General features: G+C 43.8%; 3 non-coding genes and 1 pseudogene across 3 annotated transcripts; 2 read left to right on the plus strand and 2 right to left on the minus strand.

The window, feature by feature from the left end:
* Nucleotides 1–7,449: 7,449 nt before the first annotated feature.
* Nucleotides 7,450–10,213, plus strand: LOC126071377 (serine protease hepsin-like; annotated as a pseudogene).
* A 27,585-nt stretch (nt 10,214–37,798) lies between these two features.
* Nucleotides 37,799–37,870, minus strand: TRNAE-UUC (transfer RNA glutamic acid (anticodon UUC)). Its single transcript has one exon. It is a non-coding gene; the product is annotated as a tRNA-Glu (tRNA).
* A 3,725-nt stretch (nt 37,871–41,595) lies between these two features.
* TRNAV-CAC (transfer RNA valine (anticodon CAC)) lies at nt 41,596–41,668 on the plus strand. Its single transcript has one exon. It is a non-coding gene; the product is annotated as a tRNA-Val (tRNA).
* A 1,344-nt stretch (nt 41,669–43,012) lies between these two features.
* TRNAN-GUU (transfer RNA asparagine (anticodon GUU)) lies at nt 43,013–43,086 on the minus strand. The gene has a single exon. It is a non-coding gene; the product is annotated as a tRNA-Asn (tRNA).
* Nucleotides 43,087–72,089: the final 29,003 nt, after the last annotated feature.

Here is a 72,089-nt window from a genome sequence, read left to right on the forward strand (position 1 = left end):
GTTTCGTGCCAATTTTGCCGTCTTCCCTCTCTCTCTGTCTTTCCATCCCCCCTCCAGTCAAGAGTTGCCAACACACTCTCCAGTGTCCACCTGATTTAATTAGCTCTCTCTTCATCAGCATCTCTCTCCCCCCCACTGACCAGTCCCTTTCATGTCTGATGAGCTGTCTTCGGGGATGGTTCCTGTCCTGTGCCGACAGAAGGTCTGGGGAGCATTGCCACCGGGATTCCTCTAGTCGTGGTCAGACCATTAAGTATGGTCTTTTTATGAGAATTTGGGGTCTGCATCCCACTGATCTCCTGCTCCCTCAGGAGTTCTCTGTTGTGCTCCCTGTCCGGGCAGTCATCGATTGTGGCCGGGCACCAACTAGTTCTTCTGGTCTCAGGATGATGTAGGTCTCTGGTTCATGTGGCCCTTTCTGTCTCTTGGGTTCTTAGTTGTCATGTGACCTTGGTGTTCTTCCTTTTCCTTTGCTCCAGGTGGGTTGAGACCAATTGATGCATCTTAGACGGCCGCTTGTTAGCATTTAGGACCCCAGACGCCACATTTCAAAGTGGGATGCAGAATGTTTTCATAATAGAATTATTTTGCCAATTGACTTAGAAGTCCCCTCAAACCATGTTCCCCAGACCCCCGCCCCTGGTCTGCTGACCTTTGAAGCATTCATTTTATCCCGGAAACCTCTTTGCTTTTAGTCCAGTCCAATTGGGCTGACCTTCCTTGTATTGAGTGTTGTCTTTCCCTTCACCCAAAGCAGTTCTTATTACCGATTGATCAATAAAAAACCCTCTCCCTCCCTCCCTCCCTCCCCCCCTCGTAACCACAAAAGTATGTGTTCTTCTGAGTTTTTTCTATTTCTCAAGATCTTATAATAGTGGTCTTATACAATATTTGTCCTTTTGCCTCTGACTCATTTCGCTCAGCATAATGCCTTCCAGATCCCTCCATGTTATGAAATGTTTCACACATTCGTCACTGTTCTTTATCGATGCGTAGTATTTCATTGTGTGAATATACCACAATTTATTTACCCATTCATCCGTTGACGGACACCTTGGTTGCTTCCAACATTTTGCTATTGTAAACAGAGGTGCAATAAACATGGGTGTGCATATATCTGTTTGTGTGAAGGCTCTTGTATCTCTAGGGTATATTCCGAGGAGTGGGATTTCCGGGTTGTATGGTAGTTCTATTTCTTTATGGTAGTTCTATTTCTAACTGTTTAAGATAACGCCAGATGGATTTCCAAAGTGGTTGTACCATTTTACATTCCCACCAGCAGTGTATGAGAGTTCCAATCTCTCCGCAGCCTCTCCAACATTTATTATTTTGTGTTTTTTGGATTAATGCCAGTCTAGTTGGTGTGAGATGGAATCTCATGGTAGTTTTAATTTGCATTTCTCTAATGGCTAATGATCGGGAGCATTTTCTCATGTATCTGTTGGCTGTCTGAATATCTTCTTTAGTGAAATGTGTGTTCATATCCTTTGCCCACTTCTTGATTGGGTTGTTTGTCTTTTTGTGGTTGAGTTTTGACAGAATCATGTAGATTTTAGAGATCAGGCGCTGGTCTGAGATGTCATAGCTGAATATTCTTTCCCAGTCTGTAGGTGGTCTTTTTACTCTTTTGGTGAAGTCTTTAGATGAGCATAGGTGTTTGATTTTTAGGAGCTCCCAGTTATCTGGTTTCTCTTCATCATTTTTGGTAATGTTTTGTATTCCGTTTATGCCTTGTATTAGGGCTCCTCGGGTTGTCCCTATTTTTTCTTCCATGATCTTTATCGTTTTAGTCTTTATGTTTAGGTCTTTGATCCACTTGGAGTTAGTTTTTGTGCATGGTGTGAGGTATGGGTCCTGTTTCATTCTTTTGCGAATGGATATCCAGTTATGCCAGCACCATTTGTTGTTAAAAAGACTATCTTTTCCCCAATTAACTGACACTGGTCCTTTGTCAAATATCAGCTGCTCATACATGGATGGATTTATATCTGGGTTCTCAATTCTGTTCCATTGGTCTATGTGCCTGTTGTTGTACCAGTACCAGGCTGTTTTGAATACTGTAGCTGTATAATAGGTTCTGAAATCAGGTAGAGTGAGGCCTCCCACTTTCTTCTTCTTTTTCAGTAATGCTTTGCTTATCCGGGGCTTCTTTCCCTTCCATATGAAATTGGTGATTTGTTTCTCTATCCCCTTAAAATATGACATTGGAATTTGGATCGGGAGTGCGTTATATGTATAGATGGCTTTTGGTAGAATAGACATTTTTACTATGTTAAGTCTTCCTATCCATGAGCAAGGTATGTTTTTCCACTTAAGTATGTCCTTTTGAATTTCTTGTAGTAGAGCTTTGTAGTTTTCTTTGTATAGGTCTTTTACATCCTTGGTAAGATTTATTCCAAAGTATTTTATCTTCTTGGGGGCTACTGTGAATGGTATTGATTTGGTTATTTCCTCTTCGGTGTTCTTTTTGTTGATGTAGAGGAATCCAAGTGATTTTTGTATGTTTATTTTATAACCTGAGACTCTGCCAAACTCTTCTATTAGTTTCAGTAGTTTTCTGGAGGATTCCTTAGTGTTTTCTGTGTATAAGATCATGTCATCTGCAAATAGTGATAACTTTACTTCCTCCTTGCCAATCCGGATACCCTTTATTTCTTTGTCTAGCCTAATTGCCCTGGCTAGGACTTCAAGTACGATGTTGAATAAGAGCGGTGATAAAGGGCATCCTTGTCTGGTTCCCGTTCTCAAGGGAAATGCTTTCAGGTTCTCTCCATTTAGAGTGATATTGGCTGTTGGCTTTGCATAGATGCCCTTTATTATGTTGAGGAATTTTCCTTCAATTCCTATTTTGGTAAGAGCTTTTATCATAAATGGGTGTTGAACTTTGTCAAATGCCTTTTCTGCATCTATTGATAAGATCATGTGGGTTTTATCTTTTGTTTTATTTATGTGATGGATTACATTAATGGTTTTTCTGATATTAAACCAGCCTTGCATACCTGGTATAAATCCCACTTGATCATGGTGAATTATTTTTTTGATGTGTTGTTGGATTCTATTGGCTAGAATTTTGTTGAGGATTTTTGCATCTATGTTCATGAGGGATATAGGTCTATAATTTTCTTTTTTTGTAATGTCTTTACCTGGTTTTGGTATCAGGGAGATGGTAGCTTCATAGAATGAGTTGGGTAGTATTCCATCTTTTTCTATGCTTTGAAATACCTTCAGTAGTAGTGGTGTTAAGTGTTCTCTGAAGGTTTGGTAGAACTCTGCAGTGAAGCCGTCCGGGCCAGGGCTTTTTTTTGTTGGAAGTTTTTTGATTACTGTTTCAATCTCTGTTTTTGTTATGGGTCTATTTAGTTGTTCTACTTCTGAATGTGTTAGTTTAGGTAGGTAGTGTTTTTCCAAGAATTTATCCATTTCTTCTAGGTTTTCAAATTTGTTAGAGTACAATTTTTCGTAGTAATCTGAAATGATTCTTTTAATTTCATTTGGCTCTGTTGTGATGTGGTCCTTCTCGTTTCTTATTCGGGTTATTTGTTTCCTTTCCTGTTTTTCTTTAGTCAGTCTAGCTAATGGTTTATCAATTTTGTTAATTTTTTTGAAGAACCAGCTTTTGGCTTTGTTAATTCTTTCAATTGTTTTTCTGTTCTCTAATTCATTTAGTTCAGCTCTAATTTTTATTATTTGTTTTCTTCTGGTGCCTGATGGGTTCTTTTGTTGCTCACTTTCTATTTGTTCAAGTTGTCGGGACAGTTCTCTGCTTTTGGCTCTTTCTTCTTTTTGTATGTGTGCATTTATCTATATAAATTGGCCTCTGAGCACTGCTTTTGCTGTGTCCCAGAGGTTTTGATAGGAAGTATTTTCATTCTTGTTGCTTTCTAAGAATTTCCTTATTCCCTCCTTGATGTCTTCTATGACCAGTCTTTTTTCAGGAGGGTATTGTTCAGTTTCCAAGTATTTGATTTCTTTTCCCTAGTTTTTCTGTTATTGATTTCTAGTTTCATTGCCTTGTGGTCTGAGAAGATGCTTTGTAATATTTCGATGTTTTGGACTCTGCAAAGATTTGTTTTATGACCTAATATGTGGTCTATTCTAGAGAATGTTCCATGTGCACTAGAAAAAAAAGTACACTTTGCAGCAGTTGGGTGGAGAGTTCTGTATAAGTCAATGAGGTCAAGTTGATTGTTTTACATAGGTCTTCCGTGTCTCTATTGAGCTTCTTACTGGATGTCTTGTCCTTCTCCGAAAGTGGTGTGTTGAAGTCTCCTACTATAAATGTGGAGGTGTCTATCTCACTTTTCAGTTCTGTTAAAATTTGATTTATGTATCTTGCAGCCCTGTCATTGGGTGCATAAATATTTAATATGGTTATGTCTTCCTGATCAATTGTCCCTTTTATCATTATATAGTGTCCTTCTTTATCCCTTGTGGTGGATTTAAGTCTAAAGTCTATTTTGTCAGAAATTAATATTGCTACACCTCTTCTTTTTTGCTTATTGTTTGCTTGATATATTCTTTTCCATCCTTTGAGTTTTAGTTTGTTTGTGTCTCTAAGTCTAAGGTGTGTCTCTTGTAGGCAGCATATAGATGGATCGTGTTTCTTTATCCAGTCCGTGACTCTCTGTCTCTTTATTGATGCATTTAGTCCATTTACATTCAGCGTAATTATAGATAAATAAGTTTTTAGTGCTGTCATTTTGATGCCTTTTCATGTGGGTTGTTGGCCATTTCATTTTTCCACATAGTTTTTTGTGCTGAGACTTTTTTCTTAGATTGTGAGATCCTCATTTTCATAATGTTTAACTTTCTGTTAGTTGAGTCGTTACGTTTTTCTTGGCTTTTTTCTTGAGTTATGGAGTTGATATTCCTTTTTGTGGTTACCTTATTATTTACCCCTAGTTTTCTAAGTAAAAACCTAACTTGTATCGTTCTATATCGCCTTGTATCACTCTCCATCTGGCAGTTCAATGCCTCCTATATTTATTCCCTCTTTTTGATTATTGTGATCTTTTATGTATTGATTTCCATGATTCCCTGTTATGTGTATTATTTTGTTTATTTATTTATTTTTTAGAATTAATCTCAGTTTGTTTGTTTTTGTGCTTTCCCTATTTTAGTTGACAGCAGGACGTTCTGTTTTGTGACCTTGTATTGTGCTGGTACCTGATATTATTGGTCATCTGACCAAACAATCTCCTTTAGCATTTCTTGTAGCCTTGGTTTGGTTTTTGCAAATTCTCTAAACTTGTGTTTATCTGTTAATATCTTAATTTCTCCTTCATATTTCAAAGAGAGTTTTGCTGGATATATGATCCTTGGTTGGCAGTTTTTCTCCTTCAGTGCTCTGTATACGTCGTCCCATTCCCTTCTTGCCTGCGTGGTTTCTGCTGAGTAGTCTAAACTTATTCTTATTGATTCTCCCTTGAAGGAAACCTTTCTTTTATCCCTGGCTGCTTTTAAAATTTTCTGTTTATCTTTGGTTTTGGCAAGTTTGATGATAATATGTCTTGGTGTTTTTCTTTTTGGATCAATCTTAAATGGGGTTCGATGAGCATCTTGGATAGATATCCTTTCGTCTTTCATGATGTCAGGGAAGTTTTGTGTCAGGAGTTCTTCAACTATTTTCTCTGTGTTTTCTGTCCCCCCTCCCTGTTCTGGGACTCCAATCACTCGCAAGTTATCCTTCTTGATAGAGTCCCACATGATTCTGAGGGTTTCTTCATTTTTTTTAATTTTTTTATCTGATTTTTTTTCAGCTATGTTGGTGTTGATTCCCTGGTCCTCCAGATGTCCCAGTCTGCATTCTAATTGCTCGAGTCTGTTCCTCTGACTTCCTATTGCGTTGTCTAATTCTGTAATTTTATTGTTAATCTTTTGGATTTCTACATGCTGTCTCTCTATGGATTCTTGCAACTTATTAATTTTTCTACTATGTTCTTGAATAATCTTTTTGAGTTCTTCAACAGTTTTATCAGTGTGTTCCTTGGCTTTTTCTGCAGTTTGCCTTATTTGGTTTGTGATGTCTTGAAGCATTCTGTAAATTAGTTTTTTATATTCTGTATCTGATAATTCCAGGATTGTATCTTCATTTGGGAAAGATTTTGATTCTTTTGTTTGGGGGGTTGGAGAAGCTGTCATGGTCTGCTTCTTTATGTGGTTTGATATGGACTGCTGTCTCCGAGCCATCACTGGGAAACTAGTTTTTCCAGAAAATCCGCTAAAAAAAAATGCAGTCAGATCCCTATCAGAGTTCTCCCTCTGGCTCAGGCTTTTCAGATGTTAATGGAGCCGCCTGGGGAGGGTGGGGGAGGGATCAGAGAGCTAGGAGTGTAGCACCTCAGAATATAGCCAGAGTTGTTTGTGTTACTTGGAATGACTCTTACATCTGAGATTTCCGCGGGGCGTGTGGCCTGTATGTACTGGGTGTGTGGAGATTGCCCCCCAGGGGGTCTGGCCTGCTGGCCTCACGGTCAGATCCTCCGCTGTCAGCCCCACCCCCAAGGTTAAGGCTCCCCTACTGGGACGGTGCACTCCCGTCTCCAAAATCCGTCGCTGCCTCCCGGGGGCTCCCCGTCCCTCCAGCCACCTCGCGTGCTGCTCCCGGTGAACCGGGTGTGACTGCGCGTCCCAGCTGGGATGCCGCTCTCCCCGCTCCAAGACCAGTCACTTCCTCCCGGGGACTTCTCCCTCTGGCGCGCCACGCCGCTTTCGCAGACTGGGTGGGCGTCTCCTGCGCGAACGACTGGACCCCCCCAGGGTCAATTCAGGGAAATGTAGGTGGTGCTCACGCTTGTGCCCCACCCTTTTCCCGTCAACCTCCCGGCAGGATGGCTCCCCGGCTGGAACGCTGCTCTCCCTGCGCCAAGAGCAGTCACTGCCTCCTGGGGACTTCTCCCACCGGCTGTGCCACCATGCCGCCAGCGCCAACCGGCTGGGCTCGCTCCTGGGATGAGTTCGGGGGCTAGGGCTGGGCCCCTTGTCTGTGCCGTCTGCCCCCCTGGGCTCTGCCCCAACTCGGGCTCCGAAGGTCACCTGCCTAGTGCGCTAGCTCCTGGTTCTGAAAACTATCGCTGTCTCCCCGTATTTGTTCGTTCTCCGTCTCTAAATCTGTGTTTGTTGTTCAGAGTTTGTAGATTGTTATGTATGTGATCGATTCACTATCGCAATATTTGCCACTTTTTTTTTTTGCCCACCTACTCATCCAACACTGTGTCCAAAAAACCACCAATATCAAAAAAAATTAAAAAGGAGAATATTGCAGCATCTCTCCTCTTCCTCTCTTAGGCTCAAGTTTATCAATTGTTTCTTTTCCTTCCATGACTCCTCTTAATGTTCAAATGACAATAAGCAAGCACTTCCACTATCGCATACCCAGATGCCATTTAGCAGTAAACAGGGTAATTGCTGGTATAAAGGATGGTCAAGGTTAAGCAGACAACCACCACCATGCAGTAGGTGTTTGGTTGGCTCTGCAGTGGCTTGCTTGGCATGTGGCGTCTGCAAATACATTGTACCCTCCCACCATTGTGGACAGCTGGGCCTGAATTAAAAGGAAAGGCCTGCATTTTAATTTACTTTATGGTAAGACATCTCAGAAAATATCCCACATTTTATGCTCATCTCCTTCCTTTGTCCTCCCTTTCCTCCATTCCTTGCTGTCCTCAGTCTGAGCTGGGGTTGGGGGGAGGTGGGAAGAGCTGGCAGGAGGTGGGGGCGGGGGTGCGGGTGGACCGCCCGCCCACCCCTTCACCGCTACCAAGCCATTGACTTGCAGCCTGTGGCCCACTCAGGCCAGCAACGCTAGTCAGAAGTACTACACCGCGATCAAGAGCTTGACGGTGCAGGACCCAGGCCGTGGCAACCCCGCTTACATTCTGCATAGACCATGGGCACTACGGGCTGGACTCACCCAAGGCCGAGGCCGGAGACCAGGTGGTGGCCTCACTGCCCAAACACGGAGTTCCTGATCATCTGGGCTGTGATCCTCAAACGGGGTTCTTTGTTCTTCCTAATATCAGTGTATCGCCTTGCTGCAGAGGGGAAATTGTACATTTAAAGAGAAAATACCTTTTTACCATGGACTGCTTTCCACGATGCAGTTGCTGTAGTCATCTATAATAATAAAGCCAAAGAGGAGCCAGTCACCATGATTCATCCAGGCACTGGAGATATTATTGCTGTCATGATTACAATTGAGGGGTATGGATATTTTGAGTTATCTAGGAAAAAAATCTCTGTACAAATGACAACAACTGTTGGAGCTCGTATGCCAACAAAGAACTTCAGCTGTAGCTCTCTAGTCTTCGTGTCAATATCCTTTACTGTTTTGGTGATTATCTCTTCAGCATGGCTCACATTCTACTTCACTCAGAAGATCAGGTACACAAATGCAAGTGACAGGAACCAGCGTCGTCTAGGAAATGCAGCCCAGAAGGCCATCAGCAAATTGACAACCAGGACAGTAAAAAAGGTGATAAGGAAACATACCCTGACTTTGATCACTGCACAATCTGCATAGAGAGCTATAAGCAGAATGATATTGTCCTAATTCTCCCCTGCAAGCATGTTTTCCACAAATCCTGCATAGATCCCTGGTTTAGTGAAAACTGTACCTGTCCTGTGTCCAAACTTAATATTTTGAAGGCTCTGGGAATTGTGCCAAATTTGCCATGTATTGGTAACAGAACATTTGATATGGAAAGGCTCACCAGAACCCAAGCAGTTAACCAAAAATCAGCCCTTGGTGACGTTGCCGGCAACTGCTCCCTTGGCCTCGAGCCACTTTGAAGTTTGGGGATATCGCCTCTTCCTCAGAATGGGGAACGTACTCCTAGAACAGGCGAAATCCGAGGATCCAAGGTGGCAGCTCTAACTGCTGGGACCCTGCTGCTCCTGACAGGCATCCAGGCAGCATCTTGGGTCATTGTGACTGTTCTACTCAAGAGGAATCAGGAGCAGCTGTATCTGGTGCAGGTCAGCCCAGGGGACTCTCCACTCATGTTGTTTGATGAGACAGGAGGGACATGGTGGCTGCTGTGCTCCTCGTGCTCCAATGCCAGGGTGGCCAGGCTCAGCTGTGAGGAAATGGGCTTCCTGAGGGCACTGGCCCACTCGGAGCTAGACGGGCACATGGTACACTGGACTTCTGCGTTGATGACGGAAGGCTTTCCCATTGCTGGAGCTTGCTAGAGGTCATCTCTGTGTGTGACTGTCCCAGGGGTTATTTCTTGGCTAGACTGTGGCTGCAGGAAACTGCCTGTAGATCGCATTGTGGGATGCCAGGACACCAGCCTGGGAAAGTGGCCATGGCAGGTCAGTCTTCCCTACGATGGGGCACACCTCTGTGGGGGGTCCCTACTGTCCAGAGATGGGGTGTTGACTGCTGCCCACTGCTTCCCTGAGCAGAACCAGGTTCTGTTCAGATGGTGGGTGTTTGCTGGTGCAGTGGCCCAGGCCTCGCCCTATGGCCTGCAGCTGGGAATACAGACAGTGGTCTACCATAGGGGCTGTCTTCCCTTCTGTGATTCCAACAGTGCGGAGAACAGCAATGACACTGCCGTTGTCCACATTTCCAGCCCCCTGCCCCTTACGGAGTACATCTAGCCTGTGTGCCTCCCGGCTGCTGGCCAGGCCCTGGTGGATGGCAAGCTGTGCACCATGACTGGCTGGGGTAACACGCATTTCTATGGGGAGTCGCTGCTCTCTGCTATGAAGCCACCAAAAGGGAGACTCTGACCTGGGGCTGCTCATATGACTCCTGGGCCCTGGGGTGGAGGGACTCTGAAGGACCTGCGGTGGGCACCAGGAGGGAAAGGGGTTGTGCATGCTCCCATCTCTGGCCAGCCTTGCCTGCATGACCCCAGGCCAATAGGCAGGGGTACTCCAGGATGCTTGAGTCCCCATAATCAGCAATAATATCTGCAACAGCCCAGACTTCTATGGGAATCAGATGAAGCCCAAGATATTCTGTGCTGGCTACCTAGAAGGTAGCACTGATGCCTGCTAGGGTGACAGCAGCAACCCCTTCGTATATGAGGACAGCATCTCTCGGACCCCACGATGGCAGTTGTGTGGCATTGTCAGATGGGGCACTACCTGCACGTTGGCCCAGAAGCCAGGTGTCTACAACAAAGTCAGCTACTTCTGGGAGTAGATCTTCCAGGCCATAAAGACTCACTCCAAAGACAATGGCATGGTGACCCAGATCTGACCTGAGACTTCCCAAGTGGAAACCACTCATCCCTGGTACCACCCAAGTCACACCCTCCTGATGCATATGTAAATATTTCCCAGCCCTACATGGACCTGTATGGCTAGGCTAGGCTTAGGCTGGGTTTAGGCTAAACCTTTAGGGAACGTATTACATATTTACATTTCCCATTCTCTATAGTGGCATAAAAGGAGCCATGTAGGTGGAAATGGTTAAGCACCCAGTTCATAACCTGAAGGTTAGCGGTTCCAAACTTACCCAGTGGCTCCACGGGAGAAAGACCTCACCATTTGCTTCCAAAAAGATTACAGCCAAGAAAACTTCTTGGGGCAGTACCCTGGTGATATAGTGGTTAAGGGCTATGGCTGCTAACCAAGAGGTCAGCAGTTCAAATCAGCCAGGCGCTCCTTCCAAACTCTATCGGGCAGTTCTACTCTGTCCTATAGGGTCACTATGAGTCAGAATCGACTCGACGGCAGTCGGTTTGGGTGTTTTTGGTTTTTGTACTCTGTCACATGGAGTCAGTATAAGCTGAAATCCACTCAACGACACCTAACAACAAAACACAATGGCGTAAAGTACTTAAAAAACAAAAACTGTTTAGTGGTTTCTCAAAAAAAAAAAAGAAGATCATAGAACTACCATATGACCCATCAGTCCCAATTCTAGGTATATACCCAGAAGAAGTGAAAGCAGGAATGCAAACTAGAATGTGTAATCCAGCAGGGACTATCCAAGTACAGTTCGACCTTTTGCAGATGAAGAGACAGTGGTGGCAAGAGGGTGAAGATCAGGTACACCTGCATGACCTGCAAATGACAAACTGGGACCAGAACCCAGGTCTTTGACCTTTTCCAGTGCATCTCAGAGTTTAGGGAAAGGGAGAGTAAAAGCTTCAGTCTGGTTAAAGCCAATGAGCACCAGAGGCTACTGGGTCATCTTGGTAAGGAAAGGAAAAAGGCTTTACAGAAGGGGCTTGCAAGCGTTCTTCTAAAGAGATCAGGGAAAAAAGGAATCATTGGAGAGAGAAAAACGGGAATTAGCAGGTAAAGAACGAGGCACACCAATGTTCTTACAGCACTTCACAACAGCCAAAATGTTGCAACAACTGAAATGTCTGTCAGTGTGAATGGATACACAACATGGAATATTACTGAGCCATAAAGAGAAATGAAGTCATGATGCATGCCACAACATGGATGAACCTTGAAAACATTATGACGAGTGAAATAAGTCAGTCTCAAAAGGACAGCTACCATATGATCTCACTTAAACGAAATAATGATATATGTGCTGTTGGTCGGTGCTGTCGAGTCACTTCCAATCATAGTGACCCCTATGTACGACATAACGAAACACCACCTGCTCCTGCGCTATCCTCATAGTCATTGCTATATTCTAGCCCATTGTTGTGGCCACTGTGTCAGTCCATCTCATCAAGGGTCTTCCTCTTTTTCGCTAGCCCTCTGCTTTACAAAACGTGATGTATTTCTCCAGGGACTGGTCCCTCCTGATAACATGTCCAAAGTACGTGAGACGAAGTCTTGTCATCCTCGCTCCTAAGAAGCATTCTGGCAATATATATTCTAAGACAAATTTGATCATTCTGGCAGTCCATGGAATATTCAATATTCTTCGCCAACACCATAATTCAAAGGCATCAAATTCTTTACTCTTCCTTATTCATTGCCCAGCTTTTGCATGCATGTGAGGCAACTGAAAATACCATGGCTTGGTCAGGTACACTTTAGTCCTCAAAATGACTTCTTTGCTTTTTAATGCTTTAAAGAGGTCTTTTGCAGCAGATTTGCTCAGTAGAATAAGTCCTTTGATTGCCTGACTGCTTCTTTCATGGACATTGATTGTCAATCCAAATAAAATGACATTCTTGACAACTTCAATCTTTTCTCTCTTTGTCATGATGTTGCTTATTGGTCCAGTTGTGAGAATTTTTGTTTTCTTTATGTTCAGATGTAATCTCTACTGAAGGCTGTATCTTTGATCTTCATCAGTAAGTGCTTCAAGTCCTCTTCAATTTCAGCAAGGAAGGTTGTGTCATCTGCATATGACAGGTTGTTAATGAGCCTTCCTCCAATCCTGATGCTGCATTCTTCTTCATATAGTCCAGCTTCTCGGTTTATTTACTCAGCATACAGGTTGAATGTGTATGGTGAAAGGATACAACCCTGACACACACCTTTCCTGATTTTAAACCACACAATATTCCCTTGTTCTGTTCGCATGACTGCCTCTTGATCTATGCACAGAGTCTGCATGACCACAATTACGTGTCCTGGAACTCCCGTTCTTCGCAATATTATCCATAATTTTTTATGATCCACACAGTCAAATGCCTTTGCGTAGTCAATAAAACACAGGTAAATATCTTTCTGCTTTCAGCCAAGATCCTCTGATATCAGCAATGATATCCCTTGTTCCACTGACAGACTGACAGATAAGTCGGGAAAGGAAATATGTAGAAACCAAAAATTATTAGTTACCAAGGGTGGAAGGTAGGTGGAAATGGGGAGTTTTTTGCTTAGGAGACATTGAGTTTATGTTAGTGGTGGTGGAATAATTTGGAAAAGAATAGTGAGAATGGTTGCACAAGTGGAAAAATGTAATCAATGCCAATGATATATATGTAGAAATTAGGAAACTGGCATACGTTTAGTTGTGTATATTATCACCACAGCTTAAAAACAATTCTTTTCCCCTAAGAACTCATTTGAAATGTATCAGGTTACAGAGACCACGTAAAAACAAGAAATTAGTAGTTTTTCACTTTTCACTTCAAAATTTTGCTAATCTATTGAAAATATTCCTAGAAATTCCCCTAAGATACAACCTGAATGTGGAAGTAACTTTAGAGAATATTGGCCTCCACGGGGTGAAAATGGATTGGTCCAAGGTTAAAGCCTTGTTCTTTATCTGCTAATTCCCGTTTTTCTCTCTCTGATGATTCCTTTTTTCCCTGATCTCTTTAGAAGAACGCTTGCAAGCCCCTTCTGTAAAGCCTTTTTCCTTTCCTTACCAAGATGACCCAGTAGCCTCTGGTGCTCATTGGCTTTAACCAGACTGAAGCTTTTACTCTCCCTTTCCCTAAACTCTGAGATGCACTGGAAAAGGTCAAAGACCTGGGTTCTGGTCCCAGCTTCTCATTTGCAGGGCATTCAGGTTTACCTGATCTTCACCCTCTTGCTACCACAGTCTCCTCATCTGAAAAAGGTCGAACTGTACTTGGATAGTCCCTGCTGGATTACACATTCTAGGGATCTTCCCTTGGCACCACCCTCCTATTTACAAAGAATAGGGCATGAGTTTGGGAGGCAGATTTTCCTGAAAACATTCTTCCGTATAACCAGCTGTTTCTGCAAGTGCATGTTTGAGGCTATGCACATCTCTTCCCAGGAAGTGTGAGAGGGCTTCATTTTCCTCCAGGGTAATACAATAGAGAGTAAACTGGCAGATGAGGAGGGATCTCACCAATCAACAAGCAGAATCTTTGAGCAGGGCTATCACCAGCACCGGGGGTAGGTCCTAAGTATATTTCAGACCACATTTCCTCTCCCCTGCTGTCATCACTAACTCCTTCCAGACTGTGGCTCATCCACTTAACTGCACTCAGTTTGCACCTGGCCTCCATCACCACTTAGTCCTCACTTTAGCCTCACTTAGCTATCAGCAGCACCTGGTAGAAGATTCTCATTTGGTTTTTTTCCTTTCTGTTTCAGGTAACAACTAATGCTGGAACTAGGAAAAGAGCTTGTCTAATTTCAACAAAGCATAGTCACAAACTTCAGCTTAATTCTCAAATTGTTGACCAAAACTAATACGACAAAACAAGTGAAAGCCCAAATCTGAAAGCAAGATGAGAATTGGATGTCACTACCACTTAGGATTTTTACTCCAGACAGCTGGTTTCATGGCAGAAGCTGCAACCCCTCAGCCTCCTAATGTGATAACTTCCTGAAGGGCACTGATGACTAGTCCCACAGATAATCATGAGAGAACCAGATCCTTTTCCCTCCTCAGCCCCATCCCGTAGATGACAGGAGTTAGCGACAGCTGGAAGAAAATCTCGAGGACTTGGGAATAATAATATCACTGCAAACTATTCGTCAGCTCTTCGGCACATGTCCATTTCCCTTGAAAGATGAGGGTTTTTAAATCTCTGAAAATCAACTATTTTATACATGTTCTGTAGCCTAAAATTTTCTTCGTAGATATCAAAATTATAAAGTTTTCTTTTCCAAGCTAATATAAGAAAATTCCATCATTATAACATCCACTACATTAATATCTCAGAGCAATAGCAACCCAGTGTAGGTACATCACTTCCTTCCAAAGTTAAAATGTTACTAAGCACCTGGTATTACTTAGAAAAACAATACTGGGTCTCACACCTGAGAACAGAGCTAACTCAGCCAACACCATCTATCCTTGTGGTGAGGTGCCTGTAATCAGGGCAGCAGACTCACATGTGTCCAAGATTGGGTTCTCAAAGAAAACAGCGATAGACTCTCTGCCAGGGAGGAATCCTGAGAGCTTGCCGTTCACACATGATAAAGAAAAACCTTCCTGTACATTTCTAGCAGAAGTTCCATCCTAGAGGTCTCTGCTGAGGTCTCCCAGATGATACTGGGAGGTTTCAAATAATTTTACTATCCTCTTGTTGTTGTTTGCTTGTTTTTCCCCAGGAAACAAATTTCTCATAAACATTGACTTGTCCTTTGAAATCCAGTGAAAAAGCAGGACATCTTATTCAGAAACTTTGAAACACACAAAGTAGTCTCAAACTTACTAGAATAGGCTAATTCAAGGAAGAAGGACAAAGGAGACACGTCTCCCATGTCCTGTGTGGCAGGAAGGGATCCCTTCAGAAGAGTTTGGACAGCAGATTAGTGATCTTTGTTAAACTGTAGCGGTGAGTGGTAGTGGGGACTGTCACATCCTCCAGCAAGGAGACCCATAGGAGTCAATTTTAATCCAGGATGCTGACAGCTCTCCACAGCCGACCTTATTTTACAATCATCCTGTCCCTACCCCCAGCAACTATTGGAAAATTTTTAAACCTAATAAAAATTGAAAGAGTAATACGATGATCCCCTCACATTGCTCTACTAAGTTCAGCAATTGATATTCATTTGTCTCTTTCTGTATTGACACACACCCACAAAAACATACATATTTCTTTAGTAAATTCAGACAAAAAAAAAACTTCTAGATACTTCTCACTATCCTGAGATTAAGGGACAGTATTATATATCACCATATTATAATTCAATTATTAAACTTAAGAATATCAACATTAGTTCAATAAAACCTAACATAATGTCCAGGTAAAAATTTCCTCCATTGTTTTACAGACAGACAGATATAAATATATGATGAGAGTGAGAGTGAGAGAGCTAGAGCCAGAGAGCCAGAGTGAGAGCAGATTGAGAGTTGTGGTGCTGTTGTTTCTCCAACCTTCAATCAAGGCTCCTAAATGGCACTTGATTGTTACATCTCTTTATTCCTAATTGCATTGAACTGTCTCCCTACCCCCTTTGTACTCCTTTGCTGGTGTGTTTTTTGATGATATCAAATTTTTGAAGAGGACAGAACCACTGTCTTGCCCTACATTCTGTTCAAGCTAAACACTTTGGGCAAGAACACTGCATATGTAATGCTGTGTGCTTTGAACAGCATCCTGCCAGGAAGGAAAAAGGGGTCAGTGTGTTCATCACTGTTACTTATCCTTAGCTTTCTCCCTCTGCCACATCTGTCTCCCACAGAGCGCCTGGTGTGTCTGTCCTCTCCACTGTAAAGATACATTTTTTCACTTTGTAATTTTTAGATGGTTTGTGGGATGATACTTAGAGAGTATGTAAATACACTGTATGCGAGCACGTGTATATTGTTAGAAGTTTTAAGGTTTGTTGATGATCCCTGCCTGCATCAATTGTTATATTAGCACTTGCAACATGGAGACTTCTATGTCTATCTACAGTTTTTAACCAAACATGTTGTGAGGTGCCATCGAGTGGATTTTGACTCATAGTGATCTCACTTGACGGAGTAGAGCTGCCTCATGAGGTTTCCTAGGCTCTAATCTTTACAGGAGCAGATCACCAGGTCTTTCTCCCTGCAGAGACAGGCTTCTTTCCTGCGCAAGAGTAACAGCCCTCTGGGGTAGAAAGCAACCTTGGAGGTCCCTCAAGTAGTTTTTTCAAAGAACTAGGGAAAAAGTAACAACTCATCAAGGCTAGGAAAAAACCTCTCAAGCTGTTTTTTCCGAAGATCCAAGGCAAAAGACCACATAAAGGAACTCATTGCACCACAGATGTATAAAAAAATTGTTGTGCTGGCATATGCACAAAGAAAAGCACTCATTGAGTTGGAAAAATTAATTGAAATACATATACATTATACAACTATTGAGCTGAAATGAAGAACATTTAAACATATGCCTTCCACTTTTTGCAAACATGGACTAACCAAAACCAAACCCTTTGCCCTGGAGTAGATTCCGACTACTAGCGAACCTTTTATACAACTGTCCCAGAGGGCTTTCAATGCTGTGATCTTTACGGAAGCTGATTTCCACATCTTTCTCCCGCACAACGCCTGGCAGGTTCAAACTTCGGACTTTCGGTTAGCAGGTGAGCGTGCTTAACCACTGCGGCAACGGGACTCCTGAACAACAACAAAAAAAAAAGAGGAATTTTATGAAACACCGGTTTTCAAAACACTGGAAATGAGGCAACAAGGGTGAGCAACCCTTGAAAACCAGGAAACAAACAAGGTGAGCCCTACGATTGCCCCAGCATACTGCCTTTTCTGCAATTGCTCTTCCAGACTGTACCCTATAGAAATACTTGCACATGTCGCCAAAGATATGTGTACAAGAATGAGGAAAGTGTTCGATAAATAACAATACAAACAAACAACAGGAAAAGCTCGTTTAATGCTGATGATTTTATTCTTTCAAGCATTTCCGGATTCCCAGGCGCATTCCTAATTTGTTCTGAATGACTCTTCTGGGAGGATCTGAGATGACAGGAGGGTAAGGGAGGTCTCCGCTTCCCGGGGTGGCCTGCGAACTACCAACCTTTCGGTTAACATTCGAATGCGCTAACAGGTTGGGCCACGGAGCCTTCAGTAGCCAGTGTTTCTGGTGTCGATAAACAGGGATTTCTAACTAACCACGATGTCTGCCGCACAATTGCACAGGCTCCACAGCCTCGGAAAAACCGGAAGGGTTAGGGCGACGAATCGCGTTGGTCTGCACATTTGAAACCCGTGCTTCGGGTGAGTCCGAAGCTAGAAGGGTCGCCGAATGGCATTCACCCTCCTTGGTCCTCTCCTGCCTCAGAAGCCAGCAACACCCGGAGACCCCTAGTGAGACCTCCGCCTAACCCGGGCGGGGCCCAGAACATGCTGAGCCCCAGGGGGCTTCGGGACGTCTCTTCGCATAGCATCTCCTGCTCCTCCTTCTCCCGCCCGCGCCGCTAGACTCCCCGGGCTCAACTTGGTTGTGGTCGGTGGGGAGGGAAATGGGAAAATAAGGGGGAAAGGGGAACCGTGAAGGGGAGCGAAGGAAAACAGGAAGGCGTGGGTGAGGACAAGAGCTCCAGGGGGCCCTGTGCAGAGACTCAGGAGGCATCCTGGCGAGGAGGGAATGGTCTTTCTCAGGAAGCGGGATGGGGAGGCAGGCGAGGGACGGAACCGAGAGAAGACTTGTGCTAATGAGTTGACTAGAGATACAATTAGCTCCCAGATAATTCTGTGGTGCATCCCCTGAGCTTCTCTGAAGACCCTACCTGCTGAGGATTGAGGCTGTTTCCTGGGACCTCCATCTCAAGATTACCGGACTCTGTCTAAGAGGGGAATGCAGTCACCAAAAGATCGTGCAACATCCCAGCACTAGCAACAGTGAAGAGTCATTACCATCCCTAGACCTAGTGGGGCAAGGAGAGAGAGATATTTCTGGAACCTGGATGAAGTCATAGTTGTAGCTAAGCCTGCAGCTGTCACAGAGTGGCCCTGGACGATAGCTGTGGACTTCATGGATGGAACACAACATCTACCAGCCTGCAGGGAATAATTACCCCCCATGTCATATTCTTGCATCCCATTGGCTGTATCCACCAAGAATCAAGTGGGCAAGGGAAATCTTTTATGCAGGGGTCAGCTTCCTGGGACATAAAATGGAGTGGATAATGGTGAGAATGGATCTAGAGGGACAAATGCAGAATACCCAGCACACATGACTTTATCATTCTTAAGATTTTGTTGTGATTAATTTTGTCACTGGCAGAATTTGGGTGTCAAATAGGCTTTTTTTTTTTTTTTGAAAGTCTGTATTTCCTGATTTATATGAGAATGAGCTTGCTGTCTTTGGGCCTGTATCACATTTTGGCTGGAAAGCTATCTCTCTGTATATACTCATTTTATTCACTCTTTCTTTCACTCAGATCATTATAAACACTGAGATAAATTTTTCCCCCAATCTAAACTAGAGACTACCACCCTGAGAACAGAAGAACTAGACGGTGCCTGGCTTACCACTAATAACTGCCCTAACAGGCAACACAACAGACAGTCCTGGACGGAGCAGGAGAAAAGAGTGGAGCAGAACTCAAATTCACTTAAAAAGACCAGACTTAATGGTCTGACAAAGACTGGAGGAACCCCTGAAACTACGGCCCCTGGACACTCTGTTAACCCAGAACTAAAATCATTCCCGAAGCCTACTCTTCAGACAAAGATTAGGCAGGACTATAAAACAAAAAATAATACACATGAGGAACATTCTTCTAGGTTAAATCAGATATACAAGATCAAAGGGGTGGCTCCTGTCCAGAGGCAGGATGAAAAGACAGGAAAGGACAGGACCTGGTTCAGTGGACACAGGGAACCTGGGTGGAAAGGGGGAGTGTGCTGTCACATTGTGGGGATTGCAACTGATGTCACAAAACAATATGTGTATAAATTTTTGAGTAAGGAATTAACTTGAACTGTAAACTTGCACCTAAAGCACAGTGAAAGTAAATGAATAAATTAGTAAATAAAGGAAAACAGCTAAACAACAAAATTTCCAAAAATCATGGTCAGAACCTTTACAGTTTTGTCAGAGGCTGCCTATTTCATTAAAATAAAGTTATGTTGCCAATGTATGTTTTGAATACCATAAGTGGATTTTCTTTTTCACAAAAAAGTAATAGTCATGTTTCTAGAAATTCAAAACAAAGGTTTTTTTTTTTGTTTTGTTTTTTGTTTTGTTTTTTAGCATCTGTTGGCTTCTAGCCCAGAGAAGACTGGAAAAACCACGGAAAGAAAATCCTGTGGAAACTTCTGCATTATGATGCATTAAGAAGTCCCTAAAGACTGCGACTTCCCTGAGCTCTCAGGGAAAGGCAATGATTGTGGGTTAATGGCCTGCCTTGTGGCTTCCGCAGCCTGTGGTCAACTTTGAGTCACAGCAGGTCAATATGGTCTGGTTTGTCTGAGGATTTTAATACATACTTTTAAAGTTGGTCATTTATTTGTTATAAAAGTAATAAAGTCATGCTTGGTGTAAAACAAACAAATCCATACACTACAAAGAAGAAAATAAATTTCCCATTTCTCAATTCCAATCATAAGAGGTAATTCTCATTAATATTTTGCTATATGGCCTTTTAAAACAATAGTACAGGTGTACAACTTTATCAATTATATGGATGAAGTGGTAATTGGTTGAGATGCTACTAGATGCTGTTTAGCCAAGAGACACAGGAAACCCTGACTCTTACCCTGACAATAATCTGTCTACCCTGATCAATGGAATAAGGAATGGTCCCATTTTTTATAGGGCTTTTCATCCTACTCAGGGAATTCTTATAAACTGAGGGAGAACACGTGTCTTGGCTGAAGTCCTCATGTGTTCTTTCTTTCCTTCTCCTAAACCTAAACTGGGTATTATCTCATTATCTCAGATATACTTGGATGATAGGAGTCAACAAAAGGAGGTGGGAGGGAGAAAGTGAGAGAGGGTGGGTGACTCCTCCCATGCAAGAGTCAGCCTCACCAGTGATATATCATTTGTGAAATAGAGCCTCACCCCTGTGCTTTTGCTCCACACTCCTAAACACTTATCGAACTTCAATACATAGTCTGTATTTGAAACAATGAGGTTAATATTTGTTCAGTCATTGGGAGCTAGCAGCTTAAGTAGAGAACTGAAAATGTCCTCACCGCATCTGCCTTTCTGTATATTCCCTGGATTTTCTGTTGTCAGACAACCATATGCCTATCTCTCTAGGAGAAAAAGATCATGAAAGGACAAAAAAAAAAAAAAAAAAAAGGTCCTACACCCACCTCATGTGACTCTTCCTAAGAACTTGTAACCTGGTTACTATGGCAAGCACTTTAGACATTCAAGGGATGTCTCTTTAATGTTATCACCCAAACCTCTAAAAGAATCAAACTAGGGATTAATTCTAGGTAAAATTATGTGAGAATTCATCCTCTATTTCCTATGACAAGTTTTTGTTAGCTACTTGTCCACCCCAGCTCACCAGACAAGATTTTACAGCCAGCACTACATACCAGCACAGACCAAACAATTCCACAAGCACAACAGAACACCCTCTAGTATTAAGTTCCCTGAAAATAAAGTCTCAAGGATGCAATCTCTCCTCTAGTTGCCACAGAAAATAAGAAAAAATCCATTATTTAAAGTTCTAATCTCATGGAAGATTAAACTTAAGAGTCTTCCCTTTCCAAAACACTTAGTAGACAATAGATAAGAGGTAACTTTGGTGAAGGGTAAGACAGAACACAATACTGGGGAAGCCAGCACAACCTGTACAACGCAAGGTTGTGGAAGCTCCATAGACACATCCAAACTCCCTGAGGGAACGAATTGCTGGGATGAAGGCTGTGGGGACCATGGTCTCAGGGAACATGTAGATCAACTGGCATAACAGAGTTGATAAAGAAAATGTTCTACATTCTACTTTGGTGAGTAGCGTCTGGGGTCTGAAAAGCCTGTGAAGGGCCATCTAGGATGCTCCACTGGTCTCACCCCCTCAGGAGCAAGAAATACTGATGAAAACTAAAGACACAAGACAAAGGTCAGTCCAAAGGACTAATGGACTACATCTACCATGGCCACTACCAGACTGAGTCCAGTACGACTAGATGGTGCCCGGCTACTACCACTGACTGCTTTGACAGGGATGACAAAAAGGGTCCTGGACAGAGCTGGAGAAAAATATAGAATAAAATTCTAACTCAAAAAGAAAGGCCAGAATTGCTGGCCTGATGGAGACTGGAGAAACTCTGAGAGTATAGCCCCTGGACACCCTTTCAGCTCAGTAATGAGGCCACTCCTAAGGTTCACCCTTCAGCCAAAGATTGAACAGGCCTATGGACAAAAACAAGACTAAACGGGCACACCAGCCCTAGGGCAGGGACTGGAAGGTAGGAGGAAACAGGAAAGTTGGTAATAGGGAAGCCAGGGTTGAGAAGGGAGAATGTTGACATGTCATGAGGCTGTTAACCAATGTCATACAACAGTGTATGTACTGTTTGATGAGAAACTAGTTTATTCTGTAAATCTTCATCTAAAATTAAATAAAGCACAGCACAGGACCCCTGAGGGAGCAGGAGATCAGTGGGATACAGACCCCAAATTCTCATAAAAAGACCAAACTTAACGGTCTGACTGAGACTAGAGGAATCCCGGCGGCCATGGTCCCCAGACCTTCTGTTGGCACAGGACAGGAACCATCCCCGAAGACAACTCATCAGACATGAAAGGGACTGGTCAGCGGGTGGGAGAGAGACGCTGATGAAGAGTGAGCTAATTATATCAGGTGGACACTTGAGGTTGTGTTGGCAACTCTTGTCTGGAGGGGGGATGGGAGGATAGAGAGAGTGGGAAGCCGGCAAAATTGTCATGAAAGGAGAGACTGAAAGGGCTGACTCAAGAGGGGGAGAGCAAGTGGGAGTAGGGAGTGAGATGTATGTAAACTTATATGTGACAGACTGATTGGATTTGTAAACGTTCACTTGAAGCTTAATAAAAGTTAATAAAAAAAAAAAAAGTCTTCCCTTTTCCATTTTTATTTGGCTCAGGACCAGTCATGAAGGTCCCACTATGGAGAGTGGGTGAGTTCTGGGTTCCTCAGAAGATGCAACTTGTACTCTCTGTCACAGGATCAAGGGCAACAGAGTTACCTCTGTCCACCCCTCTACAGTCAGGTCAATGCAAGCTCAAGTCCCTCCTGGGAACCACTTTTCCAGAATCCCAGGGGTCAGGAGAATACAGAAGAACATCACAAAGCCAGCCTCTCATCCACAAAATTCATAGTGTGTGAAACCAGCAAGCAATAGCATTCTCCAAGCAAAAGTTATATGCTTCAGCTGCTATTAAAATGCCAGATACTCTGCTGCCCAGAAAAGAGCATTCTCTCAGAATGTGGGGATATGACTAGGTACAGCCCCTTTGGAGGGCAATTAGACACTAACTAGCAAAATTAGAAATGCACAAATACTTTGATCAGGCAACACCACATCCGGGAATGCATTTGAGAGAAATACTTGCACACCTGATTAAACATATCTGTATAAGCTGTCCTCTGAAGAATTATGACAATAAACATTAGAACCAATGTCATGTCCATCAATTAAGAAATGCTTAAATATACAATGGTCTACCTGTGCTGTGAAAGGATATGCAGTTGTGAAAAGGACAGGGTAGATAACAATGATGATGATGATGCCACTGAAAACAATTTTAACAGCTGATGTCAGTGAGCCTTTACTAAGTGCTAAAATGCTTTATGTGCCTCTCTTAAGATTTAGATTAACCCATGAGGGAAGTACTCCCATTTGCCCCTTTTTATACATGAAGAAACAGAGACACCCAAAAACTTCCATAACTTTTTCCAAGTCCCACCATGGCCGAACCAAGATTTCCTCACAGATCTTGCAGCTGCACCACATATGTGGGGTTTTCTTATTCTCCATTATCAGGACTCTTCAGGTTTCTGGGCTGCACAGTGTAAAACCTCAGCATCAGGAAGTGAGAGAATCCGTGCAGTGGCTCTGGAATAAGTAAACACTGAAGCTGCTTTCTCTGGCTTTTTGGAAATACACTTTTTGCAGAAAAAAAAAAAATCCTTCCTTTAGTCACTTTTATGGGACTTGAATCTTTGTGCAGCAATTTTGGCGTCTGATTCAAAGTGAATAGAGATCCAGAGGACTCTGAGAATAAAAGCCGCTAACGGCCTAAAGCTTCTGTTGTTGCTGTTAGGTGCCATCGAGTCGGTTCTGACTCACAGCGACCCTATGCACAACAGAACGTAATACTGCCCGGTGCTGCGCCATCCTTACAATCGTTGTTATGCTTGAGCTCATTGTTGCAGCCACCGTGTCAATCCACCTCCTTGAGGGTCTTCCTCTTTTCCGCTGACCCTGTACTCTGCCAAGCATGATGTCCTTCTCCATGGACTGATCCTTCCTGACAACATGTCCAAAGTATGTAAGACACAGTCTTGTCATCCTTGCTTCCAAGGAACATTCTGGTTGTACTTCTTCTAAGATAGGTTTGTTCGTTCTTTCTACAGTCCACGGTATATTCAATATTCTTCGCCAACACCACAATTCAAAGGCGTCGACTCTTCTATGGTCTTCCTTATTCATTGTCCAGCTTTCACATGCATATGATGCGATTGGAAATACCATGGCTTGGGTCAGGTGCACCTTAGTCTTCAGGGTGACATCTTTGCTCTTCAACACTTTAAAGAGGTCCTTTGCAGCAGATTTACCCAATGCAATGCGTCTTTTGATTTCTTGACTGCTGCTTCCATGGCTGTTGATTGTGGAGCCAAGTAAAATGAAATCCTTGACAACTTCAATCTTTTCTCTGTTTGTCATGATGTTGCTCATTGGTCCAGTTGTGAGGATTTTTGTTTTCTTTATGTTGAGGTGTAATCCATATTGAAGGCTGTGGTCTTTGATTTTTATTAGTAAGTGCTTCAAGTCCTCTTCACTTTCAGCAAGCAAAGTTGTGTTATCTGCATAATGCAGGTTGTTAATGAATCTTCCTCCAATCTTGATGCCCCGTTCTCCTTCATGTAGTCCAGCTTCTCGTATTATTCGTTCAGCATACAGATTAAATAGGTACGGTGAAAGAATACAACCCTGACACACACCTTTCGTGACTTTAAACCAATCAGTATCCCCTTGCTCTGTCCGAACAACTGCCTCTTGATCTATGTAAAGGTTCCTCATGAGCACAATTAAGTGTTCCGGAATTCCCATTTTTTGCAGTGTTATCCATAGTTTGTTATGATCCACACAGTCAAATGCCTTTGCATAATCAAGAAAACACAGGTAAACATCCTTCTGGTATTCTGTGCTTTCAGCCAGGATCCATCTGACATCAGCTGTGATATCCCTGGTTCCACATCCTCTTCTGACGCCGGCCTGAATTTCTGGCAGTTCCCTGTCAATATGCTGCTGCAGCCGTTTGTGAATGATCTTCAGCAGAATTTTGCTTGTGTGTGATATTAATGATATTGTTCTATAATTTCCACATTCGGTTGGATCACTTTTTTTGGGAATAGGCATAAATATGGATCTTTTCCAATCAGTTGGCCAGGAAGCTGTCTCCCATATTTCTTGGCATAGATGAGTGAGCACCTCCAGCGCTGCATGTGTTTGTTGAAACATCTTAATTGATATTCCGTCAATTCCTGGAGCCTGGTTTTTCGCCAATGCCTTCAGAGCAGCTTGGACTTCTTCCTTCAGTACCATTGGTTCCTGATCATATGCCATCTCTTGAAATGATTGCATATCGACTAATTCTTTTTGGTATAATGACTCCGTGCATTCATTCCATCTTCTTTTGATGCTTCCTGCATCATTTAACATTTTCCCCATTGAATCCTTCACTATTGCAACTCGAGGCTTGAATTTTGTCTTCAATTCTTTCAGCTTGAGAAACGCCAAGCGTGTTCTTCCCTTTTGGTTTTCCATCTCCAGCTCTTTGCACATGTCATTATAATACTTTACCTTGTCTTCTCAAGAGGCGCTTTGAAATCTTCTGTTCAGTTCTTCTACTTCATCAATTCTTCCTTTTCCTTCAGCTGCTCAACACTCGAGCAAGTTTCACAGTCTCCTCTGACATCCACCTTGGTCTTTTCTTTCTTTCTGGTCTTTTCAGTGACCTCTTGCTTTCTTCATGGATGATGTCCTTGATGTCATTCCACAACTCGTCTAGTCTTCACTCACTAGTGTTCAATGCGTCAAATCTATTCTTGAGATGGTCTCTAAATTCAGGTGGGATTTACTCAAGGTCATATTTTGGCTCTTGTGGACTTCCTCTGATTTTCTTCATTTTCAGCTTGAACTTGCATATGAGCAATTGATGGTCTTTTCCACAGTCGGCACCTGGCCTTGTTCTGACTGATGATGTTGAGCTTTTCCGTCGTCTCTCTCCACAGATGTAGTCAATTTGATTTCTGTGTGTTCCATCTGGCGAGGTCAATGTGCATAGTCACTGTTTATGTTGGTGAAAGAAGGTATTTGGAATGAAGAAGTCGTTGGACTTGCAAAATTCTATCATTCGATCTCCGGCATTTTTTTATATCACCAAGGCCATATTTTCCAACTACTAATCCTTCTTCTTTGTTTCCAACTTTCCCATTCCAATCGCCAGTAATTATCAATGCATCTTGATTGCATGTTTGATCAATTTCAGACTGCAGCAGCTGATAAAAATTTTCTATTTCTTCGTCCTTGGTCCTAGTGATTGGTGTGTAAATTTGAATAACAGTGGTACTAACTGGTCTTCCTTATAGGCGTATGGATATTATCCTATCACTGACAGCGTTGTACTTCAGGATAGATCTTGAAATGTTCTTTTTGACAATGAATGCAACACCATTTCTCTTCGAGTTGTCATTCCCAGCATACTAGACTATATGATTGTCCAATTCAAAATGGCCAATACCCGTCCATTTCAGTTCACTAATGCCTAGGATATCAATGTTTATGAGTTCCATCTCATTTTTGATGATTTCCAATTTTTCTAGATTCATACTTCGTACATTCCAGGTTCCGATTATTAATGGATGTTTGCAGCTCTTTCTTCTCTTTTTGAGTCGTGCCACATCAGCAAATGAAGGTCCCGAAAGCTTTACTCCATCCACATCTTTAAGGTCAACTGTACTTTGGAGGAGGCAGCTCTTCCTCAGTCAACTTTTGAGTGCCTTCCAACCTGGGGGTTCATCTTCCAGCACTATATCAGACAATGTTCCACTGCTATTCATAAGGTTTTCACTGGCTAATGCTTTTCAGAAGTAGACTGCCGGGTCCTTCTTCCTAGTCTGTCTTAGTCTGGAAGCTCAGCTGAAACCTGTCCTCCATGGGTGACCCTGCTGGTACCAGAATACTGGTGGTGTAGCTTCCAGCATCACAGCAACACAAAAGTCTGTCACTTTGTCGTACTGTGGGGGCTTGTGTGTTGCTGTGAAGCTGCTATTAAGCAACTACAAAGAGCTTAAAGTAAAGCATAACGTCCCTGGGTGGGTTCCAACCACCAATTTTTGGTTAACAGCCAAATGCGCTGACCAATTGCACCACAGACACACAGAGCCCTCTTTTTCCAAATTTACTATCTGATGTCAAGAATTGTCCGTTAAGCTCAGGCTGAGGACATCTTAATATTGTTCTGGCCTCTTCAACCGCGCGCTCCAGAGACTGGTAGTATAAGAGACACTTAGGCCGAGAGTCCTGCCTTTGGACACATTTGGGCGTTGACATCGAGCCCGAGTGAGCTGGGGGACTCCAATACACGCACCCTCTCGCAGTGGGAGACGCACAGTGGCTGCTCACCACCAGCAGGGGAGCACACACCACAAACCACCGCCCTACAGGGCTCCGAGTTCTGAGGCCTCTGAGATCTGCCCCAGCCTGCCTGCCCGGGGTCCACGCCCCAACCGCTCACCCCCGCCCCCTCTTTGCGCTCTGGGACTTTCCGAGGACGAGGACGTTGAGAAAGTAACTAACCAAGTGAAGTGTGAAGTGCATTATTGTCATGGGCAACCGTAGGAGGTACTGGTAAGGAATTAGGATGGGCAGAGCGTCAGAGTAAGGTTCATACCAGCTTAACTTGAGTAAAGCTGATTGTTCACTAACAGTAGGGTAATGTACAGCTGTTACTTTAATTCCATATGGAGCTGCAAAACCAGTATAGCTTTGTAGACCTTTGTGTGCTACTTGCAAACTTGTATTCTCTCTCTTTTTGGATCGATAATAAACTTAACTAAAGTTATGTTTATTAATAAGTGTGTTTCTTTTGCTGTAGTATTTCTCCCAGAGCCTTCAGAAAAGAAGTGAAGAGCGTACAGCTCCGACCACGCAGTAAGGAAGGGGAGGCAGATAAACAGTAGGTGCACTTGGAGCCCCTGGAACTTTCTCTTGTGCCTAAAGAACTGGGAGAAAAGTACCCACGATGGTCGTGGAAAGCTTGCACATTCCACTAACAGGACCAAGAAGGTGGATCCGTGGTAAGTCTCGGTAGGACCTTATCGGGTAGGTTGGAATAGATCCTTAGATACTGGTCGTCCTTTCTTTCCATGAACGCCTGGAGTTCCACCTGGAGGAAAAGAGCACAGGTGGAGGCCATTCTCAGAGGACCAAGGGAGGGCGGAGTCGCTCCCGCAGTCAGATGCCCCTTCTGCGCAGCAGTTTCAATCCACTGCCTGGCTCCCTTCTTGTGCTCTGAAGCAAGACGTTCAGGGGGCTGGAACAGTGACTTAGTCCCTACCGGTCCTGGAACCGAGGAAATCCATTAAACTCCCTGCAAACCTCACTTTCGTCATCGGCAACGCACCCAGGTATCTTACATTTCGGCAACTGATCTCAGGCTGCTAGCTAGGGAGAAGAGAAGCTCACAGCTTTTCATCATCCTGCTTCTTCAGTCTGCACGGTGCAGGGCTTCTAATTTCAAGGTCTTCACTACCGCCCAGCTTCCAGTCAGTGTCTTTTATTTGGATCAGGGTATGGCTGCTCCCGGGGACATGCAAATCCCTGGGGTGGCCATGAGGGGTCAGGTGGTCCTTCCTCTTGGAACTGTACTGCTGGGAACTACTGCTTTTTTTGTTTGGCCAGTAAAGAAGAATGATGTCTGAGAGTTTAAATTTCCCTGAGAGTGACCGAATTTAAGATTTCTTATTTTGGACTACCCCAATTCTGGGGTCTTGGGTCTACGGTGCTTCCTATGTTTGGAGGGTTGGTGCTATTTCACTCTCCTTTTTTTTTTTTTTATCAGACTTGGAAGGCTCACAAAGTTAACTAGATTTGACAGTTGCCTCTTTTTGTCATTCTAAGTGTTCTGTTCTACACATTAAAAGCCATTATTCCAAGAAAGATGTACAGGCTTCAACAGGTCCCCAAAATGGGTCCCTATAGAAGAAAGGTTAGCTTGTATGGGAGAGAAGATGCAGTGGGACCAGACCTCTGCCTCCATCCTGCCTAGACAGTGATGGAGAAGATTATCCAGAGGGAGGTTCAGAGGGAAGAGGGACAGGATTGTGAGAATGAAGAGAAAAGTGAAGAAGACCCCACCTATTCAATGTGTCTATTCACTGTATCTATTCACTGGCCCCAGTAAAGGCAGCTTGTCTCTCTGGGCCTCTCTTCCCCACCTTTGCCCCTCATGGTGGCCTCTCATCCCTCCACCTGCCTCCCCATTCTGGGAATGTTATCATTTTCTACTGCACCTGCCCAGCCTAGGCCCAGTCCTCTCTAACAGGACCAGTGTTGGTGCTTTACAGGTCTCCTTTTGCTAATCCTCTCTCTTGTGGTCCTAGGAGAGTTAGAAGTATTGAATTATCCCCAGAGGACAGGGTATTCAGCCTAGGTATTGTGAGACCATCATGCTGAAAGTAAACCCAGCAGTCCCAGGTCATTTTTTATTGTACTCATTAAGAAAATAAAAAGAAAATCCTTGGTCCAGGTCTTTTGTAAATGTGGAAAGTGATGCTCAAATTATTTTGAAATCAGTAACACATGTGATTAAGCCCTCATTTGCAAAGGCACTGACAAGAATCAGTAATCCATGTGGAAAAGCCACCGTTTTAAAGGTGGTCTGCTGAAGCCTGTGCACCGCTCTGTTCACCTGTAGCTATGACATAGTAACTCCTCCCAAATTAGTCTTCTTCCTTTAAATAACCATAAAAAAGACCAAATATATGAGGCTCCAGTTTACAGACATTGGACAGAAGCAGTGCAAGACTGTGATCACTGAGAGAGGGTTTGGGAGAATTCCTGATGGTGGTACAGCAAGCTGAAATCCCAGCAGAGCATGGTGTTCACATGAGGAGGCAGAGACCAGAGTAAGGAAAGATTAGAGCACCAGAAGGGAGAAAACCATTTAGAGGTCAATTTTCAGAATTCCATATGGGGGTCCTCTACAGGCTATTTGCTGAGTCCTGGGCTGCTCATGTGCAGGAAAGTACTACCCAGGCTCGCCAGAGGACAGATGCTACAGGGTGGAGAACTGAACAGAGGTCCTAGAGATCAGTACCAGGTAATGTTGGAATTCAAGCTTTGTTAACTCTTTACCACTGAGCATCCAGCTGAGACTCTCTCCAGAAGACTGTACTTGAAGAGCACAACCCATACCCTAATATAAGGTTTACTTATATGACAGGCCCTAACAAAGTGCAAACCAACCCCTGAGAAGAGCTGCAGAGGAGTCACAGTTTGGAGGTGGAGTTCCAACAAGGTGAGGGTTTTGGTAAACACCTTGAACTTTCCACGGATTCATCTTAAAGCCTAAATCCAGTCTTATACAAATGTAAGGTAATCAGCCAGTAATCAAAATGCTTGTTGTTGTCGTCGTGTGCCATCAAATCAATTCCAACTCATAGTGACCCTATATGACAGAATAGAACTGCCCATAAGGTATCCTAGAACAAAAATTGATACTCTGGAGAAAGATATCAGAACACACTACAATGTATCATTCAAAGTGTCTAATAATTAAAAAATACTATACATTCAAAGAAACATGTGACCCATATTCAAAGCAAAAATAAGTCAATAGAAACCAACTCTCAGCTCAAAAATGTCCCAGATGTTAGATTTAGCAGACTTCAAAGCAGCTATTGCACACACGCACACAGAAAACATGATTTCAGTGAGTGATCTGGTAGATAATGGAGGTGTGAAAACCATCAAAAGAAACCAAATGGAAATTCTAGGACTGCTCAAAGGGCTCATAAAGTGGCCTAGCAGCGGTGATAGAAATTACGCATGGGCTCAGTGACATGGGCTTCCACTCACCAAGGCTAAGCTGGCTACAGCCACTACTCAGTGCCCAAAACCAACAGTGGAAAACAACTCTGAATCCCTGATATGACACCAGTCCCCAGCGGAGGTGGGACTATCAGCCAGCCACATGATGGCAGGTTGAGGACATACGACCCATGATGGTTAATATTATGTGTCAACTTGATTAGGTTATGATTCTCAGTGGTTTGGCAGATACTGCACTTACTACTTTTTCATAATGTAATATAGTGTATTTACTTCCATGATGTGATCTCATGTGATTGGCCAATCAGTTGTAAGAGTTTTCTGAGGGATGTGGCCTGTATCCACTATATATGGATGTTCCAGCAAAACTTACTCACCTCCCCCCAAATTGGCTGATAACAGGAGGTGGTCTTTCTAGGTTGGCCAGCCCCCATCTGAGTTGCTTTATTAGCATAAACCTTCAGGTGTGGTCTGGAGGCCTATAGTAAACAAACCTGTTGTCCATTCCGACTCACAGCGACCCTATAGGACACAGTAGAACTGTCCCATAGAGTTTCCAAGGAGTGCCTGCTGGATCCAAATTGCTGACCTTTTGGTTAGCAGCCTTAGCACTTAACCACTACACCACCAGGGCTTCGTAGTAAACAAAGGAATCTCAACTACTTAGCAAATTCCAAGAGTTTAGAGTTATCTCAAGGAGCCCTGGTGGGACAGTGGATAAGTGCTGGGCTGCTAACCCAAAGGTCAGTGGTTTCAATCCACTAGCACTCTACTGGAGAAAGTTGTGTCAGTCTGCTTCCCTAAGGACTTACATTCTCGGAAAATCTATTGGGCAGGTCTGCCCTGTACTACATAAATGTATGTATGAGTTAGAATTGACTTGAAAGCAACAGTTTGCTGTTTTGTTTTGGTTTTGGGTTTAGAGTTATCTCTTAGAAACCAAGGACAAAGATAAAATTCCTTGGATAAAGTTAAATGGTTTACACTACATTTTAGAAAACATCTAAAAAAACAATGCATGACATATTGAGAAATTGCAATGTGATGGACGTGGCCAAGCTCTTAGAAAACAGACTGTGGCTGTATAAGTGTCGGACCTCTGTCTTTACAGCCTCAAGAGCATGTGATCAATTTTGAGTCACAGCAGATGAGGTTAGTCTGGTTTGTCTAAGTGTGTAAATGTTAAGCATTGTTAATTGTTTTATTGTAAATCTGACAAATAGATGCTTGTTGTAAGAAAACTTACCAAAAAAAGAAGTGTATAAAGAAGAAAATGAAAGTTATCCTGTCTCGTGAACCCACTTCCAGATAAACCACTGCTGACACACCTTTCTATACTCTACATAGGAAGCTGTGGTGGCTTTGGAGTGTAATGGGAGCTGTTTGCCCAAGGGACACACAAAGTCCCAAGTCCTGCCCTGACAATCATCTGCCCTCCCTGGGCAATGAGAAATGGGTGAAGGCAGAGAAAAGGAAATAACACTATTGTTTGCAGAAATTTCACCTTGGGACAGGAAACTCTGGCAAATGAGGCAGAGTTTGTGGTTTATGATGGAGACTTAAAGAGCTGTGCTATTGCCCTAAACCCAAAGTGAATTTTACCTCATTTCCTGAGATGTGAATGATTTTTTGCGATCCATCCAGCTGAAAGTGACCCTATATTACAGAGTAGAACTGCTCCCATAAGGTTTCCAAGGAGCGATTGTTGAATTCAAACTTCCAGCCTTTTCAGTTACCAGCCAAACTCTTATGCACTGGGCCACCAGGGCTCTGAATGAAATGATGGAAGTCAATAAAAGGAGAGAGGCAGAGAGAAAGCAAGACCGGTGAGCCCACTCACACAGGTCAACCGTACTCAAGTCCTGTCTGACAGAGGACTGCCTTGAGACTAGTCTGTGGAAACTATGGATGCTAAATTAGTATTTACACACCTCTATTGAGATCCTTGGAGAATCTACGGGCAGTTCTACTCTGTCCTATAAGGTGCTGTGACTTGGAATCGACTCGACGGCACTGGGTCTGGGTTATTGAGATGAGTTGTAATCAACTTGATGGCAACGGGCTTGCTGTTTTTGGTTTTTATTGAGATAGCCATATGTATCAGTTGGAATCAACTTGACAGTAGTGTTATTGGGTCTGGGTTTTCACTGCGATACTCATAGGTACGAGTCAAAATCCACTGGACCGCAGTGGAAATCAGGCCTGGTGTTGAGATGCAGTCATCAACTTCTGAGGGGGTTCCATAGTGTAATGGTGAGCACTCTGGACTCTGAATACAGACGGTTTCAATAAAGTTGTTTTTTTTTTTTTAACACTTTAGTGAATGAAACTCATTACCCCCTTTTCCGTGTCTCCCTCCTGATGGTCATTTAGGAGCCAGAAAGGTTTCAGACTGGAAGGGAAGAAACAGGAGGGGAGCCCTGGGCTCCGCAGAGCACTGAGCTGCTCCAGATCCTCCTCTTGCTCCCCGCGGCCTTTTAGGCCTTGCAGCGTGTCCCTTCGTCCTCCTCTTTCCTCCTCAGAAACTGAGATTCCAGAAACCCTCAGAAAATAGCTGAGGAAGGAGAAGAGACAGGAAAAAACAAAGGGGAGAATAGGAAAAAAAAAAAAATGAGAAAGTAGGGAGGGGAAGGCAGAGGAACTGGGCGTTCACGGCAGCAGTTTTAGTTGCTGGGTGTGGACCACCGTGCTCCTCACTCAGGAGCGATCCCATCCCTTTCTGACCCACCCGAAAACCCAAACCCGGTTCCACCGATAAACCTCAAAGCAGCTTGCCTGGCATTTGTTCTTGCAAAGTTTCCTTTCACAGTGTGGAGGGGTGAGGTGGATTAAATCGGTTGGCAACTGAGTGGAAGTCAAGTGAAGCGCCCTGTTGGCTCTCTTGGTGTTGACTAGCAGTTGATGCAGGCACCAACTCAGATGCACTCCTTTTTTCATCTTGCAGGCTGTCTGCAGGGGGTAGACTGGAAAATCAAGGTGTAACAATGTTTCTTTAAAGAGAGAAATAGCCAGATAATTGGTTATATGGGTTGAAAGTGGTTTTCTCTGGAGAACAGGAAATGTAGAAAGGGATCAGGGGACTACAGTTTTTCATAACAAACTTTTGGGCGTATATTACTTTGATAAAAATACATACTAAAAAAAGGTCATCGAAGAAGAGGAAGACCCTCAACAGGACAGATTAACACAGTGGCTACAACAATGGGCACAAGCATAATGATTGTGAAGATGGCACAGAACCGGGCAGTGTTTCATTCTGTTTTAAGTAGGGTTGCTAGGAGTCAGAACCGACTCAGTGGCACCTAACAACAGCAACAATGAAAAGAAAAATAATTTCGTTGTTATGTAGAATGTTTTTAAAGTTCGTCATTTGTATTTGAATTGAAATTTTGATGTAGTCATACGTATCACTCTTTAAAGGTTCTGGGGTTTGTGTCATCTGTAGAAATTGTTAGAGGGCAAGGCTTCCCAGCTCAGGACTAAGCCCTGCATGACCAGGAATGACCAGGAGAGGTTCAGAAGTTCCACACGAGCAAAGGTTTATTAGGAACAGAAATAAAGTAAAAGGCTCCGGAAGGAGAGAGGGAGAGGGATTTCTATGTAGCTATGAAGAAAGGATTCCCTGGGGCTTATAAAAGTTTTTTGGGGGAGGGGAGAAGGCATTATCTTTATTCAATAGATGGGTTGAGATTTCCAGGAGAAGGGGAGGGATTATGAAAATCAAATGCACAGGAAGTTAGAATTCAAGATGGACTTCCTCACAGAGGTTGCTGGAATCAAGATGGAGTCTGTCACAAAGGCTGCCAGGAAATCCAACAGGACTTATTTGAATCTCTATTTTTTATTTCTCTCCTCATGAAGCTCATGCTTTCCTCCATTTTTCTGAACCTATACAGCGTGTTTATAATAGCTGTTTTAATATCTTGTCTACTGATTCTGTCATCTGTTACTTCTGTTAATTGATTTTTCTCATGCTTATGGATCATGCTTTCCTACATCAGGGTTACTAAAAGGTTTTTCTTCATATACTCCTTTAAATATTTTAGGACTTTGCTCTGGGATGCCGTGAAGTGACTTGCAAACAATTTCATTCTTTCCAGGCTTGCTTTTAAGCTTTGTTGGGGCAAGTTCAGAACATTCTAGGCTAATGTGGACTGGGTATTGAGGCATTACCCTTCTGAAGACTCTCCTTCCTGCCACATGTGTTAGATGCTCTTTCCATTCAGCCTGGTAGAAACACACACTGTTACTGCCTTAGTCTGAGCTCTGTCATATACTTCCTGTGGTACAGTGCCTCCAAAGAGCTATGTCACATATTTTGTCTTGTCTTCTAGTGGTTTAAGGTAGAACAGTAAATACCATTTTCTCTAACACCAACATGGCTCAAAGCAGAAACCTGTACACTTTTCTTATATTTCACAATTAAGGGGGAAAAAAACCTACCTTCGACATTATTTCCTATCTCCCATACCTAATATGCAAAGTGTGGTGGCATAGTGCTGAAGTGCTAAGTCTCCTCACAAAACAGGTCCACAGTTCAAATCCACCAGGCACTCCCTGGAAACTTTATGCGCCACTTCTGTTCTGTCCTATAGGGTCCCATTTCTTCTCAATCAATGCCCTCACTTTAACTTCAGACACCATTCAAAGTTGGGAATTCATTGGCATTGTAATTCAGCCACTCTTACAGTAAGATTCTGTGTTAGATTTTCGGCAATATCAGCTCTGTTACTACAAGAAATAAGGCTTTCTTTCAGGAAGCAAGTTGCAACTTTGAGGTGTTTTGTATGGCGCTTGAACTGTAACTCTGAAGCCCTGAGCTCCTCTCTCTTATCACTTTGTCTAATGAAAGGAGGACCAACCAACCAGCTTCCATACTTCTCATTCTGACAAAACTGTGGAAAATTTTGAAACGTGTGATCACTCAGAGCCTCGCTTCTCACCAATACATGATCTCTTTCTGTTGATATTTGGCATATTAAAATTGCCACCTCATGCCATGGATTAGTAGCACCCTCTTTACTACTGGAGGTAGAGTCATCAGCACTTTTAGGACTAATCAGACTTGAGAACCAGTTTAGAAAACTCATCCTTATGATTCTGTTCCCCTGGAGTCACTCTCAGCACCAAATGTCTTAGGCCGGATACTCAAGAGAAGCAAAACCAGCAAAGCATGTGTATGGGGGTGTGTGTGTGAGTGTATGCATACATAACTGTGTGTGTGGGTATATATATCTATATATCTATATATGGGTATAAAGAGAGAAGTTTATCTCCAGGAAATTGCTCACTTGGTTGTACGGGATAGCAAGTCCCAAGTCCATGGGTCAGACATCAGGCTGGAGGCTTCTCCCATCTCATGTACCTGCAGGGGCTCATGAACCCAAGACTGGCAGGTAAGGTGGCAGGCTTCTAGCTAAAGTCCCAAGAACTGGACTGCAGATGATGACCAGCTAGATGCAGGATCCAGAGCAAGCAAACAAGATTTGGCAAAACATCTATACATATATTGGATGCAGGCCACACCTCTGAAGAAAATCCCCTTACCACTGATTGGCTTATCATGTCAGATCACATCATGCAGGATGACTACATCACTATATAACTGCCAGATTACATCATTACATGAATGCCAAACCATTGAGAATCATGGCCCAGCCAAGTTGACATACAACCTTAACCACCACACATTACCAACCCAGTGATTACCTTAAGAATTTTCCGAATTGGTAACTAAAACAACCTATAAATAATTTTATCTACTCCTCTAAAAATGTTAAGTCCTGTTTCAGTACACATTAATATACTTTTCCTTCCTAGGAAAGGTAAATCTCATGATAGTCAAAGTCAAATAGATGTTCACATTCTAAACTTGCCTCACTCTAGTTTCACTGATGATCAACCCTGATAACAACCCTTCTAAAATATTTTTTCCTTATGAAAATGAACTAATAACACACCTAAGTACTTATACTATTATGGTGTAAATTCCAAATATTCTGCTATAAAATAATAATCACTAAGAGGTCATCCTATTCAGATAACTTTGGTGGGAAAACGCCATTTAGGTAAAACCCTAAGAGAATTGATTTTTGACTGTATAAACAGGTTCTTCCTTGAGGGGATCTAACTCTCTTTCATTCAAAGAGCTCTGTGCTTGTGAATTTGTTGAAAGTCTGTGACTGTCTATTGGTGTGATTCAAGTCAGACTATGTTCACCAGACTTAGTGTGTTTCTGCTTATGCAAATCAAGTAAGACGTTAATAGGTTGCCCATCTATTGCATTTCTAGAGACACCGACCAAGGAGTTAATGCCAAAGAGCTTTGAGGGACTGACCATTCTGATTACTGCTTCAGCTCTGTACTCGATGTAGTAACTGAGGTCACCTTGTCCTTTAAGGTTAAATGTTGTGACTTGACCCTTCCAATCCCATCTTCCCATTATCCCCATTCATTTCAATGATCCCAGTTCCATGGTAGCAGTTCCCACTGTCTTTCATCAAATGACCACCACAGAGTTCTTTGAGGATGTGAAAACAGTTCTGTAGGATCTATTTCTCACAGCCTTGTTGAAGGCAGTGTCTTCTGACCTATCCAGGGGATAAAAGTAGGGGCGAATGAGCATGTCTGTGGAGTGTACAATTAATTTTTACTCAAAGGATTTGGACTTTTTCCCTGGTTTCTGAGAGAGAATCTCTAAACACCTGAGATTTTCCCAGTGATTGGAGTCTTTGTAATTCCTGGAGGGGCTCCAGGTCACACCTGAGACTTTATGCTCAAGGAGCAAGAGGGACCTCTTTGAGAGGATAAAGAGGAAAAGTCCCCAAGAGGCTGGTTTAGAGGGGTATTGCCAAAGGAAAGGAGTAACCAAAGGATCCTGAGATATCTGCAAGTTACTTTGAAATGGGATAGAAAATACATACATATGGAGAGATGGACAAAGCTAATGTGGAAAATGTTCATTGGTAAATGCATGAAGCATAAAGTCACTACTCTTTCAACTTTATGTTTGCAATTGTTTTGAAAAAGGAGATTTGGAGCTCTTGTCACAGGTTCTACATTGTTCTCTGGAGATGAACATTCTGAAAGCGAAAGGTTAGGTTTCTAAGATGAGGACCACAGGAGCGGTGAAGGTTCCTGGTGGCCCAGAGCAGGATACAGCTGTTGGGAGCCCGAAGCCGCTGTACAGTTGCTCATCGCCTCTCACCTCTCCAAGCCTGGGCAATTCTGGGACTCTTCTGCATCAAACAGGCGGAGGAGAGAGGGCGCAAAACAGCATTCCCTGACCGGGAATCGAACCCTGGCCGCGGCAGTGAAACCGCCGAATCCTAGCCACTGGACCATCAGGGACCTGCCGAAGCTGGTGTAATCCCCCGCCACCAGATAGTACATCTCTTCTCACCAAACTCGGGAACCCAGGACGCCTACCCTCTGCTCCTGCGATTGCCCCGCAAGGCCCTTTCCTCATGTCTTCTCCAAAACGCCAGTCAGCCTGCAGCACGCCGAGGGCTGTCAGGTCTCCGCAAGTTTCGGAGTCAACTGGCTCTTCCTCGCCGCCGCACTTCAGACCTGACATAGAGGTGCGCCTTTGCGCGGCGGCAGTGTGTGAAGAGACGGTGGCTGGGGTCCAGCGGAGGGCACGAGCCTGCAGGGAGGAGGTGCCCAGGGTGGGAAGAGGGCCGAGCATGAGCGCCCAAGAACTCCAACATCAAAAAGGGTTCAGATGGATACAGAAACGGAGACAGCCTGCATGAATAACTCTTTGAACCAGGACCCCGGGACCCCTTATTGAACTCCGGATTTGTCCCCGAAATTCTGCTGCCCCTGCCTTTTTCCCATCTTTGTTGATGGCAACCCCACCCTTCCATATGCTCAGGCAAAAAGTGCGAGCTTGGCGCAGATCTTTTCCTCACACTCCACGTCTAATTATTAGGGAATTTTCGTGTTCTCCATGGTAGTACAGCGGTTGAGAGCTCAGGCTGCTATGTAGAGTCCGTAGTTGGAATCCACCAGCCTCTCTTTGGAAACCCTTTGGGGCTGTTCTACCGTGCTCGCTATGAGTCGGAATAGACTCGACCACAGTAGACCTTTTGGTTTTTTGTCCGTCAAATGTGGACTTTGGTCTATACAGTTCCTCCCTTTCCTGAGCTATGAATTTAGACGAAGGACTCTCCTGATAAAGGCGGAAGATCAGTTTAAGGCGTGGCCCTCCGCTTGCTCAGACCTTAGGGTTCGAGACCCTTAATTGCAAAGCCTGGGTTTGGGCTGCCTTTGCCCCTTTTATTTGGCTCTGTCCCTCAAAATCAGCCTGTTCCTGGCCTGTCTTGGGAAGTAGGGGACATGCCTGAGACCCCTTGCTCGACTGGCCTCTCGAGGTCAAGAAACCAACTCCCTTCGGGTTCTGTCTGCAGACAAGCTTCAAAAGCGCTTTTTTTCCGTTTCTTGAACTGGGCCCTGCCCAGGTGTGCGATATGCGGGGGCGCACGCCGTGAGTTTGTGGTTCTCCAGTAGCCCTCTCTTCTCTGCCCCTGTAAAGAATCCAATGCAGGTCTTCAAGGCAGGCTTGGCCTGTGTTGCTTGTTAGATATTTTCAAAGGGCCAAGTGCCCTAAGACACATGTCTGAGCCTTTGCTAAGGTACAGCTAAAACATGAAGGTGTGATTAAAGTAGTGGACTGAATCTGAGTGGCACAGAACAAGAGACTCCACAAGTGTCAGAGAGGGGACAGAGGGGAGGAGCTGAGGCAAAAGGGCTTCTGAGGAAAGAGTGCAGGTCAGGCCCCAGGGAAAGTGCAGGGTAGGGCCTGGAGGGAGGGTTCTGGTGTTCCTGGGTGGCCCGGACGTGTGGATCATTTTGCGTGTGTGCCTGTGTGATAAAATAGATAACAAAACACTTGCTATTTCAACCACTTTATGTGCACAATTCAGTGACAGTAATTACGTTCACCATGTTGCGGAACCATCACCACTATCCGTTTCCAAACTTTTTCCACATCCTAAAAAATTCAGTGCCCCTTAAGCAATCTTTCCTGCCTTTTCCCTCCCACCAGCCCCTGGTAACCACTAATAAACTTTGTTCTCTACCCATTTGCTATTTTAGAGATTCCAAGTAAGAGGGATCATATAATATTTGTCCTTTTGTATCTGGCTTCTTTCATACAGCATAATTTTTCTAGGTTCTTCCATGTCTTAACATGTATGACAACTTCCTGTTTATGGCTGAATAATATTCCATTGTATGGATATGCCACATTATGTTCATCCATTCATCTGCTGATGGACACTTGGTTTGTTTACACCTTTTGGGTAATGTGAATAATGCTACAGTGAACACTGGTGTACAAATATCTGTTTGCATTCTTGTTTTCAATTTTGGGGGGTATATGCCTAGTATTGGAGGTGTTGGGTCATCTGGGAATTCTATGGTTAACTCTTGAGGAACTGCCAAACGGATTTCCAGAGGCTGTACCATTTTACAATCCCTTCAGCAATGGGTGCGGGTTCCAATTTTCCACATCCTCAGCAATGCTTGTTTTCCGGTTTTCTGCCAAACGGTTGAGCACTCGCCTATTAACTGAAAGGTTTGTGTTTGGAACCCACGCAGAGGCGCTTTGTTGCCATCCAGTTGATTCAGACTCATAGCGACCCTACAGGACAGAGTAGAACTGTCCCATAGGGTTTCCAAGGCTGTGATCTTTACAGAAGCAAGCTGCCACAGCGGCTGCTGGATTCTAATTGCTGACCTTTCAGTTAGCAGTCAAGCGCTTTAACCACTGCAGCACCAAATTACAGCCTTGAAACCCTATGGGGTAGTTCTGCAGTGCACTCTCGTGGTCGCCATGAGTCCTAACCAACTCCATGGCAACTACCAGCAAGCTGGGGGATGAATAACATTGCACATCTTTTCATGGAAGCAGCGCCATTAAAGGGGCCACCGAGGCGCTGGTCCGAGGCCCCGGGGTGAGAGCCTTCACAGCTCCTGGGCTGTGGGGAGCTGGAGAGCCCGAGAGGAGCTTTGTTCTGAAAATGGAAACTCTAATGAGCTGCGGGATCTCGAAGCTCTGGGGGCAGGGCCCTCCTCCAAGTCTTAGCTTAACAACAACAACAAAAAAAAAACAGATAGGCGCAGAAAACTACATTGTGTCCTAACTGAATCCGCAGACCCCTTTGCCTGAGGGATTGTTGGTGCTTTTCCCGAGGACTTTCTCCAGCACTTTGCTGCTGGCAGTCGAATTTCAAATGTAGTTGAATTTCCTGTGCTGGAAGCCAAAGTACTAGAAAACTGCAGGTTGTACAATTTTCATGGACAAATTCTTAGGTTAGCTCACTCGCCTGGTTCCCGTAGTCCAGTGCTTCTCACCTTTGCCTCATGCGGGAAAGGTCCCTGTTTAGAAACCGGGCGGAAACAGGTTTTCTTTTGCGGATAGACAAGTGTTCGCCAATAGCCTTGTAAGGGGAAGAAGGAAAAAAAAAAAAAAAAAAACATTGCAAGAAGACTTCCAATTACTCAGCATCTTGGGCCAGACCTCATTTCTCTGCTGTAAATCAGATTTCAGACCAGGACACAATTCTCATCTGGTTCTTGGGAGGCGGGGCACCAAACGAGACATGCTTTATGTTAGTTCCAGAGAGTTCTAAAGGTTCCCTTTGTTCTCTTCTATCACCTGAACCTTCTCCACCGGCTGACACTGAAAAAGAAAAGGGCCTCAGGAAGCACCGAGCGACCCCTTTGGGCAAAGGGGACTGAGCCTCCCGATATTCCCTGGCTTAGGGTTCCTAGCCTACCCTCGAAACAAGGACAGTGGGGCTCCACACGTTTGCTTTGAGTTCTCACACCAAAAGCAAACGAAAGTGGCAGGAACAAGAGAAAGAGAAAGAGATACCAAAGAGGCATTAAAGCTAAGCCTTGATAGAAATGACCAGTCAAGGCAAATGCAGTGAGCCTTGGTTCGCTTGGTGCTTAACGAGGCCCTTTCCAGGACTTTGCTGCTGGCAGTGGAATTTCGAACTGGGATTGAATTTCGCCACTGAAAGCCACAAAAGTTAAAGAAGAGCAGCATAGAGTTTTTCCTGGGTGTTTCTGTAGTGCAGTGGTTATTACGTTCGCCTCACACGCGAAAGGTCCCCGGTTCGAAAGCGGGCGGAAACAGTTGCTCTTTACTCCTCAAAGCGGATTGCTACTGTTTCTCATTGCTTTAGATCTAGAATCAGACTCGAGTCCCAGAAATTCCCAGAGGAAATGCACAAACTGTGATGACCCATAGGAAGGTGCAATACAACCAGAAGTACTGCAAGATTTATGCCACTTTATATGAACCTAAATCCTAGGGTGTAGCTATGGAAATGGATCCTAAGGGGGTAGAAGCAGGGCGGAGGGAACATAATGTTGGATATGGCCAGGTTTACTTATTGACATAGATGCACTAGATAGAAATTCTGGAGCCACTGTGTTTTGAGCAGCTGCCAGCGATTCTAAATTGTTCACTTGAAGCAGTTGACTGAAAACTTCCACCCAAAGGTGGTCTACAGTAAATGAACTTGAAATGCCAGAGCGTCTTTGATGCATTTATTGTAGAGGAAAACACCGTAAGCCTTGGGAGGATTAGAAAGCTACAGGAAATTTATCACGTAAGACATGTTCATTCACCCACATCAACAGCCCCAGGTTTGGTCAGGAAGACATTACCTATAACAAGTATGTGAGAAATACATTTAAGGGACCTGTCCTTGCATATTCAAAGCATTCTGTGGTGGCGACTTTACGAAGAATAGTGGGAACCACTGCCATTGACCTGGGATTTCTCAAATTAATGGGAGTCTTAGTGAGGGTTGCTAAATAAACAGAACGAGGGATTATAAATAGATAGCTAGATAACTAATGGTGATTACAACTTTATTTGTAATTATAAAAGAATAGAACCAACTTAATTTGTAAAGTATATGGCGAGAGTTAAATAATGCTAAAACCAAACCCGTTGCTGTCGAGTCGATTCGGACTCATAGCGAACCTGTAGGACACAAAACTGCCCCACAGGGTTTCCAAGGAGCGCCTGGTGGATTCAAACTGCTGACCTTTTGGTTAGCAGCCTTAGCACTTAACCACTACACCAACCCAAACCAAAAACCCAGGGCAGTCAAGTCGATAGCGACCCTATAGGGCAGAGTAGAGCTGCCCCATAGTTTCCAAGGAGCACCTGGCGGATTCGAACTGCCGACTCTTTTCTTAGCAGCCGTAGCACTCAACCATGACGCCACCAAGGATTCCAACACTACTCCACCGGGGCTTAAATAAATAACACTACAAATAAATAATATGGGGAAAAAAAATTTCTTAGTCAAAAACAACTCCCATGATTCTTTCAGTCATTTCCGAGTTCTCAGTTTCCAAGCAAAGAGGATAGAAGGGTGACTACCATTTCTCTCTGCTTTTCGCTAGTAAGATTTATGGAGCAGAAACGCTGGGAATATCTTAACACGTGCAAAACCTAGGGACCGTCCCTGGGTGGGCTCGAACCACCAGCCTTTCGGTTAACAGCCGAACGCGCTAACCGATTGCGCCACAGAGACCGCAGATAACCCCACTTGTTTGTACAAGGAGTGAACGCCTTTGAACCACTGGACGGTGCCAGCGGCTTTCTGCAGTAAGACCCGCACAAGCCCTCGGAAAATCCGGCAGGTTGGGGTGACAAATGGTGTTGTTGATCGCGTTAAAATCAGTGCGTTGGGTGAGTCTGAAGCTAGGAGGGCAGCCGAATGGCCTTCGCCCCTCCTTGCTCCTCCTCCGCCTCAGATGCCTGCGACCCCCGGAGACCCCGGGTCTGCAACCCCTGCCACTGCTTCTCCCCCTTCGCCCGCCCGCCCGCAACATAAGTGCGGAAAGGGGAGCGGTGAAGAGGGGCGAAGGAAAGCAGGGAGGCGTGGGTGAGAACAAGACCTCCAGGAGGCAGGTGCAGAGACTCGGGCCAGGTGCTGGGGAGGAGAGAAAGGTTTCTATCCTGTAGCACAATGGGGAGGGAGGAGCTGAGAGATGGCAAGAAGTGAGAGAAAAGCAGAGCACCTGTGGCTGTTCAAGAACAAAACAGTGTGAAAGTTTTTATGTCAATAAAGTTTAAAGACCAGTGAGCGCTGACAGGTTTGTGGTGCGCCCTGATCGTATAGTGGTTAGTACTCTGCGTTGTGGCCGCAGCAACCTCGGTTCGAATCCGAGTCACGGCAGTGTCTGGCGCTAATTTTGTCACTCACTGGCGCGCTTCGTTTGGTTTGCAGTTCATTCCCGCACGGGCATCGCTCCCCATCTGCGCCTAGAACTAGAAGGCAGCGGGCCTTACAGCTAGAGGTCAGAAGGGAAGGAACCCCGACAGCGTGCATACCTGGAGCCAGGTCTAAGGGAAACCTTGAGTGCGCCCCACATCCGGGCAAAATGTGAAATGCCTCTCACTCAGCCTAACAAGTACCTTCCACTGTTGAGATGATGTGGTCATAACCGTTTTCCTAGTAAAGGTATTTCAAATACCAGCTGGGCTTTTGTACACGAAACCAGAATAAGCTTTTAATGCATTTACAGTAAAATCCAAACCTCCTGCCATAGTCCGTTTGCGGGCCATGTCCCTCACCGCTTGTCCCTCAGTTTTTATGCTAACAGTACATTATTGAAGTGTATGAGTATCACTTATTAATGAAGATCAAAGACCACAGCTTCAGTATGGATTGCACCTCAACATAAAGAAAACAAAAATCCTCACAACTGGACCAATGAGCAACATCATGATAAACAGAGAAAAGATTGAAGTTGTCAAGGATTTCATTTTACTTGGCTCCACAATCAACAGCCATGGAAGCAGCAGTCAAGAAATCAAAAGACGTGCTGCATTGATTGGGTACATCTGCTGCAAAGGACCTCTTTAAAGTGTTGAAGAGCAAAGATGTCACCTTGAAGACTAAGGTGTGCCTGACCCAAGCCATGGTATTTTCAATCGCATCATAGGCATGTGACAGCTGGACAATGCATAAGGAAGACCAATGAAGAATTGTTGCCTTTGAATTGTGGTGTTGGCGAAGAATATTGAATATACCATGGACTGCCAGAAGAAGGAATAACTCTGTCTTGGAAAAAGTACAACCGGAATGCTCCTAAGAAGCAAGGATGGAGTGACTGCATCTTACATACTTTGGACATGTTATCAGGAGGGATCAGTATCTCGAGAAGGACATCATGCTTGGCAAAGTACAGGGTCAGCAGAAAAGAGGAAGACCCTAAACAAGGTGGATTGACACACTGGCTGCAACAATGGGCTCAAGCATACCGATTGTAAGGATGGTGCAGGACCGGGCAGTGTATCCTTCTGTTGTGCATAGGGTCAGTACGAGTCAGAGCCGACTCGACAGCACCTAACAACAATAATACAGAAATCTTTAGTGAACAATTACTGAATTTTGACAAATGTAATCAAGTTACAGAAAGTTTCCATCATCCCACCAAGGTCCAAGGAGCTCCTTTCTGGGTAATCCCCATCCCCTACCCGCCTCTCGGTTTAATTAATCACTCTTCTGAGGTCTCTCACTAGAGATTAGTTTTGCCTATTCTTGAAACGCACATGAATGAACGCACATTTTTTGTGTCTGACTCTATTTCTTTTTTTCCACACATTATGTTTTCAAGATATGTCTATGTTGTTCGTCTATCACTTCTTCATTGTAGTATTGTTGATGTTATTCCAATGTGTGAGTAAACCACAGTCGATGGACATTTGGGCTATTTCCAGTTTCGGCTATTGTGAAAACGCTCCTATGAGTATGCTCGCCTGAGTCTTTGTGTGGACACGTGCATCCATTTCCCTTAAAGTACTGAAATTGCTGGATCAAAGAATAGGTGCCAGTTTAACCTTGATAGAAGCTGCCAAACTGTCCCTAGGATGGTTTCTCACCAGCAAAGCCAGTTGCAGTTGTTCCACATCCTTGTCAGCACTTGGTGTTCTCTGCCTTTTAAATGCACCGTTCTGGTGGGTTTGTAAGGGTAACTTTTCATGGTTTAAATTTGTGTTTTCCAATGAGTAATGTATTTTTTTTTAATGACATGGGTCTTGTTTTCCTAAGCCTTCTGGCCATTTAGAAATCCTCCTTTGTGGAGAAAGTTTATTCAATATTTTGCACACTGTTATTTGAGTTGACTTTTTATTGCTGATCTCTAAAAGTTCTGTATACAAGATTTGAGTCACTTTGCAGATAATCATGTTGTAAATATTTTCTCCCAGTCTGTGGCTTGCCTTTTCACTTTCTTAGGTGGTTTTTCATGAACAGAAGCTTTTAATTTCAATGAAATCTAATGTATCTTAAAAAATTTTTTTTTCCTTATGTATAAGGCCTATTGTGTTCTCTAAGAAAAATCTTTTTACCCCAGGATGGTGAATGTATTCTCCCCAATTTTCTTCTAGGGACTTTACCATTGTTGTTTTAATTTTTGAATCTCTGACATCTCAGATTCCTCTCCTGATCACAATAAGCTTGTCTTGGCCTCACAGGAATCTTCTCTATATTGCAAAACATTCACAATAGTTACCCGCTTTGCTCTCTGACAGCTACAGGAGCCATGCATCCCTCCATCTCCCCCTTATTACCCCTCCATCTCTGACATTCTCTCTCTCCTTTTCTGTAGCTGAGAAACCCCGAAAAAACTGAAACAGAGAATTGGAGAGGCCTAGTCTAATCTGTGTTCAAGAAGGCAGGCTCTGGGTTAGGAATCTGATTCAGCCCTTGTATGGCCTGGATAGGTGTCTTAAACTTCATGTGCCTCAGCATTTTCATCCTTTGAAAGTTAAGTTTTAACAAAGAAAAAGCAAAAACAAACAAATGAACAAAAACCACTGGTTGGGAAAATCGTGCCCTTTCTTCCAGCAGTCGCTGTCCTTGGTGCAGTGCTTACCATGTTCCATTCACACCCAGAGTTCAAGTGTTCTCACTCTGGGAAAGGTGAAGACATGCCTGCTCACTGGAAACCAGGACGCGGTGCTTGGCCTTGTTCTGCTTTGGTTCAAACTGGAGACAGGGATACAACTGGACTAGATCACCTGTCCCCCCGCCCCCAGCTACTGAGGGCTCAGTTCCAGAGGACTCTGACTTCACTGTAGCTTTAGATCAGGAAATTTCATAACATGTTTTTTTCCCTTTCCTTCCTTCTTTGATCTGTCTCCTGCACCTCTTCCCCTGCCCACCCAGAGGAAAGGATTCACTGCTATTCTCTCCTGGTGTCCCTTTGATTTCTTTTGCACAGGATGAAGGGGCCAGTTGTCCTTCCCCTACAGGAGCAGAAAGAGCAGCCGGCCCCAGGGGAACCACAGCTCACCCACTGCGCCCTTTCGCATCACACATGTGTGCTTGGCAGGGTTCAGAATATAGCTCAGCCTTAAGCTTCTCTGCAAGTTGAACCAGAAGGGTGTGGGGGTTCCAGATCGCCAAGGCAAGATAACTGAGAGCTCCTAAAAATCAAACACCTATGCTCATACAAAGACTTCACCAAAAGAGTAAGATGATTACCTACAGACTGGGAAAAAGTTTTTAGCTGTGACATTTCTGATGACTAAAATCTTCATGATACTGCGAAAACTCAACTACAAAAAGACAAATAACCCAAAGAAAAAATGGGCAAAAGATATGAACAGGCATCACTAAAGAAGACATTCAGGTAGCTAACAGATACATGAAGAAATGCTCAGGATCATTAGCCAGTAGAGAAATGTAAATCAAAACTACAGTGAGATCCCATCGCACTCCAACTAGGCTGACATTCATCCAAAATACACAAAATAATAAATGTTGGAGAGGTTGTGGAGAGACTGGAACGCTTGTACACTGCTGGAGAGAATGGAAAATTGTACAACCACATTGGAAATGAATTTGGCGCTTCCTTAAAAAACGAGAAATAGAACGACCATAGGATCCAACAATCCCACTCCTTGGAATATATCCTAGAGAAATAAGAGCCTTTATACGAACAGATATATGCACACCCATGTTCACTGCAGCACTGGAAGCAACCAAGGTGCCCAACAATGGATGAATGGATAAATAAATTACAGTATATTTACACAGTGGAATACTATGCATCGACAAAGAACAGCGATGGATCTGTGAAACATTTCATAACATGGACGAATCTGGAAGCCATTTTGCTGAGTGAAATTAGTCAGTTGCAAGAGGACAAATATTGTATAAGTCCAGTATTATAAGAACAGAGAAAAAATATTCTTTGTTGCTTACTAGAGGAGGAGGGAGGAAGGGAGGGAGGGAGAGAGGGAGGGAGGGAGGGAGGGAGAGGGATATTCACTAATTAGATAGTAGATAAGAACTACTTTAGGTGAAGGGAAAGACAACACACAATACAGGTGAGGTCAGCACAACTGGACTAAGCCAAAAGCAAAGAAGTTTCCTGAATAAACTGAATGCTTCTAAGGCCAGCGTAGCAGGGGTAGGAGTTTGGAAACCATGGTTTCAGGGGACATCTAAGTCAATTGGCGTAATAAAGTCTATTAAGAAAACATTCTGCATCCTACTTTGGAGAGCAGCTTCTGGGGTCTTAAACGCTAGCAAGCAGCCTTCTAAGATTCATCAATTGGTTTCAACCCACCTGAACCAAAGGAGAATGAAGAATACCAAGGACACAAGGTAGTTATGAGCCCAAGAGACAGAAAGAGCTGCACAAGCCAGAGACTACATCAGCCTGAGACCAGAAGAACTAGGTGGTGCCTGGCTTCAACAGATGACTGCCCTGACAGGGAACACAACAGAGAGACCCTGAGGGACTAGGAGAGCAGTGGGATGCAGACCCTAAATTGTTGTAAAAAGACCAGACTTAATGGTCTGACTGAGACTAGAAGGACCCCAGAGTTCATGGTCCCCAGACCTTCTGTTAGCCCAAGACAGGAACCATTCCTGACGAAAACTCTTCAGACAGGGATTGGACTGGACAATGGGTTGGAGAGGGATGCTGCTGAGGAGTGAGCTTCTTGGATCAGGTGGACATTTGAGACTCTGTTGGCATCTCCTGCCTGGAGGGGAGATGAGAGGGTGGAGGGGTTACAAGCTGGCGAAATGGACACTAAAAGAGAGAGTGGAATGTCTCACTAGGGGGAGAATAACTGGGAGTGTGTAGCAAGGTGTATATGGGTTTATGTGTTAGATACTGACTTGATTTGTAAACTTTCACTTAAACCACAATAAAAATTATTAAAAAAAAAGTAAATTCTAGTTTCGTGTAAAAAAGCCAGGCTTGTATTTGAAATACCTTTACCAGGAAAACGGTTATGACCACATCATCTCAACAGTGGAAGATGCTTCTAAGGCTGAGTGAGAGGCATTTCACCTTTTGCCCCGGATATGGGGCGCACGCAAGGTTTCCCTTAGACCAGGCTCCAGGTATGCTCACTGTCAGGGTTCCTGTCCTTCTGACCCCTAGCTGGAAGGCTTGCTGCCTTCTAGCCGCAGGTGGGGAGCGATGCAGTGCGGGAATGAAATGCAAACCAAGCCATAAGAAGCGCGCCGGTACGTGACAAAACATGTGCCAGATACTGCCATGACTCGGATTCGAACCGAGGTTGCTGCGGCCACATTGCAGAGTACTCACCAGTATACGATCACGGCGCACCACAAACCTACCAGCGCTCGCTGGTCTTCTTAAACTGTACTGAGAGAAAAACATTCACAATGTTTTGTCGTTTTGTTCTTGAACAGCCACAGGTTCTCCTCTCTTCTCCCATTTCCTGCCCTCTCTCACCTCCTCCTTCCCCGTTGTGCTACACCTTAAAAACCATTCTCTCTTCCCCAGGACCTCGCCTGAGTCTCTGCACAGGCCTCCTGAAGGTCTGGTTATCCTCTACGCCTCCCAGCTTTCCTTCGCTCTTCTTCACCAACCCCCTTTCCCCGTTTATTTTCCGCGCTCCCGCCACACCGACCGCAACCGAGGAGAGCAGGGGACGTCCAGGGCTCGGGCGGGCGGGCGAAGGCGGAGCAGCCATGTCGTGGACCCCACTGGGCTCAGGCGGGGGTTGCAGACCCGGGGGTCTCCGGGGGTCGCTGGCATCTGAGGCGGACGAGGAGCAAGGAGGGGCGAAGGCCATTCGGCTGCCCTCCTAGCTTCAGACTCACCCAAACGCACTGGTTTCAACGCGAAGAACAACAGGATTTGTCGCCCCGACGTGTCGCGTTTTTCGAGGTTTTGCGCAATTGGCTCCGCAGAAAGCGTCTGGCACCGCCTAGCGCTTCACAGGCGTTCACTTCTTGTTGAAAAGGAAACATTTATCCGTGTTCTCTGTGGCGAAATCGATTAGCGCGTTCGGCTGTTGACCGAAAGTTTGGTGGTTTAGCCCACCCAGGGACGCGCCTCAAATTTTATAAGTGTTAAGATGTCCCCAGAGCTTCTGCTCCTTATATCTTACTATATAAAGGCAGAGAGCAACTTAGTTAGCCTTCTATTGTCTTTGCTTGGAAACTGAGAGCTCAGTAATGATTGAAAGGGGAATCATCGGAGTTGCTTTTTGTTTTGTTTTTTACAAAGAATGTAATCAATATCATTTAATGGTACGTGTAAAATGGTTGAGCGGGTTATGTTTTGCTGTGTATATTCTCAACAACAAAATAAATAAAATTATATAAAAAATTGGAATTCGAAATTTAAAACACACATTTTTGTTAGCATAAAAATGAAATATTAGGTAAAAATCTAACTAAAATATGTAGCAGATCTATATGAGGAAAACTACAAAACTTTGGTGAAACATATAAAAGGAAATCTAAATAAATGGAGAGTTATACCATGTTTATCCATAGGAAGACTTAATATTATTAAGATGACAATTTTTCCCAGCTTGATCTACAGATTCGATACAATTCCAATCAAAATCCCAGCAAATTATTTTTTTAATAATTTTTATTGTGCTTTAAGTGAAAGTTTACAAATCAAGTCAGCCTGTCACGTATAAGCTTATACACACCTTACTCCATACTCCCACTTAACTCTCCCCCTAATGAGTCAGCCGGCTCCCTCCTTCCAGCCTCTCTTTTTGTGCCGGTTTTGCCAGTTTCTAACCCTCTCTACCCTCCCACCTCCCCTCCAAAAAGGAGATGCCAAGACAGTCTCAAGAGTCCACCTGATACAAGTAGCTCACTCATCATCAGCATCTCTCTCCAACCCATTGCCCAGTCCCTTCCACATCTGCTGTTGTCTTCTGGAATGGTTCCTGTCCTGGGCCAACAGAAGGTTTGGGGACCATGACCACTGGGATTCTTCTAGTCTCAGTCAGACCATTAAGTCTGGTCTTTTTATGAGAATTTGGGGTCTGTATCCCACTGATCTCCTGCTCCCTCAGGGGTTCTCTGTTGTGCTTCCTGTCAGGGCAGTCACCAGTTGTGGCCGGGCACCATCTAGTTCTTCTGGTCTCAGGATGATGTAAGTCTCTGGTTCATGTGGCCCTTTCTGTCTCCTGGGCTCATAGTTATCATGTGACCTTGGTGTTCTTCATTCTCCTTTCATCCAGGTGGGTTGAAACCAATTGATGCATCTTAGATGGCCGCTTCTTAGCATTTAAGGCCCCAGACGCCACACTTCAAAGTGGGGTGCGGAATGTTTTCATAACAAAATTATTTTTGCCAGTTGACTTAGAAGTCCCCTTAAGCCATAGTCCCCAAACCCCCGACCTAGCTCCACTGACCTTTGAAGCATTTAGTTTATCCCAGAAACTTCTTTGCTTTTGGTCCAGTCCAGTTGAGCTGACCTTCCATGTATTGAGTATTGTCCTTCCCTTCACCTAGTAGTTATCTACTAACTAATCAGTAAATAACCCTCTCCCACCCTCCCTCCCCCCCCCCGTAACCACAAAAGAATGTGTTCTTCTCAGTTTATACTATTTCTCAAGATCTTATAATAGTGGTCTTATACAATATTTGTCCTTTTGCCTCTGACTTGCACTCAGCATAATGCCTTCCAGGTTCCTCCATGTTGTGAAATGTTTCACAGATTCATCACTATTCTTTATTGATGTGTAGTATTCCATGGTGTGAATATACCATAATTTATTTAACCATTCATCCGTCGATGGACACCTTCGTTGCTTCCAGCTTTTTGCTATTGTAAACAGAGCTGCAATAAACATGGGTGTGCATATATCTGTTTGTATGAAGGCTCTTGTATCTCTAGGGTATATTCCCAGGAGTGGGATTTTTGGGTTGTATTATGGTAGTTCTATTTCTAACTTTTTAAGAAAATGCCAGATAGATTTCCAAAGTGGTTGTACCATTTTATATTCCCACCAGCAGTGTATAAGAGTTCAAGTCTGTCTGCAGCCTTGCCAACATTTATTATTTTGTGTTTTTTGGATTAATGCCAGCCCTGTTGCAGTGAGATGGAATCTCATGGTAGTTTTAATTTGCATTCTCTAATGGTTAATGATCGGGAGCATTTTCTCATGTATCTGTTAACTGCCTGAATATCTTCTTTAGAGAAGTGTGTGTTCTTATCCTTTGCCCACTTCTTGATTGGGTTGTTTGTCTTTTTGTGGTTGAGTTCTGACAGAATCATATAGATTTTAGAGATCAGGTGCTGTTCAGAGATGTCATAGCTGAAAATTTTTTCCCAATGTGTAGGTGGTCTTTTTACTCTTTTGGTGAAGTCTTTAGATGAGCATAGGTGTTTGATTTTTAGGAGCTCCCAGTTATCTGGTTTCTCTTCATCATTTTTGGTAATGTTGTGTATTCTGTTTATGCCTTGTATTAGGGCTCCTAACGTTGTCCCTATTTTTTCTTCCATGATCTTTATCGTTTTAGTCTTTATGTTTAGGTCTTTGATCCACTTGGAGTTAGTTTTTGTGCATGGCGTGAGGTATGGGTCCTGTTTCATTTTTTTGCAAAGGGATATCCAGTTATGCCAGCACCATTTGTTGTTAAAAAGACTATCTTTTCCCCAATTAACTGACACTGGGCCCTTGTCAAATATCAGCTGCTCATATGTGGATGGATTTATATCCGGGTTCTCAATTCTGTTCCATTGGTCTATGTGCCCATTGTTGTACCAGTACCAGGCTGTTTTGACTATTGTGGCTGTATAATATGTTCTAAAATCAGGTAGAGTGAGGCCTCCCTCTTTCTTCTTCTTTTTCAGTAATGCTTTACTTATCCGGGGCTTCTTTCCCTTCCATATGAAGTTGGTGATTTGTTTCTCCATCACATTAAAAAATGTCATTGGAATTTGGATCAGAAGTGCATTGTATGCATAGGTGACTTTTGGTAGAATAGACATTTTTACTATGTTAAGTCTTCCTGTCCATGATCAAGTATGTTTTTCCACTTATGTAGATCCTTTTTAGTTTCTTCCACTAGTACTTTGTAGTTTTCTTTGTATAGGTCTTTTACATCTTTGGTAAGATTTATTCCTAAGTATTTTATCTTCTTGGGGGCTACTGTGAATGGTACTGATTTGGTGATTTCCTCTTCGATGTTCTTTTTGTTCCTGTAGAGGAATCCAAGTGATTTTTGTATGTTTATCTTATAACCTGAGACTCTGCCAAACTCTTCTATTAGTTTCAGTAGTTTTCTGAAGGATTCCTTAGGGTTTTCTGTGTATAAGATCATGTCATCTGCAAATAGAGATAATTTTACTTCTTCCTTGCCAGTCTGGATGCTCTTTATTTCTGTGTCTAGCCCAATTGCTCTGGCTAGGACCTCTAGCACAATGTTGAATAAGAGCTGTGATAAAGGGCATCCTTGTCTGGTTCCCGTTCTCAAGGGGAATGCTTTCAGGCTCTCTCCATTTAGAGTGATGTTGGCTGTTGGCTTTGTATCCAAAAAGATGCCCTTCATTATGTTGAGGTATTTTCCTTCAATTCCTATTTTGCTGAGAGTTTTTATCATGAATGTGTGTCAAATGCCTTTTCTGCATTAATTCATAAGATCATGTGGGTTTTGTCTTTTGTTTTATTTATATGGTGGATTACATTAATGGTTTTTCTAATATTAAACCAGCCTTGCATAAAAAAAAAATCTGGTATAAATCCCACTTGGTCGTGGTGGATTATTTTTTGATATGTTGTTGAATTCTATTGGCTAGAATTTTGTTGAGGATTTTTGCATCTATATTCATGAGGCATATAGGTCTGTAATTTTCTTTTTTGTGCTGTCTTTACCTGGTTTTGGTATCAGGGATATGGTGGCTTCATAGAATGAGTTAGGTAGTATTCCATCATTTTCTATGCTTTGAAATATCTTTAGTAGTAGTGGTGTTAACTCTTCTCTGAAAGTTTGGTAGAGCTCTGCAGTGAAGCTCTCTGGGCCAGGGCCTTTTTTTGTTGGGAGTTTTTTGATTACCTTTTCAATCTCTTTTTTTGTTATGGGTCTATTTAGTTGTTCTACTTCTGATTGTGTTAGTTTAGGTAGGTAGTCTTTTTCTAGGAATTCATCCATTTCTTCTAAGTTCGCAAATTTGTTAAGAGTACAATTTTTCTTGATAATCTGATATGATTCTTTTAATTTCAGTTGGGTCTGTTGTGATGTGGCACATCTCGTTTCTTATTCGGATTATTTGTTTCCTTTCCTGTACTTCTTTAGTTAGTCTGGCCAATGGTTTATCAATTTTGTTAATTTTTTCAAAGAACCAGCTTTTGGCTTTGTTAACTCTTTCAATTGTTTTTCTGTTCTCTAATTCATTTCAGCTCTAATTTTTATTATTTGTTTTCTTCTGGTGCCTGATGGATTCTTTTGTTGCTCGGTTTCTATTTGTTCAAGTTGTAGGGACAGTTCTCTGATTTTGGCTCTTTCTTCTTTATGTATGTGTTGCATTTATCGATATAAATTGACCTCTGAGCACTGCTTTTGCTGTGTCCCAGAGGTTTTGATAGGAAGTGTTTTCATTCTCGTTGCATTCTATGAATTTCTTTATTCCCTTTTTTAATGTTCTCTATATCCCAGCCTTTTTTGAGTAGGGTATTGTTCAGTTTCCAAGTATTTGATTTCTTTTCCCTGATTTTTCTGTTATTGATTTCCACTTTTACGGCCTTGTAGTTTGAGAAGATGCTTTGTAATATTTCAGTGTTTTCGATTCTGCAAAGATTTGTTTTATGACCTAATATGTGGTCTATTCTAGAGAATGTTCCATGTGCGCTAGAAAAAAAAGTATACTTTGCAGCTGTTGGGTGGAGTGTTCTGTATAAGTCTATGAGGTCAAGTTGGTTAATTGTAGCAATTAGGACTTTCCTGTCTCTATTGAGCTTCTTACTGGAAGTCCTATCCTTCTCCGAATGTGGTGTGTTGAAGTCTCCTAATATAATTGTGGAGGTGTCTATCTCACTTTTCAGTTCCGTTAAAGTTTTTTTTATGTATCTTGCAGCCCTGTCATTGGGTGAATAAATATTTAATATGGTTATATCTTCCTGGTCAATTGTCCCTTTAATCATTATGTAGTGTCCTTCTTTATCCTTTATAACTTTAAAGTCTGTTTTGTCAGAAATGAATATTGCTACTCCTGCTCTTTTTTGCTTGTAGTTTGCTTGATATATTTTTCCATCCTTTGAGTTTTAGTTTGTTTGTGTCTCTAAGTCTAAGATATGTCTCTTATAGGCATCATATAGACGGATCGTGTTTCTTTATCCAGTCTGAGACTCTCTGTCTCTGTATTGGTGCAGTTAGTCCATTTACAGTCAGCGTAATTATACATATGTGTTTAGTGCTGTCATTTTGATGCCTTTTTATGTGTGTTGTTGACAATTTCATTTTTCCACTTACTTTTTTGTGCTAAGATGTTTTTCTTTATAAATTGTGTGTTCCTCATTTTCATAGTAGTTGAATTTATGTTTGCTGAGTCGTTATGTTTTTCTTGGTTTTTATTTTGAGTTATGGAATTGTTATATCTCTTTGCGGTTACCTTAATATTTACCCGTATTGTTCTAAGTAAAAACCTAACTTGTATCATCCTATTTCACCTTGTTTTCCTCTCCATATGGCAGTTCTATGCCTCCTGTATTTAGTCCCTCTTTTTGATTATTGTGATCTTTTACATATTGACTTCAATGATTCCCTGTTTTGAGCACTTTTTTCTTTTTAAAAATTAATCTTAATTTGTTTTGTGATTTCCCTATTTGAGTTGGTATCAGGATGTTCTGTTCTGTGACCTTGTGTTGTGCTGGTATCTGATATTATTGATTTTCTGACCAAACAATTTCCTTTAGTATTTCTTGTAGCTTTGGTTTGGTTTTTGCAAATTCTCTAAGCTTGTGTTTATCTGTAAATGTTTTAATTTCACCTTCATATTTCAGAGAGAGTTTTGTTGGATATATGATCCTTGGCTGGCAGTTTTTCTCCTTCAGTGCTCTATATATGTCATCCCATTGCCTTCCTGACTGCATGGTTTCTGCTGAGTAGTCTGAACTTATGGATTCTCCTTTGTAGGAGACCTTTCTTTTATCCCTGGCTGCTTTTAAAATTTTCTCTTTATCTTTGGTTTTGGCAAGTTTGATGATAATATGTCTTGGTGATCTTTTTGGATCAATCTTATATGGGGTTCGATGAGCATCTTGGATAGATATCCTTTCTTCTTTCATGATGTCAGGGAAGTTTTCTGCCAACAGATCTTCAACTATTCTCTCTGTATTTTCTGTTATGCCTCCCTATTCTGGAACTCCAATCACATGCAAGTTATTCTTGATAGAGTCCCACATGATTCTTAGGGTTCCTTCATTGTTTTTAGTTCTTTTATCTGATTTTTTCCAGCTATATTGGTGTCAATTTCCTTATCCTCCAGGTCCCCCACTCTGCATTCCAATTTCTTGATTCTGCTCCTCTGACTTCCTATCGAGTTGTCTAATTCTGTAATTTTACTGTTAATATTTTGGATTTCTGAATGCTGTCTCTCTATGGATTCTTGCAGCTTATTAATTTCTCTACTATGTTCTTCAAAAATCTTTTTGATTTCTTCAACTGCTTTATCAGTGTATTCCTTGGCTTTTTCTGTAGATTGCCTTATTTCATTTGTGAGGTCATCCCTGATGTCTTGAAGCATTCTGTAAATTAGTTTTTTATATTCTGCATCAGGTAATTCCAAGATTGTATCTTCATTTGGGAAGGATTTTGATTCTTTAATTTGGGGAGTTTTAGAAGCAATCATGGCCTGCTTCTTTATGTGGTTTGATATCGACTGCTGTCTCCATGCCATCTATAAGATATTGTAGTGATTTATTTTATATTTGCTCACTGAGTCGTATCTTGTTTTGTTTTCTTTCAATATATGTAGATGGGCTACTAGATTGGCTGTCTTGATTGTTGTAGCCCTTGAATCAATTATATCCTATTACCAGCTGGTTTGGCCTGTTACCACAAATATAAGGCTGAGAGTCCATTCACTATTCTTGAGTAGAATCTGATTTTGGGTCACCAAGTGTATGGTGCAGACTGTCACCTGTCCACCTAGAGGAGTAGTGGTGCTAGTTGTGTGCACCAGATTCTAGTAGCAGCAGGGAGTCACACTCCAGGGGGGGCAGGATGCTGACATACTTCCCCCAAGTGCCAGTGAGGTAGGTGTGTCTCTATTCCTAAAGCACTTTGGTGGGTGGGCTCTGCTGCTGTACCTTAGGCACCCAGTGCATGTACCTCTACAGATTGGTAGGTATCACCATCCTCAGACAGCTAAGGCAGGAGGCTAGGTGGTCTGGGGGGGCTTCAGCCCTCAGTTCCCCTTTGTGGGTCAGTGAGGGGTCTGTTTAATATGAAGAGATATCAGACCCGGGAAACTTGTCTTTCCAGTAATCTGTTAAAACAATTACAGTCAGATCCCTATCAGAATTGCCTTTGCATTATAATAGCCACCTTGTTCCCTGTAGGGATGAAACCCAAGACTGTGGATCTCATATGCTTGGCTGGAGCTGGTTCTGTATTTTTAGTCCAATTTTGGGAAGTCAGGGAAGGATTTTTGGTCCCTGGAGTTTTTGTAGCTGTTTTTCTCAGGCCAGGAGAATGGGTTAGGAAAAGACAAAAGAAAAAACAAAACAAAAACCGCAGAGCACTTCACTCTCTGGCTCAGGAAATTCCAATGTTAATGAAGCCCCCTGGGAAGGGGAGGGGAGGTATCAGATAGATAGGAGAGAGTAGCACCCCGGAATATAGACAAAGTTACTTATCTTGTTTGGTGATGACTGTTTTATCTGAGATTCCCGAGGGGTGTGTAGCCTGTACACGTTGGCTGGGTCCAGATTGTCCCCGAGGTTCAGGCCCGCATCCTTTGCTTGTGGTGTCTCAGAAGCCGTTGTCAGTTCCTCCGCTTCCAGTCCAAAGCCCAGCGCCAAGGTTCCCCTGCTGGGACTCCACACTCCAGGCTTCCAATACCAGTCACTGCCTCCCGGTGACTTCTCCTTCTGTCAGCCGCGTCCCTGCACTGCCTGAGTGCACTGGGTGGGCTTCCCCCGAGGTCACGTCTGGGGGCTAGGGCTGCACCCCGTGTTTGTCCCCTCTCAAGATGCCGTGCTCAGCTCCCCTGTGCCCAGTCCAAAGCCCGGTGCCAAGGTTTTCTGACTGGGACGCTGGCTCCAGGCTCTGAAAACAGTCGTTGCTTCCCCATGGTTGCTTGTTCTCAGTCTCTGTCACTCAGGTCAGCATTTTAGATCTGTGTTTGATGGTCAGGGTTCATACATTGTCATGTGTGTGATCGACTCACTTGTTTTTCTGAGTCTTTGTTGCAAGAGGGATCCGAGGTAGCTTCTACCTAGTCAGCCATCTTGGCCCCGCCTCCCCTGCAGTTCCTTTTGACTAACAAGTTTTTTTTTTTTTTTTCCACTTCGTTTACTTGTACTATTATTTGTTCAAACCCTGGTGCTGTAGTGGTTAAGTGCTACGGCTGATAACCAAAAGGTCGGCAGTTTGAATCCACCAGGCGCTCTTTGGAAACCCTGTGTCACAGTTCTACTGTGTCCTACATGGTCACCACGAGTCCGAATCGACTCGACAGCAACAGGTTTGGTTTTGGTATTATTTATTTAACCCTTTCCATATACTTTGGAAATTAAGTTGGGTCTATGGTTTTATGAATACAAAAAAAAAGTTGTAATCACCATTAGCTATCTACCTATCTATTTATACTCACTCGTTCTGTCTTTCAGCAACCCTAAGACACTCCCATTAATTTCAGAAATCCCAGGAAATGGCAGCGGCTCCCACCGTCCTTCATAAAATCGCCACCACAGAATGCTTTGAGGTTGCAAGGACAGTTCCCACAAGTATATTTCTCACAGACTTTTTGAAGGTTATGTCTTCCTGATAATACCTGGGGCTATAGATGTGGGCGAATGAACATGTCTTACATGATAAATTTACTGTAGCTTTCTAATCCAGCTAAGGCTTTAGATATTTTGCACTACAAGAAATGTATCAAAGACATTGTGGCAATTAGAGTTCATTTCCTGTAGGCCACCTTTGGGTGCAAGTTTTCAGTGAACTGGTTCAAGTGAACAATGTAGAATTGCTGACAGCTGCTCAAACTAATACAGTGGCTCCAGAATTTCTACCTAGTGCACCTGTATCAACAAGTAAACCTAGCCGTACCCAACACTATATTCCTTCCACCCTGCTTCTACTCCCTTAGGATCCATTTCCATAGATGAACACTAGGATTTAGGTTCATATAGAGTGGCAAAAATCTTGCAGTGCTTCTGGTGGTATTGCATCTTCCTATGGGACATCACAATTTGTGCATTTCCCTCTGGGACTTTCCAGGACTCGTGTCTGATTCTAGATCTAAAGCAATGGGGAAAAGTAGCAATGGGCTCTGAGGAGTAAAAAAAGCAACTGTTTTTGCCGGGTTTCCAGCCAGAGACCTTTCGCGTGTGAGGCCAACGTGGTCACCACTACACTACCGAAACCATGAGGTTCACGTAACTTAAGGAACATCTGTGAAAACTTTATGGTGGCCTTCTTGAACTTTTGTGACTTTCGGTGTACCAAATTCAATCCCATTTCGAAATTCGATTGCCAGCAGCAAAGTCCTGGAAAGGGCCTCGTTAAGCACCAAGCGAACCAAGGCTCACTGCTTTTGCCTTGACTGGTCATTTCTCTCAAGACTTCGCTTTAACGCCTTGTTGTTATCTCTTTCTCTTGTTCCTGTCATTTTAGTTTGCTTTTGATGTGAGATCTCAAATCCAGTGTGTGGGGCCCCACGGTCCTTGTTTCGAGGGTAGGCAAGGAACCCTAAGCCAGGGCATATTGGGATTCTCAGTCTGCTTTGCCTAAAGGGTTCGCTCGGTGCTTCCGGAGGCCGTTTTCTTCTTCGGTGTCAGCCTGTGGAGAAGGTTCAGGTGATAGAAGAGAACAAAGAGAACCTTTACAACTCTCTGGAACTAAAACTAACATAAAGCATGTCCTGTTTGGTGCCCCGCCTCCCAAGAACCAGGTGAGAATTGTGTCCTGGTCTCCCATCTGACTTAGCGCAGAGAAATGAGGCCTGGCTTAGGTACTCAGTAATGAAGTCCGCCTGTCATTTTTTTGTTGTTGTTGTTCTCCTTAAAGGCTATTGGCAAAGGCTTAACCCTTTAGGAAAAGAAAACTGTTTTAGCTTGCCTTCTAAACAGGGACCCTTCCCGCATGAGCCGAACGTGATAACTACTACGCAATGGAAACCATGTGACTGTGCTAGCCTAAGAATTTGTCCAAAAAAATCTTAAGCCCTGCAGTCTCCAAGTACTTTAGCTTGGAGCATATGAAATTCAACTACATTTGTAATTCAACTGCCTGCAACAAAGTCCTGGAGAAAGCCCTCGGGGAAAACACCAACAATCCCTTCAGGCAAAGGAGTCTGTGGCTTCCCTTAGGCCTTAAAGTAGTTTTCTGTGCCTATCTCGGAAGCTAGGACTTCAGGAGGGGGGGTGGTGTGGGGTGCTCCACCGGGCTTCAAAAACCCTAAGTTCGCTAGAGTTTCCATTTTCAGACCTAAGCTCCTCTCGGGCTCTCCAGCTTCCCACAGCCCAGGAGCTGTGAAGGCTCTCACCCTGGGGCTTTGGACCAGCACCTCGGTGGCACCTTTAAGGGCGCTGGTGTTCCAGACAAATGATCCGTGATTCCATGAAAAGATGTTCAATGTCATTACTCCTTATTCATCCCCCCACTTGGTGTTAGTTGCCATGGAGTCGATTAGGACTCATGACCATCTCATGAGTGCAGTGCAGAAGTAACTGCTCCATAGGGTTCTGAAGGCTGTGACTTGGTGGTGTACTGGCTAAAGCACTCGGCTGCGAACTGAAAGTCAGCAGTTTGAATCCACCAGCCCCTCTGTGGGAGAAAGATGTGGCGGCCTGCTTCTGTAAAGATCACAGCCTCGGAAACCCTATGAGGCAGCTCTACTCTGTCCTGTAGGGTCGCTATGAGTCAGAATTGACTAGATGGCAACGGCTTGGAGTTTTGGATCTTTCAGGAGCAGATCACCGGACTTGCCTTCCAAGGCCACTGTGCGTGGGTTCCAACCACAAACCTTTCATTTAGTATTTGAGTGCTCAAACTTTTAGCACAAAACCGGAAAACAAGCATTGCTGAGGATGTAGGAAATTGGAACCCTCACCCATTGCTCCTGGGACTGTAAAATGGTACAGCCTCTGTGGCAATCCATTTGATGGTTCCTCAAAAAAGTTAACCATAGAATTCCCAAATGACCCAACACCTCCATTACTAGGTATATACCCTCAAAGAATTGAAAGCAGAAAAGCAAACAGATCCTTGTACACCAATGCTCACTGCAGCATTATTCACAAGAGTCAAAAGGTGTTAACAACCCAAGAGTCCATCAACAGAGGAGTGGATAAACAAAATGTGGTATATCCATACAATGGAATATTATTCAGCCGTAAAGGGAAAGGAAATTCTGATAAATGTTAAGACGTGGATGAACCTAGAAAAATTATGCTGAATGAAATAAGCCAGATGAAAAAGGACAAATATTATATGATCCCACCTACTTGGAATTTCTACAACAGCAAATGCATAGAAGCCAAAGTTTACTAATGGTTACCAGGGGCAGGTGGGAGGGAAAAGGCAGGAATGACTGCTTAAGCGGAAATGGATTTCTGTTAGGGGTGATGAAAAACTATGGAAACAGATAGTGGTGATGCTTCCACAACATGGTGAACCTAAGCACTGTCACTGAAGGTTGAAATGGCAAGTGTTTTGTTTCCTATTTTATCACACACACTCAAAATGATAAACACTTTCTGTCTACCCAGGAACAGTAGAACCCTCCCTGCAGGCCCTACCGTGCACTCTCCCTGGGGCCTGACCTGCGCTCTTTCCTGTGAAGCCCTTTTGCCTCAGCACCTCTCCACTGTGCGACTGGATTTCAGTCCACTACTTTAATCACGCCTTCATGTTTTAGCCGTACCTTCCCAAAAGCTGAAACATGTGTCTTAGGACAATTGGCTCTTTGAAAATATCGAACAACCAACACAGGCCAAGCCAGCCTTGAAGGCCGGCACTGGATTCTTTTGGACACCAGACCAAGAAGCCCAGTATAAACCGCAGGACCTAGGGGAAGCTCCTGCAGAATTCACAATCCCTTTTTTTTTTTAACTTCTCCCTCCTCACTCTTCGAGATTTTTGGAAGGGCAGTTTTATTTCAGTACTGAAAACTTATCTTTGTTTGCCTTTTTTATTTTTCTGCTCAACAGATCATGGAGTGCAAAAGTTAACGGAGGCGGTTTGCGCAGGTTTTTCACCTTCGCCTCAGGACAACCGCCAATAGGCAAAGAGTTTCTGTAGCTCACAGGCTTTAATGTTATTCTCCTTAGGATTTCCTTTGGAAAAAAAGATTAAAAAAAAAAAAGTTTGGGTGCAAGAATGTGCCCTTTTCTCCTGCAGTTGCTGCTCTAGGTGCTGAGGTTACCGCGCTGCCTTCACACCCAAAGTTCAAGTGCTCCCCCACCCTAGGGAGGGCGCAGATTCCTTTCTTACTGGAAACCAGGACTCTGTGCTGGACTTTGTTTTTTGGCTCAAAGTGGAGACGGGGACACAACTGGACTACGTTAGGCTCTTCAGGGACCTAGGACCCCATTCGAGATGAGGATGCCTTCCAGGTAGCTTAAAAAAAAAAAAAAGACAGAGACAGGCAGAGACAGAGACGGCCTGGCCGACCCAGAGTCCGCGGAGAGGAGGGAGGCTGACGGGGCCGCGGCGGCAGAGGGGAGAGGGGTGAGGAAAGCAAGAAAAAAAATAGAGAAAAGGGAGTGGGGGGGGAGGAGAAAAAACAAAGAGGAGAAAAGTCCAACCCCGCCCCGTCGCCGCCGCGCCCGCTCGTCCCCGGTGGAGCGGCCGTGGGGCCCGAGGGTCCGAGCTTTAGATCAGGAAATTTCATAAGGTGCATTTCCCCTTCCCTCTTGGATCAATCTCCCGCCTCCCCGCCCACCCAGAGGAGAGGGTTCACCGCCTTTCTGTCGGGTCACGACCCTTTTTGGATCCCTCCTGAATTGGACAGAGGGGGCAGTTGACCTTCCCTTACACAGGGGGAGAGAAGAGAAGGCTACTGGAGAACCACAAACAAGCGCGTGCGCCCCTGCGTACCGCACACCTGGGGCGCGCGCGCTTCAAGACAGGGAAAAAAGCTCCTTCTGAAGCTTCTCTGCAGGAGGAACACGAAGGGGGTTGGGTTCCCAACCTGGAGAGAGGAGAGGAGCAGAGGGGTCCCAGGCATGTCCGCAACTCTCCAGAGAGAGACAGGCTGATTTTGAGGGACAGAGCCAAAGAAAATGGGCAAATGCAGCCGAATCCTACTTTCTGAAATTAAGGGTCTCGAACCCTAAGGTCTGAGCGAGCCGAGGGCTACGCCTTAAATTGACCTCCGCCTTTGTCAGGAAAGCCTTCAGTGCAAATTCAGAGCTCAGGAAAGGGAGGGACTGCGTAGACCAACGTCCACATTTGTCGGACAAAAACCAAAAGATCCATTGCGGTGGAGTCTATCACGACTCATAGCGGGCACAGTAGAACAGCCCCATAGGGTTTCCACGGAGCGGCTGGTGGATTCGAGCTACCGACTCTTCACCATTGTACCACCAAGAAGAACACGTAAATCCCTGAGTAATTAGATGTGGGGTCTGAGGAAAAGACCGCCGCCAAGAAAAACTCTCAGTTTTTTGCCTGAGCATAGGGAAGGATGGAGTGGCCATTGGCAAAGATGGGGAAATGGCAGGGGCAGAGGACTTTAGGGGGAAAATCCGGGGTTCAATTTGGGGTCCCGGGGCCCTGGTTCCAAGAGTTATTCATCCAGGCTGCGTCCGTTTCTGCATCCGTCTGAGAGCCCTTTTTGATAGTGGAGCTCTCGGGGGCTCGTGCTCGGCCCCCTTCCCACCCTGGGCGCCTTCTCCCTGCAGGCTTGTCCCCTGCGCTGGACCTGGCCGCCGTCCCTCCGCACGCTGCCGCGCACAAAGGCGCATCTCTAGGTCAGGTCTGAAGTGCGGCAGGGCAGAGCCACCTGGCTCCAAAACTTGGGAAGACCTGACAGCGCTTGGCCTGTGGCAGGCTGTCTCGCGTTTTGAAGAAGGCGAGGAGGAAAGGGCCTGGGGGAGGATCGCTGAAAGAGAGGGCAGCATGTAGGAAGGTAGGAGTCCAGGTTTCCCCGAGTTGGGTGCAAAGATATGTACGGTTTGGAGTCCGGAGATCACAGGTCCCCGTTAGGTCCCTGGTGTTCTAATGGCTAGGATTCAGTGCTTTGACTGCTGCGGCCCGGGTTCGATTCCAGGTCAGGGAAAGCTGTGGTCCTGGTCTTTCAGAATGCTCATATCAAGAGAACAAAGTAGACCCTGGGACAAGAGCTCCCAATCTTCCTTTTCAAAAGAATTAGAAACATAAAAAAGTTGGAAGAGTAATGCCCTTATATATTCTTCATGTCCATTAACCAATGAACATTTTCCACATTTCCTTTGTCCATCCCTCCATATATATGTATTTGCTACCCCATTTCAGAGTAACTTGCTGATATCTCAAGATCCTTTGGGTACTCCTTTCCTTTGGCAATATCCCTCTAAACCAGCTCCTTAGGGACTTTTCCTGTTTGTACTCTCAATGAGGCCCCCCTTGCCCCTTCAGCATAAACTCTCAGGTGTGACCTGGAAAAAAAAAATTATTTGTTTATTTATTTATTTTTACTCCAGAAATTACAAAGACTCCAGTCACTGGGAAAATCTTAGGTGTTTACAGATTACCTCTCAGGAATCAGGAGAAAACTCCAAATTCTTTGAGTAAAAATTAATTGTACAGTCCACAGACATGCTCATTCGCCCCTACTTTTATCCCCTGGAAAGGTCCAGAAGACATTACCTTCAACAAGGCTGTGAGAAATAGATCCTACAGAACTATCTTCACATCCTCAAAGAACTCTGTGGTGGCTATTTCATGAAGGATAGTGGGAACTGCTACCATGGAACTGGGATCATTGAAATGAATGGGGATGATGGGAAGATGGGATTGGAAGGGTCAAGCCACAACATTTAAGCCTAAAAAACAAGGTGACCCTATTTCCTACACTGAATACAGAGCTGAAGCAGCAATCAGAATGGTCTGTCCATCAAACCTCTTTGGCACGAACCCCTTCGTCAGTGTCTCTAGAAATGCAGTAGATGGACGATCTACTAAAGTCTTACTTGATTTGTATAAGCAGAAACACTCTAGGTCTGGCGAACATAGTCTGACTTGAATCACAGCAATAGACAGTCTCATAAAAAAAAGTCTCATATCCTCAACAAATTCACAAGCACAGAGCTCTTCGAATGAAAAAGAAGTAGATCCCCTCAAGGAAGAACCTGTTTATACAGTCAGAAAGAAATTGTCTCAGGCCTTTAGCCAAATGGTGTTCTCCCACCAAAGTTACCTGAGTAAAATGACCTCTTAGTAAGTATCATTTAATACCAGAATATTTGGAATTTACACCATAATAGTATAAACCCTTAGGTGTGTTATTAGCTCATTTTCATAATCAAAAAATACTTCAGAAGGATTGTCATCAGGGTTATCATCACTGAAACCAGAATGAGGCAAATTTAGAATGTGAACATCTATTTGACTTCGACTGTCATGAGATTTACATTTCCTAGGAAGCAAAAGTAGAGTAGATAAATGTATATTTAAACAGGACTTAACACTTTTAGAGGAGTAGATAAAATTATTTACAGGCTGTTTTAGCTATCAGTTTGGAAACTTATTAAGGTAATCACTGGGCTTGTAACGTGTGGTGGTTAACATTGTGTGTCAGCTTGGCTGGGCCATGTTTCTGGCCGGTTTGGCAGTTATATAGTGATGTAGTCATCCTGCATGATGTGCTCTGATATGATCAGCCAATCAGTTGTAAGGGGATTTTCCTCGGGGGTATAGCTTGCATCCAATATATGTATAGAAGTTTTGGCAAAGCTTACTCGATTGCTCTGGATCCTGCATCCAACTGGTTATCATCTGACCTCCAGTTCTTTGCACTTTAGCCAGCAGGCTCCTTCCTTTCCTGCCAAACTTGGGTTCCTCTGCCCCTGCAGGTACGTGACTTACTAGCTCTACAACCATGTGCGCAATATACTTCAGATAAAGCTCTCTCTCTCTACACATATACATAGTTATATGTACATACATACACACACAAACACACAGACACAGACATCCATGCATACGCTCCACTAGTTTTGCTTCTCTTGAGAACCTGGCCGAAGACACTTGGTGCTGAGAGTGGTTAAAGAGAAACAGAATCATAAGGATGAGTTTTCTCAATTGGTTCTCAAGTTTGACTAGTCCTAGAAGTGCTGACGACTCTACCTCCAGTAGTAAAAAGAGTGCTGCTAATCCATGGCAAGAAGTGGCAATTTTAATATGCCAAGTATCATCAGATGTAGATCAAGTATTGGTGAGAAGCAACGCTCTGGGTGATCACATGTTTGAAAATTTTCCACGATTTTGTCGGGAAGTAAAGAAGCTGGTTGGTTGGTCCTACTTTCATTGGACAAAGACGTGAGAGAGATGAGCTCAGGGCTTCAGAGTCACAGCTCAAGTGCCTTATGAAGTACCTCAAAGTTGCAACATGTGCCCTGAAAGAAAGCCTTATTTCTTGTAGTAAGAGAGCTGATATTGCTGAAAATATAAGGCAGAGTCTTATTGTAAGAGTGGCTGAATAAGAATTTAATTAACTTCCTAACCTCAAATGGTGTCTCAAGTTAAAGCGAGGACATTGATTGAGGAGAAATGGGACCCCGAAACTTGGAATGGGAACATATGGGCAGATAATCAGGGAGCTGGGGACACTGAGGCTCTAAATTCTGTTGAATCATTGCTGCCAGGAGAATCAACACTCTTACACCCATCTGAAGAGATTACTCCATCTTCGTCTGCTAAGCCACCAAAACAAATATAACAAACAAACAAAAAAACCCATTTCCGGCTAATAGGTGATTCCGACTCATAGTGACCCCATACAACAGAATAGAACTACCCCATAGGGTTTTCAAGGAGCTTCTGGTAGATTTGAACTACCGGCCTTTTGGTTAGCAGCCATCTCTTAACCACTATGGCACCAGGGTTTTGGCGAAGCCACTACCCTCCAGTAAAACCGTTATACCTTCCACCCCCGTTTGATGAGATTAGCCGAACCGTGTCTGAAGAGTCTTTGAGATATCACCTGAGGCGGTAGCTGGTCTTTGCCTGAGGCATCACCTTAGGTAGATGTCTTTCAAGACATTTCTGAATATTCCCACGACTCACCCCCACTACCCATTTTTGTTCTTGGTCTATAACTAGACTGAAGTCCCAAAAGGTGAAGTACAAAGTGTGAACAAGGAGGAGGCACGCCACACTCCAAAGGAACTGCTTGACTTTCCTAATATGTACAAACAGAAACCTGGGGAATATGTGTGAGAATGGCTATTAAGGGTGTGGGATAATGGTGCAAGGAACATAAACATGGATCAGTCTCAGTTTACCAATATGGGCCCACTAAGCACAGATTCTTCATTCAGTATTTCTGCTCAAGAGGTTAGGAAAAGATCTAATAGTTTATTTGGTTGGGTCGATGAAGTACAGCTTACATGGTGACCTAGAGTAAATCAAGTTGAAGTACAAGACCTGCCTTGGTATACTGTAGAAGAAGGTATTCAAAGACTTAGAAAAATTGGTACATTAGAGTGTATTTATCAGGTTAGACCCACATTCGCACACATGGAGTGCCAGAGGACACACCATTTACCACAACAGTGAGAAACAAATTTGCTAAGGGGGTCACAGCATTCTTGAAGACTGTTGTGAATGCCCTTTTATGTGAGTAAGACTTGACAGTGAGAACTGCCCTAACTGAATTAAAACACCTAACTACAATGGGGCTGATTGGCCCAGTGGTGTTAGGGGCCAAGTGGCACCACTCAATTGACAAAGACAAGGTGGGAGTGGTTAGCAGTTACCACAATGGACAGCAGAGTCAAAGCAGTAATCAGAATAGTCTGACTTGTATGGAATTATGGTGTTGGCTAATGAGTCAAGTGTCCAAGGGGTGAAATAGGCAAGAAATGTACTAAATGTTTACTTGATCTCTACAAGCAGAAGAATTCCAGGTCAAGTGAATGGTAATCTACCTTGAATCACCAGAATAGAGAGTTGCAGCCTTTCAATCAATTCCCAGCCTAGAGCTAGTTTACTGACCCACAACCCCTTGAATGAAGGGGAAGCCAGGTCCCCTTGAGGAAAGACCCCCTACACTGCCAAAAATTTATGCTGTGAAATTTCTCCCAGCCTCCCCCAAAGTGATCTACAGGCTTTTATGAGAGTGACTGTTCATTGGGGAAAGGAAATAATCAGAATTTTCTGGCATTACTGGATACAGGTTAGAAACACGCACTAATTTCAGAACACCGAAAACATCACTGGAGCCCAACAGTCAGAGTAGGGGCATAGGAAAGTAAGATTCTTATTGCACTCTTAGCTCAGATTCGTCTCACAGTGGGTCTGGTGTGTCCCCAAACCCATCCTGTAGTGATTTCCCTAGTTCCAAAATACATAATCAGAATAGATTTACTCAGCAAGCCCCAGAACCTCCACACTGGATACGTGACAAGAGGAATAGGGGCTATCGGGGTACAAAAAGCCAAGATGAAGCCATTAGAACTGCCCCTATCTAGGAAAATAGTAAACCAGAAGCAATACCGCATTCTTGGAGGAATTGCAGAGAGTACTGCCACCATCAGGGGCTTTGAAGAATGCGGGGCTAGTGATTCCCACCACATCCCCATTCTACTCACCTATTGGGCCTGTGCAGAAAACAGATGGATCTTGCTGAATGGCAGCGGATTACTGTAAACTTAATCAAGTGGTGACTCTAGTTGTAGCTGCTGTTCCAGATGTGGTTTCATTGCTTGAGCAAATTAATATATCTCCTGGTACCTGGTATCCAGCTATTGGTCTGACCAATGTTGTTTTCCTATTTTCAGTTTTGAAGAAACATCACAAACAGCTTTTCCTCAGCTGGAAAGGCAAGCAATACACCTCTACTGTCCTACCTCAGTGATATATCGGCTCTCCAGCCCTATGTCTTAATTTAGACCTGAGGGACATTGATTTCATTTCCATTCCTCAGGCCATCATACTGGTCCATTGCATTGCATTGATGACCCTATGCTGATTGGACATAGTAAAGACGAGTTGCCAAAGACTCTGGACTTATTGGTAAAACACTTGCGTGCTAGGAGTTGGGAAATAAGTCCCACAAAAATTCAGGCTCCTTCCACCTCAGTGAAATTTCTAGGAGTTCAGTGGTGTGGGGCGGTGGTGTGGCCCATGCAGGAAGAACTGTCCTTGTCAGTAGTCCCCGGTTATCTCCTGGCGTTCATTGGTCTGTGAGGGACCCTCACATGTTGTCTACCTCCCAAGCCTGACCCTCTCTACACGTCTCTTCTCTTTTATGAAACAGCGCTCAGAAAGGATTAGGATTAGGACCCACCCTTCTCTGGTATTACTTAACTGATACTCTCTTCAAAGAGCAGGAGAAAGATGTAGCAGTTGGCTTCTGCTCTGTCTTATAGGGCCGCTGTGAGTCAAAATTGAGTCCACCCACAGTGGATTTATCTTCAACGAAAAATTCTATTACCTGCAAAAAGGTCACATTCACAGGTACAGGAGTTAGGAGTGTGATCTTTCCCTTGGGGGGACACAATTCAATCCCTAACACTAGAGGGAGAGAGAATTCTATGGCTGATGCTATTTTTTTTTAATTAATTTTTATTGTGCCTTAAGTGAAAGTTTACAAATCAAGTCAGTCTCTCACATAAAAACCTATATACACCTTGCTACATATTCCCAGTTACTCTCCCCCAATAAGACAGCCCGCTCCCTCCTTCCACTCTCTCTTCATGACCATTTTTGATGATCTTCTTAATGTTGGTAAAAATATGCTGTGTTTTCACAGCCAGAAGTTCCTGAAACAACTTCTAGTTGACAAGAAAGCATTTCTTCCCCGGCTGTGAGTGCCCCTGTCGGTTTTATCTGATTTTTCAGAAAATATATTGATGTCAAGAGTTTTATGTTTGATGTCACTAATTCTGGCCTCCATTTCCTCAATTCTGCTCCTCAGATTTTCTATTGAGTTTTCTAATTCCAAAATTTTGTTAATGTTCTGAATTTCTGATTGCTTTCTCTCTATGGATTTTTGTAGCCTGTTAAATTTGTCGTTATGCTCTTCAATAACCTTCTTAATTTCCTCGAGCTCATTATCTGTAGGATCCTTGGTTTGTTCTGCACATTTTGCCTGCTCTCCTTTCTGATCTCTTGAAGAGTTCTCTATATTAATCTTTTGTATTCTACCTCTGGTAATTTCAGGAATATATCTTTGTCCAGAAGATTCCTTGATTCTTTGTTTTGGGAGCTTGTAGATGTGAACATGTTCTCCTTCTTTATGTGATTTGATTTAGGCTATTGTTTCTGAGTCATCTATAAGTTATTGTCTTAATTTATTTTATGTTAGCTTACTGTGTCTTATCTTCTTGCTTTGTTTTGTTTTGATATGCCCAAATAGGCTGCTCAAGTGAGCTAGCTTGATTATTGGTGCCTTTGAAGCTCTAAGATCCTGTCACCAGATGACTAGAGCTGTTACCGGGTATATAAGCCTAGGAGTCCATTCACTTTTTTACTTGTATGGATTCAGCTGAGGTGTCCAAGTAGTTGTTGCAGGCTCTCACCTACAGTCTTAGAGGAGCAGGGGTGATTGGTGTAGGCACAGATATCTGGTTGCAGCAGGGAGTCACACTCTGAGCAAGGGAGGGGCTGACAACTGTCCCCTGAGTGTCTGTGAGGAAGGGGAGTCCCTGTGCCCTAGAGCTCACAGGTGGGTGGGGTCTGCAGCTGGACAATGGGGACCCAGTGCTTTTGGCTGTAAGGATTAGCAGCCAGCACTTATCCTTGGGCCCCTGTTGTCGGTTGGTAGGTGCTGTAGATAGAACCACCAATCCTCGGGCCCCTGATATGGGTAGGTGAGGACCCTGCTTAATAGGCGGAGCGGTGTCAAATGTCAAAATTCAGCCTCTCTGCCCCACAGCTGAAACCGATGAAGTCAGACCTCAGGCACGTACACTGTTGCACTATGCCAAGGAGGGCCTAAGCTGGTGAAATGGGCCCACACAGGTCCACCCAGTGGGGAAAGTCATTCAAAGCTCATAGATAGCTTGTGCCTGGATAGGAGCTGCTTCTGCCCTGAGTTCCCAGGTTAGGGGAACTGGCAGATTGTTTTTCCTCCATTTGTGAATTTGTTCTTTCTCCAAGGCCAGGAGAATGGCTCGTGATGCACAGCAGGACCTATCTCAGGCCCAGGGAAATTGGCCACCACTGAAGCTGGCTCAAGGGCTGGGGTAGTGGGGGGAGGGAACAGATAAATGGGAGAGGCTTCTTTCAAAAGGGGTGCTTTTTTTTTAATTTTTATGGTTTTTTAAGTAAAAGTTTACCAATTCAATTTAGTCTCTCATGCAAAAATTTAAAGACACCTTCTTATATCCTCCTAGTTGGTCTCCCTGTAATGAGAGAGCACACTCCTACTTTCTACGCTCTATTTTCTTGTCCATTTGGCCAGCTTTTGAACCCCTCTGCCCTCTCATCTCCCATCCGGACAGGAGCTGCGCACATAGTCTCATGTGTCTACTTGATCCAAGAAGCTCACTCCTGACCAATATCATGGTCTATGCTATAATCCAATCCAATCCCTGTCTGAACAGTTGGCGTTGGGAATGGTTCCTGTCTTGGGCTAACAGAAGGTCTGGAGACCATGACCCTCGGGGTCCCTCTAGTCTCAGTCAGGCCTTTAAGTCTGGCCTTTTTACATGAATTAGAGGTGTAAATGCAACTGCTCTCCTGCCCCTTCACGGGTTCTCTTCTCTGTTCCCTGTCAGGGCAGTCATGGGGTATAACCAGGCACCGTCTAGTTCTTCTCGTGTCAGGCTGATGGAGTCTCTGGTTTATGTGGCCCAGTCTGTTTGTAGGGCTCATAATTACCTTGTGTGTTTGGTGTTCTTCATTCTCCTTTGCCCTAGGTTGGTTGAGACCAATTGATGCATCTTTGATGGCCCTGTGCTAGC

This window comes from Elephas maximus, chromosome 3 (assembly GCF_024166365.1).
Source record: "Elephas maximus indicus isolate mEleMax1 chromosome 3, mEleMax1 primary haplotype, whole genome shotgun sequence".
Taxonomy (NCBI): domain Eukaryota; kingdom Metazoa; phylum Chordata; class Mammalia; order Proboscidea; family Elephantidae; genus Elephas; species Elephas maximus.